The sequence below is a fragment of the Adiantum capillus-veneris genome, chromosome 9 (genome assembly GCF_014529385.1).
Source record: "Adiantum capillus-veneris isolate H3 chromosome 9, ASM1452938v2, whole genome shotgun sequence".
Classification (NCBI taxonomy): domain Eukaryota; kingdom Viridiplantae; phylum Streptophyta; class Polypodiopsida; order Polypodiales; family Pteridaceae; genus Adiantum; species Adiantum capillus-veneris.
Window position 1 is genome coordinate 16,943,460 of NC_140939.1, and position 72,089 is coordinate 17,015,548.

Sequence of the window (72,089 nt, forward strand, 5' to 3'; positions counted from 1 at the left end):
AAATCAAGTCCTTGTATGCTACCTTCTTCCCTTGCTGCTTAATGAACTATTTGCCATTGTCAATGACATTCATCTTTAGAAATAGGCTGTGACTACTTGCTGGTAAATGAAGTGCTTGGTAGATCAGATCACTGCTAATTTTGACTTGTACTATGTCTCTATGTTTGTCTTTTAATGTGGCTTCTCTATTATACTAGATGGAGCTCATTAGCTTGTGGGATCTCTAAAAGTCTATCCCCCATGGTGATAATCCAAAAAAGCTATCTAGCTGGAGATACCTAACACTCTCTAGAACTTCTAGCTTTTGATGCAATGTCAAGAGCTCCTTAGGGAAGATTTTAGCTTTAACTTTCGTGCCATATATTGCTTGAAATTTGACTATGAAGATGTTGGATGTAATGTTTTTAAGCTCTTCATCTACAATGTGTGCCCTTTTTAATGTTAATGATCACAGGGTGTTTCTTTACACTTTGAAAATGAACAAAGTGCAAAATTGTTATGAGACTGGGCACCCTCCTCTTGTAGTGGTTAACAAGTTGGGATAGTTGGCATAATGGTTAATTATGTACTGTCTATTTATTTTTCTAATTGAGTTGATGATGATGATTTTGTAGAGTGGAATGCGGGAAGTTGATGAAGAGGCGCCACCAATTACTCTTGGCCATTTTATATTTGCACAGTATTTTAGAATTTCATTTCAATAAGCCACTAGGTCTCTGTAAATAGTTGTAGTGGGAACTCCCCTTATGGGTCATGCAAGAACTAATGAGCTTTACTTATTTACAAAAGTAAAGTGGTTGTAAAAAGAGGGGCCTCAATTTTTGGTACCTTAAACTCACATTAAATAATATATTAAATACCAACTCCACAAGAGAGGTGCCGTGGAGTTTGGGGCTAGATTTAGACCTTTCTCTTGCATATTCTCTTCTTTAGTCTCTTATGCTATGTTCTATTTGTTGTGTACCCTCTAATCAAGTCTTCATCTCTTACAATTCTCTTACAAGCTTGTCTATGTCAATTCTATGTTCCATATGTGTGTTTGTGTCACAGTCTAGGTGTGTGTGTGTGCTTGAAAATTGGGAAAAGAGGTGGACAGGTTGATGGTGATGTTTGTGAGCATGTGTTGAATAATTTAAGCAACCAATCTCTCCCTCTTCTCCCAACAATGGTATCAGCGCAAACAAGTTTGATTTAATCGGCATCAAATTTCAGTTTCGAGAAGGAATTCCTCGAATCGACAATCTCCAAATTGCAATTCATCGAATTTATAATTCAAAGATTCAAGGATCCGTGGAAATTCAAAATTTCATCGGTTGAAATTGCGAAACAAATTCTGCTTGGTCATTAATTGGCGGGGCAGATCGGCCACTAGTTGGCAATCAATTTCCAGTTTTAGCTTCATGACAGTCCCGATATGGTATGTCGAGTCTCAAATTCCAAATTTAATGCCTAATAAATGCGGATTGTGAAGGCGATAAACAGAGCAAGGGGGTCGAAGAAAAACAGAAGAACTTGAAATTTGGAAGAGTCTTGATTCAACAAGATTGGCACTCAAGGTTGGTCTTAAAAAGAACTTTATGACATTGACTTTGCAAGCTGAGACAAATTGCGAGTGTTTGCAAAGAAGGAATTGAGAAGATGATGCATTTTGAGGAGTTGAATCACGTTAGAAATTCAGCTTGAAATTGGGCAGTGGCATTGGGAGGCGTTAAAAAATAATAATAATAATAATTTGTGGGAATTGCCTCTTGCTTGAAGCTTATGTGGGAATCACCTCCTGCCTGCAACCGGTTTCCTGTCGACCTCACTCAAATTAGGTGGGACTTGCACCACAAGGGGGTGCCCTGGCTTAAGGATCATTTCTCTCTAGTGTCCCAAGCCTCGAATCGTCTTCTGCACAGTCCTGTCAACCTCTCCTTGCTTACACATTGTCGGCTCCCATTTACAAAAGGTAAGGCTTTGGTGTTAAAAACAAAAACACACCAAAAGATGAGGCCTTGGTTTTAACAACAAGTGAAAGGATCACGATGGCTTTCTAAAACAATAAGAAGGTAATATAATCTTTAGGTTGGGTTTAATTAGAATTATATAAGGTGAAGCACTATTCAAGAATGTCTCTTTTATTAAGCGATCGAGTGTCCTCCTCGCAAAGAAGCAAACCAAATATACTAGTAAATTTTTTTGAAATTTGTAGGATTTTTTAGCTAAGTTTTGACATTATTGGACCGGTTTTTCTTCTCTTTATCATGGTTTGCAATATATATATATATATATATATATATATAACTAATTAATATATATGTGTGTGTATGTGTATGTATGTAATATATAACTTACTAGAATTAAGATAAAAAATATATCCATTTAATACTTTAAAACCAATATAACATTTAAGGTAAAGTCTCAATCATCACTGAAAACATTGAAAGCATCCTAACCCAACACATCTCTAAGGCTTCTTTTAGAAAGCCAAAAAAGATGGTTTGTTGCCATATATCACTAGTCAACAAGCTTTTTAACCAATGGTCCACAATTGCACCCAAAATGTAACCTTTTTACAATGGCCTTGTGGAGTCCCAAAAAAACAATGTGAAAGTTCATTATGGTCTACATAAGGCTATGTGACAGAAAACAAATAAAATTTAACGTAAGTCTTAATCAGGCCATTTTTTTATGTTGGTATTCGCTACTCACAAATGGCTTATATATTATGAAAGGGCCCCAATAATAAGGTAATTGGTGCACATTGCACATTAGTATTTTGAAACAAAATGAAACAAAAAGGAAGTAAAATAAAAAGACACATTAAAAATCAAAACAAAAGAATATTTCAATGCTTTCAAATAGGCATAGAAAATAATTTAACAATTTAGTGAAGTGATTTTCTTTTTAAATACTCAAATGAGAGAATCGTTTATCAATACATCAGTGTTTGAGAAAGATGTGTCTGAACTTAGGCTTAAGCCGATTGAAGATAGAGATTAGCCGGTTGTAAAGAATGGCGAAGGAGAAAAAACCGGATAAAATATACTAAAAAATAGTTCGAATATTTTTCAAATTTAAAACTTTCTACTAGTATTTCCATTTTGTATTTGTATCAGGAGAAAACTTGCCGCTTATACGAAAAGGACTTTCTCGAAGACTGCATCATAAGATCAAACTCCTATGAATATTTCGTTTGATGTTTTGATCTCTACAGTCATTTTCAAGCATGCAGAGAGAGTAAATGCTGCCTAGCATTCTAAAATAATAGAATGCATGAAAAGTAAAGAAAGGGTGTGAAATGAAAGGTACGTCTTTATCATGCACTAAAAACTATGAAAGTCACCCTAACGCAACCCAACACTAAAGGTTTCTTTTAGAAAGCCAAAAAAACAAACAAAGCTTTACTTTGCTATTTGGCCGCCCACTTAAGTTTCAATTCTTTTAGTTTTAACCTCTTTATAACCTCAAGTGGGCAGTCATACCTCCCCACCGGTCGACCGTCGAAAGTTCAAAGCAACAGACTGAAGACAAAGATAAATATATTCTTATTCTTCGATGTGTTGAGAGAGAAGGAGAGAGCACAGAAATAGAACCCCAAAGTGTGTAGAATACACACATGAGATGATGTATATATAGAGGGGACCTGGGTGCCATATATAGAGAAGCCATATATTGAGTAGCTTCACATATAAGCTCAACACTCCCGCTCAAATAAGGGTCCCTAACTGTGGATGAAAAAACCCTTGGGGGATCAAGGGAAAAACCCACATCTCTATATACACCCACCGTTATATTATTAAAATCATTGATTATACAAATGTTCATGAGGAGCTACATCACTCCTTTTACAATGAATATTTTATGAGGAGCTACATCACTCCTTTTACAATGAATGTTTTATGAGGAGTTACATTACTACTATCCTATCAATGACAATAATGAATACAAAGGTTCAATGAAGAGGTGTAAAGGCTATCGATTAGCTCGTAATCAGAAGTGTCTCATCAATATGGCATCACCAAACATGTCTTCATAAATCTTTTATTGTCACCAAGTTTTTCTTCATGAAATCAATTCTTCGATCAATCCTACATAGATCATAGACTAAAAAAAAAACATAGTCATGAAAATTATTAGCATCGTTAGTGAAATAATTACGTTCACAATGTCATAAGAGATGGTTCGCAACGCCACTCTTTTGACGACATATATACGCACGACAGCATATGGTACATAAAGTATGAACGTAAAAGTACAAGATGCGTGATTACGTGATGCAAATGATATGTGTATATACTACATAGAACAACATTTATCAACGTAGTGATCAATGAATATCATCAAAGTATTAAGAAAACATCATCATTGTATCAATAAAAATGAATAAATCATCATGGTATCAACGAAAAGCATCATGATATCACCGAGAATAATCATTGTATCAACGAAACAACATCATGGTATCGCCGAGAATAACCATGGTATCAACGAAACAACATCATGGTATCACCGAGAATAACCATGGTATCAACGAAACAACATCATGGTATCACCGAGAATAACCATGGTATCAACGAAACATCATCATGGTATCAACAAAAATCACCATGGAATTAACGAAATATCATCATGGAATCACCGAGAATAACCATGGTATCAACGAAACATCATCATGGCATCACCGAGAATAACCATGGTATCAATGAAATATCATCATGGTATCAACGAAAATCACCATGACCAAAGTACTAAAAAAAAACATCATCATGGTACCATCAAAATCAATATGGTATCAACGAGAAAATCAATAAAACTACGTAAACTATATCTCTAAAAGAATAATTATACAAGAATCAATGAACGAGTATATCATATAACAAAAGATCATGTACCAACAGTAGCTCGATAGAATTTGGACGATCATCAATGGCTCGACTGAATCGGAACGATATGTAACTGGCTTCTGCAACAAAGTTACGTCAGTAACAAATATATGATTGATGAAGAAAAAATATAATTGAGAAGTTTTCAATTATGAGAAAAATCAAAAGGAAAAAGTAAAATTTTGCTTTTCAAACATATTCGCAGTCCAAGACGATAACCCAAAATCGATGCAGAATTTAGAGAAACTTTCTTCTGCAACGTTATAGACCACATCGATTATGATGGCTCAAGCAAATAGTTTCTCATCGATTTCGATGCTTGCAGCGGCTAGTTTCTGCAAAATCGTTTTCAATCAGGAGAAAAATCAAAAACAAAAAGCGAAGTTGCTTTTTAGGCATGTACGCAATCTGCGAACGATAACTCAAAATCGGTGAAGAATTTGAAAAAAACTTTCTTTTGCAAAGTTGTAGACAACATCGATCCCGGTCCCTCACACGGGTAGTTTCTGTAAAATCGTTTCAATCAGCATAAAAATAAAAAACATAAAACGAAACTTGCTTTTCGGACATGTGTGCAGTCCCCGAACGATAACTCAAAATCGGTGTAGAATTTGAAAAAACTTCCTTCTGCAAAGTTTTAGATCACCACATCGATCCGGTCCCTGGGATGAGTAGTTTCTGCAAAATCCTTTTCAATCAGGAGAAAACTTAAAAACAGAAAGCGAGTTGCTTTTCGGGTAAGTACGCAGTCCGCGAACGATAACTCAAAATCGGTGCAGAATTTGAAAAAATTTTCTTCTGCAAAGTTGTAGACCACATCAATTCCAATTCATGTGGCGGGTAGTTTCTGCAAAATCACTTTCAATTAGCAGAGAAATCAAAAATAAAAAGCGAAAGTTGCTTTTCAGGTATGTACGCAAGCCGCGAGCGATAACACAAAATTGGTACAGAATTTGAAAAAACTTCCTTCTGCAAAGTTGTAGACCACATTGATTCCAATCCCTCCCGTGGGTAGTTTTTGCAAAATCGGTTTTGATCAGGAGAAAAATTGAAAACAAAAACGTACTGCTCTGATACCATGTTGAGAGAGAAGGAGAGAGCACAGAAATAGAACCCCAAGTGTGTAGAATACACACATGAGATGATGTATATATAGAGGGGACCTGGGTGCCATATATAGAGAAGCCATATATTGAGTAGCTTCACATATAAGCTCAACACGATGAGCCTCCGCAACACTAGATATCGCCAATCGCCATTAATTACGGGCGATTATCTTTGGTCGCTTTTATTCCAGTCTTCCAAGAGTCACATTGGGAGATTGAAGCAGACGATGATCAAAGGCCACACATCATTAGCGACTATCCGCTACGGCAGCAAGGAGCGGATAGGGAGGTGACCATAACGTAAAATTTTCAACTATATTACCATTAATCTCGGGGATACGGGAGATCGGGCACCACGACACTCGATCGACTCGCAGACGCACCGTCGGACCGCTCACTTTTCTTGCAATTTTCTAGCGCATCGTCATTCTAGACTGGACGCCGCTACAATTTCTTAGCTAAGCACATTACATTTCTCTTCTTTATTTTACTCGTTTATTCCCCATATTGCATATGTAAATATCATCAAATAGCCCTTTTAAGGATTACCATTTATTTATTTATTTTTAAAAAGAAAAATTTTAAAAACATGCAATCATGGCACACCTTGCTCAGGCACCCATGATTGTTGAACAACTTCTCAATAAAACAAAAAGGAAGTAAAATAAAAAGACACATTAAAATGAAAACAAAAGAATATTTTAATGCTTTCAAATAAGCATAGAAAATAATTAAATAATTTAGTAAAGTGATTTTTTGTTGAAATCCTCAAATGAGTGAATCGTTTATCAATACATCAGTGTTTGAGAAAGATGTGTTTGAACTTAGGCTTAAGCCGATTGAAGATGGAGATTAGTCGGTTGCAAAGGATGGAAAAGTAGAAAAAATCGGATAAAATATACTAGAAAATAGTTCGAATATTTTTCAAATTTAAAAAATTCTACTAGTATTTCCATTTTGTATTTGTATAAGGAGAAAACTTGTCGCTTAGACAAAAAGGACTTTCTCGAAAACTGCATCATAAGATCAAACTCCTATGAATATTTTGTTTAATGTTTTGATCTCTAAAGTCATTTTCAAGCATGAAGAGAGAGTAAATGCTACCTAGCATTCTAAAACAATAGAATGCAAGAAAAGTAAAGAGAGGGTGTGAAATCAAAGGTACATCTTTATCATGCACTAAAAACTATGAAAGTCCCCCTAACCCAACCCAACACTAAAGGTTTTTTTTAGAAAGCCAAAAAAACAAACAAAGCTTTACTTTGCTATTTGGCCGCCCACTTCAGTTTCAATTCTTTTAAATTTAACCTCTTTATAACCTCAAGTGGGCAGTCATACCTCCCCACCCGTCGACCATCGAAAGTTCAAAGCAACTGACTGAAGACAAAGATAAATATATTTTTATTCTTCAATGGGCCTCCGCAACACTCGATATCGCCAATCGCCATTAATTACGGCCGATTATCTTTGGTCGCTTTTATTCCAGTCTTCCAAGACTCACATCGAGAGATTGAAGCAGACGATGATCAAAGGCCGCACATCATTAGCGACTATCTGCTACGGCAATAAGGAGCGGATAGAGAGGTGACCATAATGTAAAATTTCCAACTATATTACCATTAATCTTGGGGATATGGGAGATCGGACACCATGACACTCGATCGACTCGCTGACGCACCGCCAGACCGCTCACTTTTCTTGCAATTTTCTAGCGCATCGCCATTCCAGACTGGACGCCGCCGCAATTTCTCAGCTAAGTACATTACATTTCTCTTCTTTATTTTACTCTCTTATTCCCCATATTGCATCTGTAAATATCACCAAATAGCCCTTTTAAGCATTACATTTATTTATTTATTTTAAAAAGAAAAATTTTAAAAACATGCAATCATGGTACACCTTCCTCAAGCACTCACGATTGTTGAACAACTTCTAAATTCACAACAATCCCTCACATATGCACGCATGCAAAGGCAAGAACTTGAAGATAAATTATTGCATTCACTACAAGAGGTTGTGTGCTCTTGTGATGCTGTTAGCGACGAAAATACACTGGGTTTTTATAACCCCCGGCGTCGCTAAAACCGTCGCTATATGCGTCGCTATAGGCGTCGCTATCAGCATCGCTATATAGCGACGCTCATAGCGACGGTTATAGCGACGTTTACACAGAAGTCTATAGCGACGCTCATAGCGATGCTACAGAGCCATAAATAGCGATGGTTATAGCGACGCCCGAGAGAAATTTTTTTTGGTGACAGGGCATTGAATGCCCTGCCACCCATCAACCATATTGTACTTGATTCACTTTTTAAAAAAAGTGCAAGGGTAGATAATAGACCCAAAATAGTCACCCACAAGACGCATTGTTTGCAAAATTGACAAGCGTAAAATTGACAATTGTACACATCATAGGCAAAATGAATTGATTGGCAAATGTAATAATGACAATTGTACAACATCATAGGCATAAAGAATTGATTGGCAAAATGAACTGCGGTGACAAATGTAATAATATACATGGTTCAAAAAGACATATAAAATCCGTCTCATGATACATAAGCTATGAGAAACCCTAAACTAATGCTATCTAGCTACGGCTAAACTGACGTCGTCTAGTCAGACGTCTCATCGCGTCCAAGCGGCGTATCTGTCGGATTCTGCAAAAAAAGACAATAAGACAGCTTTCAGTAAGTATAAACATATAAGGACATTTATAAAACAATACAAAAAATAGAAAAGAGTAAACCCTAATACTAACCATGCCGCCGCGAGAACTGAGAATGTCCATCAGGGCGTTTAAGCCCTTCCTGCCTGCGTACTCGCGCTCGTACAGTGTGGGATCACGTCGTGTCATCGACCACTGTCAAAACATACAAAGATTTCATTATGTTAGAATTAAAAAACTCATAAACCCTAAACTATCGAACATAAAGAGCAATGCGAAAACACTTACAAAATTGGCCTCAAATGATGTCCATCCACCGCTCCCCAAGTGGTGCGAGCTCCTTGCCTCTACTCGCGCTCTGGCTGCATCCTTTTGTTGCTTCCACTTGTCGGGATTCTCGCGCGCTGCTTTCTTCGCATTCTTTCAATCTTCTTTGGCCAGCCAATCTGGCATGTTCCACCCATGCTTGATTGCTTTTTGCACTTCGGAACGCTTGTGTTTGCAGTATTCGCGCATTCGAATCTTCATCAGGTCTTCATTGAAGCGCTGATCCCGTGTTGGAACGGGAAACTCATCATGAAGTATGCTGATGACTCTGGCTTTTAAATCACTTGGTACTTCACTCCATTTGTTTAGTATGTAGTGTCTAAACAGCTGAGAGCAAAGACCACGCATGCGCGAGATCACCTTCTTGCCGTCATCATCCATGATGATGCCGCCGCTGAAGTCGACGCGGTAAGGCAAGCCCTCTGGCCGGTGACGCGTGAACCTGGGTGTCCCGAAAGGGGTCTCTAGCGGCGTGTCGATGGGGGTACGTACGTCAAGTGTCTCCATCGGCGTCTGGGCCCCGAAGCGAGGAGTGTCGAGTGGGGTGGCTCTTGGCAGAGTAGGTAGAGGTGTGTAGCTGCTAGGAACAGTCAGCCGCGCAAAACCTGGCGTAGATGGCGATGCTGTGGCTGGTGTGGGGGTGGGCAAAGCAGGGGAGGGTAAGAGCCTCGTCGAACACGAGGCGGTGTGGAGGCATCGGCGGCGGAATCCCCACAACAACCCCCACCGCCACCACTAGAGCACCGGTGTCTAGACGAGTGTGAAGATCGTCTCATCGACACCGAAGCTTCGGAGCGCGCCGAATGCTCCGAAAGAGAGGGAGATGCGGATGGAGTAGGAACGCACGATGATGCGCCAGAGCGATGACGCTCCACGTACCATTGTCTTTGCTGCGGTGACAAAGAAGAAAGAAACTCCTCATCATCCATACCTGCATTAAACACACGAATATTTAAACTTAATATTGAATGAATAGAGTAGACAATGACGCAAAGACCATTAAATACAATGACGTAATGACGCATATAAATACAATGACGCAATGAATTGAGTGATAGAAGAGGCAAGTCGAAAACTCAGAATTTTCAATCAAAAGATGTGAGCGCGAGTAGAAAAGAGCGTTATACACCATGGAAGGTACTTAAAGAGCCAGAGCTTTTACAACACGGAGCAAAATTGTTCAAATACAATATTTGTGGCTTTAAGAGATCTCTCTCTCATCCTCGCATAACTCAGCATAACTTCCTATATCTATATAGAGCTCTCCGTTTAAACACATATCCTCTGTTTCATTTTGTAGCTCCTCTGCATGCACCCCATATAGAGTAGTAGCATCTTGATGCTCGTCTGGCACCACCGCAGCGGCTTCTGATTGAGCATCTTCTCTGATCTCCTCCATTGATGCCGTTGTGATTGGCACATGGTAGCCTTCATACGTCCTTGCACTACGAGGGGCTACCTCTATGACGTACCACCAGTTTGATGTAGACTTTGTAGGATGAAATATTACCTGCCAGAGCCACATAACTTACATGAGAGCTTTCAAGCACATAACTTGTAAAAGGGGGATGTGAACTATTTACATACTTACTTGTTCACAATGCTCGGGTAGTACGAAAGTGTCTCTTAGGTCAGTCCATTTCTTAGTAGAATCCACCTCAAGAAAACCAGACTCTCCTCTATGCACAGTAGCGTTGCGACCCTCCATGATTATCTTGAACCATTGCACGTCAAACAAGTCGACAAAAAATCCTCTGTAATTGATCCTCAAAATCTCTTGTAGCATGCCGAAGTAAGTGAGTTCCGCCACCACAGGATCTGCATCAGAGGAACGTCGTCAACTAGACTGTTCAAATTTTGCCATGATTCCACAATCTTGAGTAAAACACTTTTTGTCGATCCGTTCCACCCTAAAATGTCGACCTTTATACCATGCTACTGTGTATGACTTATACTACAACGAACAAAGATTATGAGTGGCCGTTCAAACGTTTAGAAATAAAGTCACTAGCTAGTCGTACATTGCAAACTTACCTTGGTCGCGCAACCCCGCGAGTACTCCCACTCTTCCTCAGTCACTTCATCACCGCATTGTTTTGCGCTTTTCAATTGGTTGTGCAACCATCTTAAGCTCATGAATGTTGGTAGGCTCTCCAGACCCGTCGGATAGTGCATCGGTGGTCGTCTTCCCCGTCTTTAGGTGTCGGCTCATATCCACCACCTCTATGCCAATCCACAATTGTTGTAGCTCTTCCAATAGTGGACGAAGATACACATCCATATTCTCCACTTTATATCGCCCTGGCACAATCAAGCTTAGTCATAGGTGCCCCTTCTTCGTAGTCAACCACGGGGGAATGTTGTAGTTGACGATGACAACGGGCCATACACTGTAAGATGTTGATCTTTGACCAAATGGATTTACGCCATCCATAGCCAGGCCTAAGCGCAAATTTCGAGCTTCCCTGGCAAAATCCGACCATGTTCCATCTATATGTTTCCAGGCTACGCAATCTGCAGGAATTCGTAGCACACCATCCGAAGATTTATTCTCCTCATGCCATGATGCTAGGGCGGCCATGGACTTACATTCGAAGAAATGCTTGATGCGAGGAAGCAGAGGAAAATGTCGCAAAACCTTTTGTGGAATTTTTGTCCCGTGGAGATCTACTCGATATCTTTCGGAATCACATTTCGGACACTTCTCCATGTCTATATATTCCCCTCTGAAAAGAATGCAGTCATTAGGACAAGCGTGGATAGAATTGTAATCCATCCCCAAGTTTCCCAAAATCTTTCTTGCTTCATCTCGGGAATCTGGCATCACATTGTCAGCTGGTAGTATGTGCTCTTTAAGCAATCTACACAACATAAAAATACGATACAGTCGTGTAAAAATCTATCAGATCATTATACATTTAGAGTTTTATTAAAGTAAACTAATTGTAATAGATCACCTGAAAAGCGTTGTGACGCTAGTGTCACTCCATCCAAACTTTGCCTGCATGTTAAGAAAAACCAGGAGTGCTTTCAATCTAGACACACGTGCTCCATTATACAATGGCGTATCGGCTTCACTTTTCATATCATCATAGATAAGCCTTTCTGAATCCATGATCGTCTCGAGCATTTCATCAATCTCGGGCTCAAACATTGCCTTGTTGGGAATGTGCTCTGCATGATCATCCCCCGAGCTGTCAGAGGCTACATCTTATGGCCTCACATATGCTGCTTGACCAAAGCGCCTACGAACACGTCTATTGGGTTGCAAGATTGCTGCTTGTTGGCCAGCGTCAGAGTCCGACGAGTTATAATTGGCAACAACTCGATCTATAATAGATGGATCGAACTCGCCAAATTCGCGAACGTGCTGCAAAGAAACACGTCTTGTCCGTCGCACAGCATGCTTGCATTGATTACAAGGACATAAGACCCTCGTTGAGAGATAGGTGTTTCGGTTGGACGGTCCCACATCTTCGTCACTACTCATAATGAGGATAAAAATCTTATAACCTGGACAACAAATTTAATATTCTATTGGCATTCTTAGTCTTATCTCTCTCTCTCTCTCTCTCTCTCTCTCTCTCTCTCTCTCTCTCTCTCTCTCTCTCTCTCTACCTCACATTCTCTAGTCATGTCCAATCCCCGCACACCTCGGTCTAGAGGTGCACGGAGATCAGAACCACCGGGTTATAATCTCGTCTTTATTGGTCAATACCTATATTTGTGGGTACAAGAAATCTACAGACCCACGTCTACATGATACTGCATGTAGTGGACAAAACCCCTTTGCCTCTTCTCTAGCTGTAGCACTTCACAGCATCTTAACATCTTTTCACAGTAGATCTTTTCACTGTTCGTCTAACTCTAAACCCTAAACCGTAAGTAATTCTTGCGTGGACTCGATCTAACGTAAATAAGCGTAAATCTAAATAAACGTAAATCTAACTAAAAATAAACCTAAATCTAATTTAACGTAAGTCTACATCTAACCTAATCTTTAACGTCTTTTGGGATAGTTTCCTACGACGTTAAAACTCTCTTCTTCTTGTGTGTGTGTGTGTGTGTGTGTGTGTGTGTGTGTGTGTGTGTGTGTGTGTGTGTGTGTGTGTGTGTGTGTGTGTGTGTGTGTGTGTGGGTAAACCTAAATAAACCTAAGTTTAATCTAATATAACATAAATCTAAATCTAACGTAAATTATGTTATATTAAAAACAAAGAACTAAACTAACAGGGATTATAAGAACCTTAAAACTGATTTAACACATAATTTTTCACATAACTCGGCAAGAGTTGGCATTCTCATCACTAAAGATGTGAGAGTTAATTTCCGGCGGTGACCCTGTCTCATCTCCATCCACATCTGACGACAGCAATTGGCCCTTTGGACCGTTCTTGCTCTTGTTACTAACTTTGAAGTTGCTGTTGAATGACTAGAGGTTGTCTAGATGGTCATTGTCGGGGATGTAGTGACTCTTGCCGCCCTGAAGATCCACCTTCTTCCCTATCTTCTGAAGACATTTCACCACTACTTTTGGATCGACGGAGCCCACCATGAGTGAAGGCAGCAATACCCTATATTCCATTGAGGGCTTTCTTCACCCGCTTCATGCAGGCATCGCAGTCTATGGAGACCTAAATCTAATCTAATATAACGTAAATCTAAATCTAGCGTAAATAAACGTAAATCTAACTAAAAATAAACCTAAATCTAATCTAATTTAACTTAAATAAACCTAAATCTAATTTAACGTAAGTCTACATCTAACCTAATCTTTAACGTCTTTTAGGATAGTTTCCTAGGACGTTATAACTCTCTTCTTCTTGTGTGTGTGCGCGTGTGTGGATGTGTGTGCCAATAAAAAGAGATAAATGGTATAACCTTTCTATCACCCATGCCAAGTATGATAGATTGGTTATGCCATTTCCCTCTTGAATAATAGGTCTTGAGTTCAACTCCTTGTCGGCTAGATCTTTAGGTCTTTTAATTTTAATTAGTTTCCTACGACGTTAAATTAGTTTCTCTCTCTTTCTCTCTCAATGTGTGTGCGTTTTTTTGTTTATGCATGTTTTCTCTCTTTTCCTCTCTCAATGTGTGCATTTTTTGTTTATGCATGTTCTCTCTCTCTTTTTCTCTCTCAATGTGTGCGTTTTTTGTTTATGCATGCTCTCTCTCTCTTTTCCTGTCTCAATGTGTGTGTGCATTCTTTGTTTATGTATGTGTGTGTGCGTTTTTGTTTATGTTTGTACTCTCTCTCTCTCTCTCTCTCTCTCTCTCTCTCTCTCTCTCTCTCTCAAAAACACTATGTGTGTGTGTGTGTGTGTGTATGAGAGAGAGAGAGAGGGGGAGAGACAAAGAGGGGAAGGGAACATGAGAGTGAGGAGAGGGAAGGAGCATACCTGGATCTCCTTCCTCTCCTCGTGTGTGTGTGTGTGTGTGTGTGTGTGTGTGTGTGTGTGTGTGTGTGTGTGTGTGTGTGTGTGTGTGTGTGTGTGTGTGTGGAGAAGAAAGAGAGAGAGAGAGAGAGAGAGAGAGAGGGAGGGAGAGCGTTACCTGCTCCTTGCTTGAGGGCGCCGAAAAACTCAGATCTGAGATCTGAGTTTTTGGGCGCTCTCTGTTTTTTTTTTTAGCCCAGCCGACGTCGCTATGAGCGTCGCAAATTTACTTGTAAAGCGACGCCGGGAATTTGTTTTTTTTAGCGTCGCTGTGTGAGCGTCGCTAATATGAATAGCCTCTTGTAGTGATTCTGCATGCGAATCTGCACCAGCATCCAAGAAAAACAAAATTAGCAGAAAAGCCTTATCTTTTAAGGATTTTGATGGTACTAAAGATGCTAGCATGGTTCTAGCATGGGTTAGTCAGCTAGATGGCTCTTTTCATAATGAAGACTTCCCCGATCTCACTAGCAGCGCTGCCTTCTGGTGGAACGCCACCAAATAGCATGGGAAAAGACCATGTACCTAGCATGCATTTAAAAAAGTGTTTTTACCTCAATTTTTGTCCACACACTAGAAAGCTAAGCACGACGTCGATGGGATTTAATTTGACAGGGTTGAAATGAAGATGTACAGGGTTACACTGGCCGTTTGTTGAACTGTTTAATTCAATTGCAACCTATTGAACATGTTAGTCGTAGGAAATGGAAGCGTAAGTACATATCAGGCTTGGCACTATAAATTGGTGTTGAGGTAGATATGTTTGAACCAGATTCTCTGTCAAAGGCTATTAATTTGGCTCTCAATGCAGAAAAGAAAGAAAGGTGGACAACCCTCTCACACTGATCAAACTGCTAATACTAACCGTAACAAGAGACCTCCTTTCTGTACTAACTTTGACGAAAACAAACATCAAAGCCGTACCTTTTTCAAGAGAAGCAGATTTGACAATTCTCCTACAACTGCTCAACCTCATACAAGCAACAACAACAACAAGCAAAACGAGACAACCCAAATTCTTTCAATCAACATTCTACTCCAAACTCTAATGGTAACAAAAAGGTGAAGTGTTTTAAATGTTTTGAGTATGGTCACTATGCAGATGAGTACCCAAATGGTCCTGCTAAGGGCAACGGCTAATCCAATGGCCATTCCGATGGAGTCAACATAAATCCAAGAAAAAAACCAATCAACAACAATCGCCCCAATGGTGCTACTCTTAACCTCATCGAAGATGCTACTCCCGACGACAATGAAGTGGAAGCTAACTACAGTGAGGGATATGATCCTGATTATGATAACGATGACAACCTATCTTCAGGTACTCTTATATCTCTTCACACTTTGTTTAAAGTACAAGGCACTGTTAAGGATGAAAGTGTCACCATTCTGTTAGATGATGGTAGTAGCCATGAATTCATTTCTACACGCTTGGCACAACAACTATCTCTCTCTGAACTCTCATCACCTCACAAAGTCAAAATTGTTTTTTATAATCAACGTTTTAATTGTAAAACCCAAGTCACTGTTGAAGCTTGCATTGGTGAATTTACACAAGCACAGACATTTCTGGTAGCACCATTGCATGGTCTTCATATGATTTTGGGAATGCCATTTCGTCATGAGTTTGACCCGTTGATTAAATATAAAATATGTACTATGTCTGTCACTCATAATAATTAAAATTTCTCCATCCAAGCAACACGAGCACATAAAAAATTTCCACTCCTCTCTCACACTCAAGTCAAAAGAGCAATCCGAAAACAGGGAAAAACATATTTAGTGTTGGTAAATCAAATTTTTGTTGAAACTAAAACTTCACGTAACTCCACACACGATGAATTTCTCTCACAATTTAAAGATTGTTTCATGCATGAACTGCCACCTGGAATTCCACCTTCACGCTCAGAAGACCACAAAATTGACTTTATACCAGGTAGTGAAACTCCTTATAGAGCCCCTTATCGTGTAAATCCAACCGCACAAGAGAGTAGTTAAGCATTGATTAGTGTTAACCAAGTCACATGAGCAAGGAGAAGCTCAAGGAATCCATAGCCACACACCTCAAGAGATCTCACTAAAGAGTGCTCTCAACAAATGAGCTTGAGAACCCTAATTTCTTTTACACACTGCCTTATATACCTAGGGTACAAATATACAATGTTCGGGCGCCTAAGTCCTTTAGGGTTGCACCAGTTACTAAATCTGCTACCTAGGCACACTAACTGACCTATTATTTACATCTTGGAACTCTCATTGAGACCGTAAAACATTAAGATATTACAATGGCTTGAAATAAATCGGGAATTTACAGTACATGACTGTTTTGGGAAAATGTGGAAAATGTGCAACTCCAATCTTCACTGCTTCTTTGTAGATACAAACTCAAATCACTGATTTACTTGATCGAGGCCTAATCCAGCCCAGTAGTTCAACATATGGAGCTCCAGCACTTCTTGTTAAGAAGAAAAATGGAACCTTTTGTATGTGTATCAACTACAGGGCTTTAAACAAGATCACCAGTAAGAATAGGTTTCCTATTCCTAGAGTGGATGATCTATTAGACAAACTGAAAGGGGCAAAAATCTTTAGCAAAATTGACCTTAAATCAGGGTATCACCAAGTCAAAATGTTTGAACATGATGTCTACAAAATTGTTTTCAGAACACAAACTGGACACTGTGAATTTCTTGTCATGCCATTTGGGTTGACAAATGCACCAGCCACATTCACACGCATGATGAATAGAATTTTCATTGACCATCAAGATTTTGTGATTGTATTTTTTGATGACATTCTGGTATTCACTTGCATGAGCTTCGTTTTTTTATTGGTCTTTGTAGCTATTACAGGAAATTTGTTCAAAATTTTGCTTACAAATCACATTATTTGAGTCTCCTGTTGAAGAAAAACACACCTTATGAATGAACTGATTTACAAGAAAGCTCATTTAATACACTTATACATGATTTGACTAATGCACTTGTATTGCAATTGCCTGATTTTGAAAGACCATTCTTTGTGGTAGTCACTGATGCTAGTGGAAAAGGTATCGGTGCAGTCCTTATGCAAGATAACCATCCACTTGCTTTTGAAAGCCGTAAATTTATACCTTCCGAAACAAAGTTCAGTACTTATAATAAAGAGTTCACTGCTGTGGTACATGCACTAAAGACTGCTTTTCCACATCATGGTTTGCCTAAAGTCATTATTTCTGATCGAGATTCAAAAGTTTGTAGTGCTTTTTGGACTACTGTGTTTGAAAATCTTGGCACTACACTTGACTTCACTTCTGCATTTCATCTCGAATCTAATGGTCAAACTGAAGTCACCAATTGCACTATTATTGATTTGTTAAAGGCTTACGTTTCTTCTCAACCTAAGAAATAAGAAGATTACTTGCATATTCTACAATTTGCATATAACAACACCACTCACACTGCCACGGGTAAATCTCCATTTGAAGTTGTATATGGTCACTCTCTTCTTGTCCCTACTTCACGTCTTTCTAATGTTGTGCTTGTTGTTGATGATTTCACTACTAACTTTCATGATATTTATGCAAGTGTGCATTCTGCTATTAAACACTCACAAGAACTTTACACTAAGCATGCTAACAAGCACCACAAGGCACACCAATTCATAGAATATGATCATGTTTTCTTCGCATTGAAAAACAAAGCATCAAAGTGTTGATACTAATGTCTTTGTTAAACTTGCTCCTTGTTTTTATGGACCTTTTAAAATTTCAACTGTCATTAATGATGTTTCTTTTTGTTTAGACCTACGTGCACATTGGCACATTCACAATGCATTTACTACCATTTAGAGCACCCCTACCTACACACCACATTTATGAAGACCCACCTTCACTTATAGACTAAGAAGAACAACTCATCACTGACACAATAGTTGATCACGAGACCACCACTACACGCACTGGCATGGTTTATAACCGTTACCTTTTGACTTTCAGGGTCCACCCTAGAGAGGATTCCAAATGGATACCTGAATAGTTTTTTCCCAACTTCCCCGACCTTATCCACAGTTTCCATCACTCACGGTCCAGTTGATTTTTGTATTGAGAAACTGAGGAGAGTTGCTATCCCGGGTGGGAGGGATATTACGAGACTGGGCACCCTCTTATTGTAGCGATTAGCTGCAGTTGGGATAGCTGGCGTAATGGTTAATTATGTGCTGCCTATTTATTTTTCTAATTGAGTTAAAGATGATGATTTTGTAGAGTGGAATGCGGGAAGTTGATGAAGAGGCACCGGCAATTACTGTTGGCCATTTTATATTCGGACAATATTTTAGAATTTTATCTCAATAAGCCACTATGGCTCTGTAAATAATTGTACTGGGAACTCCCCTTATGGGTCATGCAAGAACTAATGAGCTTCACTCATTCAAAAAAGTGAAGTGGCTGTAAAAAGAGAGGCCTCAATTTTTGGCACCTTAAACTTACAAATAATATATTAAATACCAACTCCACAAGAGAGGTTCCGTGGAGTTTGGGACTAGATTTAGGCCTTTCTCTTGCAGATTCTCTTCTCTACTCTCTTATGCTATGTTCTATTTACTGTGTAATCTCTAATCAAGTCTCCATCTCTTTCAATTCTCTTACAAGCTTGTCTATGTCAATTCTATGTTCCCTGTGTGTGTGTGTGTGTGTGTGTGTGTGTGTGTGTGTGTGTGTGTGTGTGTGTGTGTGTGTGTGTGTGTGTGTGTGTGTGTCATAGTCTACGGGTGTGTGTGTGCTTGGGAATTGGGAAAAGAGGTGGACAGGTTGATGGTGATGTTTGTGAGCATGTGCTGAATAATTTAAGCAACCGATTTTCCCCTCTTCTCCCAACAAAAATGTTAGAAAGACGATATGGATTGCTACTCTGTAAAATTTGAAGAAATACCTAATGAGTTTTAGGAAATAGTGTGTGTAAACTATAGTGGTGATCAATATTTTGATCACAAGGGTACAATGTATTTGGTTGTGTAAAATCCTTGCATTGTGGACAAATGGGGAGTGACATTTACCACCTTTAAAGTTGACATTGAGCTTAAAGAAAAGCCGCCAAAGCTTGGCATTATTAATGTGAAACTAAGGCAAGTGAATGAGGTGACTCAAGTCAATAGAGAAAACACTCATGTGGGGTTGTAGAAGCTCGGGGGGGGGGGGTCACTATGTATAAATTGTGTATAACACTTGCGTTCAAAGATTATTTTTAAAACTCCTTATTATTAAATTTTTTACAGATAAAGTAAACCATTTCTGTATCCAAATTATTTTTTCCAATTTTATTTTACAGTACCCTTTTGTATGTGAAAATGTGAGAAAGAAATTTAATTTAACCGCCACTAGGAGGGACCATTACCCCTTGCTATATTCACAGCATGTGCTTGAAAGAGTTGCAGGGAATGAAGCTTATAGCTTATTAGATGGGTACTCTGGATACAATCAAATCACAATTGCACTAGAGGACCAAGCTAAAACGGCTTATATAACCGAATTTGGAGTGTTCACATTTCGTGTTATGGCTTTTGGCTTAATCAATGCTCCTGCTACCTTCCAAATATTTTTAAACACTGCTTTAAGATAATATTTGAGGGAGTTTTCCGAAGCTTTTTTAGATGACCTTTGTGTTTTTTCTTCTTCGAAAGAACATCTATCATGTTTACAAAAAGTGTTTGAGAAGTGCAGATTGTATTGTATCTCCTTAAACCCTTTCAAATGCCAATTTTGGGTTAAACATGGAGTCATTTTAGGACATAGAGAGTCCAAAAAATGGGATCTCCATAGATGAGAGCAAAGTTAAAGACATTGTTGATTTGCCACCACCTACAAACTATAAATGAGTTCAAAAGTTCATGGGCCATGTTGGTTATTACCAATGGTTTATTTAAACTTTGGCGAGATAGCTCGTCCTTTGTACAAGCTTCTTATTGAGTTCCACTGGACAGTGAAGTGTGACCATGCTTATGAGTCATTGAAAAAGACCTTGACTAGTGCTTCTATTCTACGAGTGCCCGATTGGAATGTAATTTTCCATGTACATATTGATGCATCGAGCTGTGCTATTGGGTGTGTTCTAACTCAACCAGCAGAACATAAATTGGATGTCAGGACACCGGCAAGGCTGGAGTAGACAACGCCAGGGCCGGTGTGGAACGGGGAATCCAACTAGGGCAAAGGGCCAGGGGCTTGCCTATATAATGGGTGGTTGGGCGGTGGACTCTTAGGCTCGAGCTTCCCTTGTCTCACACTGGTATCAGAGCTTGTGTCTATTTTGGAAACGGGGGAAGGGAGTGGTGCTTTCTAGCCACTCAAGGCTTGCATGTCAGGGTCATACACAGTGGGGATCACCCCTTAGCAAGGTCGACGACAGTGCCGCAGCCCGTGGGCACGCTACCTTGGCAAGGGAGGATTGCGGGGTGTAGGAGCACCAAAGCGGTTGCGCTTGGACTCGTTAGCGGTGCAAGGCCGTGCTGGGAGGTTTACGACACAGGGTTGAAGCCCCTTGGGCTTTGCATCGACCGCCCAAGGCGTTCTAAGCCTTTGCGCGCTGCCGGTTGGGCGCCATAGGCGACAGTGAAGCTTTTTTTTCCCACTTGAAGGGTGCCCACCCCATTAGGGGTAGTGGCCATTCACAACAAATTTAATATTAAGGGATGGTACCCACAATGGGTACCCCCCCCCCCCCCTCTACTCCACTACATGCGAGTACGGCAAGGCCGAGATGGACGGAATCAACGAAGCCGGCACGCATTCCAACAACAATTTCCTACGTATTACGCAGAGACTCAGAAATTTCAAGACAACTAAATTGGCAAAGTTGCAGTACAAGTTTTTGTTGGCATCAATTACCGCTTTCAAGCCTAATTGATTCGAATATCAAGAGCTCGTGGAATTCCATATACGGTGAACAATTCAAATCATTTTCCACCAGATTACTCTCGATTTTGACGGAGTTAGCAAGGCTTCTATACTTTGCGAGTGCTCTTACTATCAGGTATTTTTTCTAAGTACTTCTTTCATCGCACTGTGTAGCCATGGATTCGGATATCAGTATGACATTTGATTTTGAGCAAAGTACTCGTGATCCTACCAATGATGGCCAGCGGCCGGATCCTCTCAAGGAGAGTACCCGGGACGCTACGACAGGAGAAGATACTTACAAATTGCTCGATATTCAAGTATTTCATGCACTTCAAACACACATGACAGTCATGGATGAAAATTTTAAAGCTTTAAATGAAAATTTTACTAAACTATCCATATAGTAATTCAATTAATGCATCAGCAGTCTAAGAGTCCTGCTGACACCCACATGCATGAGCACGTTGCCACACAAGGGCGGGGCATTTCTAATCTAGGGCAAGGCCCAATTGCTGATACGTTGCATACTCTCATTGCCAAAGAGGTGGATGAATTGTTAAAGAACACTAAACCACCAATTTTTAAGGGCGAAGACCGAGACCGCAATGAGGATGCAGTGAATATATTTCTCATCAAGTGGGATGGAATTCATGCCGTACGGCATACTCCGGATGCAGTCAAAGCTCTGCAAACGATCTTAACTGAGGCCTACAAATGGTGGATGTCTCTCAAGGAGAAGAACATCATACAACAGAGTTGGACATCTTTTGAAGCAATGTTTAGCAAGGAATTTTTTCCTACAAATGAGGCTGATCGAAATTGGACGGCTTGGGACACATGTTCCATGCGCCAATACCCATCACTCCTTGAATACATCTCTCACTAGTAGGATGTTATCCTCAAGTTGGAAGGCTTGGATACCTTTCACCAAGTACGGGGGTTCATACGAGGTCTGACACCCGAGCTGAAGAAGTATGTCAAGACCCAAGACCCTAAAACACTTGAGGAAGCCATAGTGAAAGCACATATTCATGATGATCCTGATGAGAAGAAAACACATTATAGTCACGTTCCTACTAGTATACATGGTAATACACGCACCTAGTATAAGCACAATAAAAGAAAATTTCTAGTTGCTAATTCAGATGCATCTAAAAAACCCAAGGGGTCCAGGGGTCCTCTTTCTCCTGAGGATTTTGATAAATCCAAGAAAGAAAATTTATGTTTTCAATGTTTAGGAAGAGGTCATGGCAAAAAGGATTGTCCCAAGGGAAAATCTGCTGCTCAGGGAAACTGTTGCCTCTTGAGTCTTCCTCAAGATTCTCTACAGTGGAAGTAACACACACTAAAGTGGTGCATGAATGCTGTCTCATAGCTTCCATGTGGCAACCAACCTTTGGACCACATGAGTTAGTACGTATGCACGGATATCTGCAAGGGCACAAGGTACGCATCTTGGTAGATGACGGTGCTACGCACAATTTCATCAATTACGGATTGGTGAAAAAGCTCAAACTGCCTCAAACTCCGAGTACCCACCACTACAAGGTAGAAATGATGAATGGACGTGATACTGAAATATGGGATACTCAATGCCAAGTTGTTCCATTGGAAGTACCAGGGTACTCTACTTATTTGGATTTTCAGGTTATGAACATGGAAAGGGCTGATGTGGTTCTTGGTAGGGAGTGGTTGCATAGCCTAGGACCATCACGAAAGCATAGCTATGAGCACAATAGCTTGATGTTTGAATCCCATGACACACATGTGTTGTTGTTAGGAGTAAAAGATATACCTTCATCACCACTGATTTGTACCGCTGACCTTATGCAACTCCTTTCTGATAATGAAATAGATCAAGTTTTCTTGTGTTACTCACTGTCTCATTTTCTTTCTAGCATTGAGTCTATTGAACATTCCTCAACGCCGCATGCTTCTCTCTCCTCTATTCCACCAATGGCTAATTCTAAACAAGCAAACGTTGCTAGTCAATTACAAAAATTATTAAAGGAATTTCAAGATGTATTTCCTAATGATTTTCCATCAGGATTACCGCCGACATGATCAGTACAACATAGCATTGACGTGGCTGCAAGCTGTAAACCTATTAGTAAACCACCTTATAGTATGAGTTATTCAGAGGCTGCTGAGGTGGAAGGTCAGCTTGCTGACTACCTTAGCAAAGGGTTTATACAACCCAGTTCTTCACCATGGGCTTCGCCTATCCTCTTAGTGCAAAAAAAGGACGGCAGTATGCGCATGTGCGTAGACTATTGGGGCTTAAATGCGGTTACAGTTAAGAACAAATACCCATTGCCTAGAGTAGATGAGTTGTTTGACAAGATCACTCATGCTCGCATTTTTACAAAAATCGACTTGCAGTCAGGATATCATCAAGTCCGTATTTGACTTGACGATATACCTAAAACTGCATTCCGAACACGGTTTGGACACTACGAGTTTTTGGTAATGCCCTTTGGGTTAATCAATGCGCCCGCAACATTCATGACACTTATGGATAGTGTCTTGAAGCCATATTTTGGCAAATTTGTCATTGTTTTCCTCGATGACATCCTAGCCTATAGTGCTTCTGAAGAAGAACACTTACAACATCTCATGCAGGTGCTTGAGTTGTTACGCACAAACAAGTTATATGCCAAGGAATCTAAATGTGATTTTCTAAAAGATGAAATTTATTATTTAAGACATGTTATTTCAGCTAACCACCTATACATGGATCAATCCAAAGTGGATACCATAAGGAAATGGCCTCCTCCTAAAAATCTAGAAGAATTACATATATTTTTTGGATTTGCAGGTTTTTACCGAAGGTTCTTTAAAAACTATGCTCAAATTTTTGTTCCTATGACGGATCAACTAAAAGGCAAAGGTAAAGCTTTTCAGTGGGGATCCGCTCAACAACACAGTTTCGATACACTTAAGGATGCATTAGCTACAGCTCCTATACTAGCTATTGTAGATCCTTTGAAACCATTCATTTTGGAAACGGATGCCGGTGACCGTGCTATTGGAGCAGTCTTGTTACAAGACGGATGACTGATTGCATTTGAAAGTAAGAAGTTTGATGCATCTCAGCATAACTATTCTGCTTACGAACGCGAACTCTATGCAATAGTGTCTGTCTTAAAAACATGGCTGCATTATCTGTATGGTGCTCAGTTCGAGATTATGTTTGACCATGAAAGCATCAAATGGTTTACACAACAAACGGATTTAAAGGGTCGAAAAGCCAGGTGGGCCGAGATCCTTCAGGAATATGACGCCAAGCTAAGGTATCGCAAAGGCCGATACAATGTAGTGGCAGACGCTCTAAGTCGAATGCCAGAGATCAATTCGCTCTTGTTCACGGAACTTCGTAGTGAATTTTTAGATTCTCTCAAAGTCAAATATGAGCATGATGAAGCATATTCCAAAGTGTGGAGCCATGTTCAAAAGAGGGATCTTTATTACTCCAATGACGGTAGTGTACAATTAACCTCCACACCTAGTTCTCCTTTATCAAGTGATGAACTACAACGATGGAAGCATTTTACCATTGACAATGGGTACCTACTCCACAAGGGGAGACTTTGTGATTGAATGATGCTGAGAGAAACTACATCACTTAGCACTACAAAGCGAGAAGGTTTAGCTATGATTTATGAAGTAAAGAAATTTAGCTATTACCTCCTTGCTAACAAGTTTGTTTTCTATGTGGATCATCAAGCCTTGTTGTATCTAGTAAATAAACCTTGTTCTACGAGAAGAATTACACAATGGTTGTTGATTCTTCTTGAGTTTAATTTTACTGTTGTGGTGGTGAGACCTGGTGTAAGACATATCATGGCGGATCATTTGTCTTGCATACCCAATGGTGAATCCCCTATTGGAGTGGATGATGAATTGCCCGATACTTCCCTATTCCTAGTTGAGACCATGCCTGACTCGGAGTGAGAAGATTGTGAACTTTTTATTTAACGGTTTTTCACCCAAAGAGCTTCATAAGGATATAGCTCAAAAACTGTTAAAAGAATGTGAACCTTATTCTCTCATTGCAGGAACTCTCTACAAGCTAGGGAAGGACGATATTCTTAAACGTTGTTCCTGTGAGGATGAGCATTTATACATACTATAAGAAGCCCACATGGGTATAGCCGGAGGACATTTCTCAGGGGAACTGATTGCTAGAAAGGTGTTGCAATCAGTCTATTGGTGGCCTACCTTATTCAAGGATGCATCACTTTTTGCAAAAGGATGTGATGAATGCCAAATTTACAAGATCACACAAATGCAAGGATAACATGCCCTTACATCCTGTTAAAGTGACTCAACCATTTGGAAAATGGGGTTTAGACTTGTAGGCCCAATTAGTCCGGCAGATCGTAACACTCAATCTTGATATATTATCGTTGCCACTAACTATGTGACAATGTGAACGGAAGCCAGAGCGACACGTAAGGCTGATGCAAGGTCAACTGCTAAGTTTCTCTTTGAGAACATTATTACAAGATTTGATTGTCCCTTTGAGATTGTGAGTGACAATGGTACTCATTTTATAAATGGAGTGATAAAAGAACTCACAACAAACTTCATGATAGCTCCCATAAGTCTACACCGTATTACCCACAAGCAAATGGCCAAGCTAAGAGAACTAACAAGACCTTAATTTCTATCTTGACCAAAACAGTGGAAGCTCATGGCACAGATTGGGATTTGAAGTTGACATCAGCTCTATGGGCTTACCATACTTCTTACAAAGTGGCTATTAATTGTACACCATTCAAAATGATATATGGCCAAGAAGCACTTATGCCATGGGAGTTTGTAATTCCTAGTCTGTGTGTAGCTTCACAAGAAGATTGGGATGGTAACCCTTTAATTGAGTGTTTATATATCCTTGAAAGACTCGACAAAGAAAGACAATTGGCTATGCAAAACACACTTCTCGAGAAAGATAAGAGGAAGAAATGGTTTGATTGTCATCTAAAGAACAAAGATATCAATGTTGTGCGAAACGAGAAGAAAAAGTTGAAATATACGAAAAAAGTACCATATAGAGTATGTTAAATAGCCCCACAAGATACCATTCATGTGGAGACTCTTGATGGAGTTAAAACTATTGGAATCCTCAATGGGAGCAAATTTAAAAGATACTATGATCCTTTAAGCCAAGAGGAGCTACATGCCATCCATAAAAAAATGGCAGCCAAGGCACAAACACAATTGAAAAAGATAGAAGCTGAAGTTGAAGCTAAGGAGTGACAACAACGCATAAGACACTAATAGAAGTTTTTTGGTTTGAAGTTTGCCGGCTCATGTATATATGGTGTGCTCTCTTTTTCCACTTTTTAGTGTGATATGGTTGCTTGCACAATGCCAGTTTTTGGATGTGTGCTCTTGGCTATGGTCTACAGCTTGCTATTTGACTAAGTTTGCAAAGAATTGATCCACTGAGTGGCCTCGTTGCCTATGCCGACGTCAACAAAGCTTAAGAGTATCTATGATTCAACATCATTTGCAACTTTTGTATAAGGCCGAGTAGATTCTTGGCTAGGTGGCAATGTTCATGTATGATAAATAGGGCTAGAGCTACGGAGCATATAGTTCTCCAATTCAGGGTTGGCATTTAAGCTCAGTGAGGTCAAGGTTTGAAAGCGATGAGAAGAAATTGCGAAGCCGATCAATGCTTGAGTGGGAATCCAGCCTCTGGTGAATAATTAAGGAAAAAGATGAATTGAGTTCTTTTAAAGTGGGTCGTAATGATTGGAGGATGGCCTGCACGTGAATAAAGGCGGTTCCAGAGAAGAAAAGGAGCATGGGGTCGCCATGGGGGCAGAACGATACAGGGGAGTCGAGTGGAGAGCAGGAGGAGGGGAGCCACACCCAGTTGTTTGCAGAACCTTGCAGCAAGGGGGAGCTGCCATAGCGTGAGCAGGTAGAGAGAGGGATCTCGAGGACTCTCGGGAAGCAAAAACGGTGGACAGGCTACAAGGAGACTCGGTGCAGGAGAAGAGGGTGTACTGAGAGAAACTAGGAGACAAATGCACATACAAAAGGGCAAGCTCACTGTGTCGCAAGGAGGTTCAAAGTAGCTGGGTTTGAGGGCGGACTATGCCTAGCAAGATCAGGAGGCCAATGCCTTCCACAATATAAGGCATGCGGGGGTTACAGGCCCGGGAGCAGGTGGAAGAGGATTAAAAAAGACAGGCTTGACAATTAGCACGTAAGGCTGATTGCAAGGCTCACCAGTAAACAACCGAGGGTGGACAGGTTAGTGCAGAAGCCGCCAAGGAAAAGGTGCCTTGGAAGAGAGCAAGACTGGGGGTTTGGCAGGAGTTTTTACACAGGTTGCAATTGCAAAGAAGTGGAGTGCCTGCACTGGTTAGGTGGCGACACGTTACTCCACAAGCCAGGAGCACCATCACCCTCTATTTTCAAGCGCTCGGTGATCTAGGGCTCTTGCACCCTTCACATCACAAAACGACTAGACTTATGTTCGTAATGTGCTCACAATCCTTTGGATTTTGCCACCTTGAGTAACAGTGAGGCACGTGGCCAATGGTCGGCACATGGCTAATGATCTGTAGTGTGGCAGTGCCAACGGTAGGCATTCCAAAACCAAAGTCAACAATGGAGGTAAGGAAGTCATGGAGCTCCTCCAGCAAAGTGGCGGTGGGGAAGGGCTATATTTAGTCAGAAGCAGCGCGGCATACCTGATTTCATATGGGAGGCTCTTTGTAGCGAACTTGGACCTAACACTGTGGTTCACAATTGAAGCAGAGTCAAACGAGGCCGGTGAGAGGTCCACATACTACATGCATGCTTTGGTCTTGAGTGGTGTGCGTAAGTTTGTAGTCTTGAAGGCGTATATCCTCAATGGGGACACACACTCTCATATTCTCTCCATACTCAAGTGCCCTCACTTACCGCATTGGGATGCCAACAAGGGCCTTAGAGTGATAGAAAGGCTTGAGCTTTACTATCTATTTGTTTGCTTGACGATGTGGGCGAGCTATTAAGGGGCAATATCTTGCTCTACTTCTTTTTTTTGTCATCGTTTTGGTGCCCCCCACTGAGAAGTGTGCTTTTGAGTACCTTCAGTAACAAGACCAGGTGTTTTGGTTTTGAGCATCCGACACAGGCATCACAAGCCTCTGCAAACATGGCAGCAATTAATGTATGCTTTTGTGGAAGGAGGGATGAGGATGTACAGACATGGGTTGTTGAAGTAGATATGTTGCTTTTAGAGCTTGATATCTTTGATGATGTAGAGAGGGCTGATTTCATGTATGAGAGGTTGTACGAGGATGCTTGGCATTTTTATGAATGTCTTTCTGAGCAAGTGCAATATAGTTGGAAACTCATGAAGTATGCTTTTTTGAAATTTTATGCATGTTCAAAGCCACCAACAAGAGGTCATGTATACTTTTGTGGCACTTCAAGTGAATGCATACAGTCTTGGATAACACAAGTTGAGCATGAGATGATGCGACTTGCAATTGATAGTGATGTAGCAAAGCTGCATATGCTTCACAAGGCTTGTCTCATGATGCTTTTATGTTTTTGCACATGCTTCCGGACGAGTGGCGTTACAACTAGTCAACCTTGAAGGTCTCATTGCTAATGCGCTATTGGAGGTTGCTAAAGCCTCAAGATTCAATGGATGACTCCCTTGTCACCACTTTTGAATCACTACAAGGTGAGTTTTGGCATATGTTGTAGAGTTTGTTTGAGGGATACACTTGGGAGTGGGATCTGTATGGATTGCCTCTTATGGAGATTTCAATGGTTGACATGTTGGAAGATTCATCTATCATAGACCCTATGCATTACGATGATGAGGTTTTAGAAGATGGATATTGTATCAATTTTGAGTCTAATACATCTAGTTTTTTATGTGAAGATGATTTATGTGATAGTGCCTCGCTCGATGATGCATCTGTTGAGGTAGAATCTTCCTGCAATGACTCGATGGTGTTTGACATGTCTCCATTCATGAGGGATATCAGATCACTGAAAGAAAGATGGATGTCGGATTTGAAAATGCCGAGAGAGAGAGAGAGAAGAAAACTTTGGAATCTCCTAGGAGGAGTGAGGATGTAAGCATAGGAAAGGGAGAGCAAGGACTTGTCTCTTGTGAGCAGTGTGTGCAACCAGTAGCAAAGAAGAGTGAGTATGCTTCATTTGAAGGGGTTATGAGTTTTTGTGATGATGAGAGTATGTGTGAAGAAGTGGTGCAGATGGAGAGTTTGTGTGATGATGTAAGTGATGATATTGGTTTTTTTGACAACCTCTTATCAGAAGCAAGTGTTGAAGTATTCTTTTCTTTTACCTTTGATACTAGTACACTGGAAGATTTTACTTGTGAGTTTTTTTATCGTTTACTTGATGAGAAAGTTCCTCTTGAGACGGTCATAGATGCTCCGAAGAATGGTAATTTACTTGTGCAGATGCTGTGAATGTGTTTAAGGGATTTGTATGTCTCTTTGCCGCCATGTATGCTTTTCAATGCCTCTTGAAGGCCACAACTTGTTCTCATGATACTGTTACAAGTATTTTCGAGGCCTTTGAATGCGGTGTGGCTTATATTGGCCCAACTACAGGTTTTTGTGTAGGAGATTAGGAGGAGGGGAGTCTTATGATTCATATGCATGAGGATGACGGGGTCTATGATGCGTTATTTAGTGTGATGTTAATGCATGGCAAGCCTTTGGAATTTTCTTGGGAGCCAGGAGGTTTGGTTACTTATTTAATGCATGGAAGCCCCAAGTTTTTTTTTGTGGGATCGAGGTAGAGTGAGCATCTAGTAGTGTTGCTACTGAGCATGAATGCTCCAGCAGGCTAGGGGGGTTGGCAAGCTATGATAAGATTTTTTTGGTTTGAAGTTTTCCGGCTCATGTATATATGGTGTGCTCCCTTTTTCCAATTATTAGTGTGATATTGTTGCTTGTACAGTGCTGGGCAATGCCAGTTTTTGGATGTGTGCTCTTGGCTATGGTCGACAACTTGCTATTTGACTAAGTGTGCAAAGAATTGATGCACTGAGTGAGCATCATTGCCTATGCCAACGTCGACAAATCTTGAGAGTATCTATGATTCAGCATCATGTGCAACTTTTGTATAAGGCCTCAATGGAGATAATCCACCCTTCTAGATGGTGATGAGATACAAGTTGCCGAGTACATTCTTGGCTAGGTGGCAGTGTTCATGTATGATAACTAGGCCTAGAGCTATGGAGCATATAGTTCTCCAATCCATGGTTGGCATTTAAGCTCAGTGAGGTCAAGGTTGGAAAGTGACGAGAAGAAATTGCAAAGCCGATCAATGCTTGGGTGGGAATCCAGCCTTGGCTAAATAATTAAGGAAAAAGGCGAATTGAGTTCCTTTAAAGTGGGTCGTAATGATTGGAGGATGGCCTGCACGTGAAGAAAGGGGGCGCCAGAGAAGAAAAGGAGCATGGGTCGCCGTGGTGGGAGGACAATATAGCGGAGTCGAGTGGAGAGTAGGAGGGGAGCCACACCCAGTTGCAGAAAGGGGGGACGCTGCACAAGCTTGCAGGAAGGGGGAGCCGCCATAACGTGAGCAAGTAGAGAGAGGGCTCTCAAGGCCTCTCGGGAAGCAAAAAGGGTGGACGGGCTACAAGGAGACTCGGTGCAGGAGAAGAGGGTGTACTCAGAGAAACTAGGAGACAGCTGCACATACAAAAGGCAAGCTCACGGTGTCTCAAGGAGGTTCAAATAAGCTGGGTTATGAGAGAGCTTGGTTTGAGGGCGGGCTATGCCTAGCAAGATGAGGATGTTGATGCCTTCCACAATATAAGGCATGCGGGGGTTACAGGGTCGGGAGCAGGTGGAGGAGGATTAAAAAATCCAGGCTCGACAATTAGCACCACATAAGGTTGATTGCAAGGCTTGCCAGTAAACAACCGAGGGTGGACAGGTTAGTGCAGAAGCCACCAAGGAAGAGGTGCCTTGGAAGAGAGCAAGACTGGGGGTTTGGCAGGAGTTTTTTTACGTTGGTTGCAATTGCAAAGAAGTGGAGTGCCTGCACTGGTTAGGTGGCGACACGTTACTCCACAAGCCAGGAGCACCATCACCCACTATTTTCAAGCGCTCGGTGATCTCGGGCTCTCGTACTCTTCACGACTAGTCTTAATGTCCGTAATGTGCTCACAATACTTTGGTATTTTCCACCCCGAGTAACAATGAGGCACATGGCTAATGATCTGTAGTGTGGCAGTGCCAACAGTAGGCATTCCATAACCGAACTCAACAATGGAGGTAAGGAAGCCATGGAGCTCTTCCAGCTAAGTGGTGGTGGGTAAGGGATATACTTGGTCTAAAGCAGTGCGGCATACGTGATTTCATATGGGAGGCTCTTTGTAGCGAACTTGGACCTAACACTGTGGTTCACAATTGAAGCAGAGTTAAATGAGGCCGGTGAGAGGTCCACATACTACATGCACGCCTTGGTCTTGAGTGGTGTGTGTAAGTTTGCAGGCTTGAAGGAGTATATCCTCCATGGGGACACACATACTCATATTCACTCCAGACTCAAGTGCCCTCACTTACCGCCATGTGATGCCAACAAGGGCCTTAGAGTAATAGAAAGGCTTGAGCTCTACTATCTATTTGTTTGCTTAATGATGTGGGCAAGCTATTGAGAGGCAGTATCTTGATCTACTTCCTTTTTCTGTCAATGCCAACGAGAGGCCAATCTTGGAGTTACACATGCATTCCACGTTGAAACAGAGGATGATTGGTTGAATCTGACACACCTCTACGATACTCTATTGAACTAAATAGCACCTATGGGAAAGTGCTATATAACACTTTGTTAGACACGGGTGCTAAATATAATCTCTTGTCATATGGGGTGTGGTGTTAGTTCGGAAAGCCATCTTTATCTAAGAGTACTATCCAAGTCAAGGGGGTCAAGAAGAAAAAAACTGCGGTTTTTGGAATCTAACACACCTTTGTCAGTTATGACAATGGGGTTGTAGCTCAAGACTTTTTTGTCATGCCTGTTGGAACTATGGAAGGTCATATAAATCTAGGAGGCACGTGGATGATAGCGACAAAATGCACTATTAATTGGGGGATAGGGAGTGTCACAACGCCGACACAACCTCTTAGCCCTGTCACTCAAGCCATAGTCCCTAAGATATTACCTCCTGAGGAAATAAAACAAAAAACAATGCATGTCAAGGAGGTTGAACCATATGTCCCTATAGCCCAACTCTCTAGAGCTTCAACTTTTGTAGTTGAAACAAACCTTGAGACACACAAGATGCATCCTAATATAGCAAAGAGAACATACAAGTGGGTCCCTAAATCTTCTTTAGCGACCATGGCTAATACTAAAAAGCACCGGTCTTTTAAGAAATGCCCCACTCGCTCCCTGAAATGTAAGAAAACGTGACGTTGGATTCCTAAATGACTATTGGAAGCCCAATGCTACTATCAAGGAAATGATCAAATCCAGGTGCCAAAACGTAAATTGTGTTCTTACCTGTCACCTGACCCATGTGAGTCAAAACTTGTGAGGACAAAGCCAATGGAAGATCGTGGGAAAGGAAAAATCAGAGAACACTATACACCGAATCCAGAGCTAGTATAGGTTCCCGAGCGAGAAAAGCTTGTTTTTCGCAGCTCAGCCATAGAAAAAACGAATGAATCTTCTCGCTCTTCATGTAGTTCATATACAAAAATAGAAGCTATGACACAACCTCCACCTACCATTGTACATATCCATAAAAACAAGAAAGATTTTTCACCTCCTATTGTAAGTTCACCACCTACAACAACGTTGCAAATAAAATCATGGGAGGGTACCTTACCACCCTTGCAACTATAGAAAATGCCTAAGGCGGTCGAAAACTATTGGTAAAAGTCTTCACCCAAGAAAACTTGGAGAAATTGGTTTCAAAAGGTGACGACATCATTCCAAAAGGTATGATCTACCCAAGGAAGGGAGGAGTAGTTGCTAACCTCCATCATTCACTTGCTCCCCTCTTTACCTTCCTCGATCACTCAATCTTCCAATCTTAGAGAACGTATATAAATAGCCTTATACTCACAAAAACAAAAATAAAAAAGTAAAAGAGCAAGATCCATCAAAAAAAAATCTGGAAACCTACCAGTTATAGTACATGATCCAAAATTATAAAAACACATTATGCACAAGGACACGACCTTTTGACACGACCTTTATAATATTTGCACTCTAACCATCATCTATCTATGTATACAGATATGGCTAGTACGATAGAGTCATCCACTCCTACCTTGGGTGAGAGGTACCCTCTCTAATTTGCACCAGTGTTTCACATAGTCTACCCAATGCTTGCATGTGAATGGGATTTGGTAGATATGCTAGCGTGTGAGAGGAATTTCGAGCAGTTAGAATGGCTGATACGTCTTTTGACCACGGATGACCCATACTTAGTAGAGGACGTCTCTCCAATTGCACAAACTTATCCTCTTGACCAAGATGACTATAGACGTCTAGTGATGTTCTTAGTGAACATTTTTGCCTCTAATGATGAGGAAGAGTTACATAATTACACGGATGGCACATATGGTCTCACGGATGATGACTTTGTTTTTCTTGACGATGACGAGGATAGGGGTTTAGCCTTAGGATTACCTCCCAATCTCTACAATATCCTATTCTTTTGACTCTCTATGGGAGTGCAAATAATTAGGTTAGGGTTCTTTATGTTGTTTGAGTGTGTTCAATAAGGATTGGTGCCTCTTCCCACTGATGTGCCTCTTAGCGGTATTCTTTGTGTTACCTAGTGTGTACATGAATATGTTGCTGTTGTTAGGATTTGGAACTTCATGGAATCTTTCTCTCGTTCACTCTTCAAATCAAGCGCGATCATCAACACAAACAGGTGTTTCTTGACCATTCGCATTGCCCCTTGTCTTTGTTTTTGCATCCATGTTTTTTCTGCTTTATATGTGATTGGTAGCACAATATTCCGCACATTTTCTTAGATTAAACATTAGATTCTATATACTTTTCTACCATAATCCCTTCTCTAGGTTTCAAAATCAAGCAATCTAGCTAAGCTAGTTTCACTTAGAAGTTAGAGATCTTCTCTTAATACCATGGGGAATGCCTTCCTAATAATTAATGGTTACTTTAGGTTTTTAATCCGATTTAGGCAGCATTGTGTGCATTGTACTAGGGCTTTCTAGTGGGCTTAGTCCCTATTGACCTTTAGCTTAAGTATTATAAAGGGAATCTACTAGTGTGATGAGCATGGGGAGGGTAACAATGTTAAATGACCCTCATAACGTTACAAAATTAAAATGCTGAAAACGAAAAAAAAAGTGCCACAATGTAAAATCTTAAGCTAGAAGAGAAATCCGAGCTTGATTTGATACTTCACTCACATATATCACCTATGGTACTAGAGCCCTAGAGGTTCCCAGTGGGCGCTTTTCCTTGAAAATCAAAAACCCCAAGGCATACAAAATAACCACACACATCAAAATTAAATCAATGTGAAAAGACTTTGGGGGGTGAAAGAAAAGGAAATATGTCAGGGATGATTTCATCAGCAATTCTTTTATTGTAGCTTAACTACAATGTCTTCTAGGTATAGCCTCTAGTCAGCTCTCGGACATGAAATACTTGGCTCTCGCGATTAAACAGCTTAATTGACTAGAGAAAATTGAGAATCTTACCCATGGTATTAATAGTTGACCTCTAGCCTTTCGACCGTTAGATTAGTGACCCGGACTTGTTTAGTTTTTGACCTTTAAAACTATTTATGTGTTTGATTATATTACAATTTGCTGACAAATTGTTTAATATTTTGTTACCAATCAATTTGTCTGCCTACAACTCCATATGCTTTTTAATTGTATATGAGACTGCAATAATTGTGCCAATTTTGGTTGATTTTGCAGTAATTAAAGAAGGCTAAGGACATTCAATCTCAGATGCTCTTTCACTTCGAAGAACGGGCTTCATCTCAATAGCTTTCGAGGACGTAATCTACATCAGGAAGGGGGGCATGTTAACCCTCACAGACACCCTATCACCTTCGACAAACGCATATTATTTATTTGATTCAGTCATGGACCGGGCTTGTTGGTGCAATAGGTGCGTAGGTGATCACCGACAAGAGACGCACCACTTATCTTATTTTTACAGTAGTTTTGCAATGACGAGCCACTGTGGGTGCCCCTGTGTGAATGGGCCAAACTCTTATAAAAGGTCCATTTGACCTAAAAGTCCTTATTCTCTGAGGTGTAAGCTAAGAAGTGCTCTTGCTCCATCTCTGTCTCCTTCTCCTTCGTGTGCTCAAAGGTGTCTATGGTGTGTGTGTCTGTATGCTTGAGAGAGAGAGAGAGAGAGAGAGAGAGAGAGAGAGAGAGAGAGAGAGAGAGATTGGGTGTGTGATCGAGCATTGCGGCAGCATCGGCGATGGCAAGACGGTTGAGCGCGGCATCACCGATGGCTCCTTCTTCTTTGAAGCACACGATTCTTCACGACAGAAGCATTGAGCGGTGAGTGACACACCTCTGCCCCTTTGAGCTTGCTAGGCTCTTCTAGTTGTGTTTTTGCAGCCTTTCAAGGCTCGCACACAGTACATAAGCAAGCTCCCAGCTTCGACACATACGGAAAAGCGTATAATGTGGAAAGACATTCCTCCTCAAATTCTTCACCTCAAGGTTCATAAGAGATAATAAGAGCGTATCCTCATTGCATCAACTAGAGCAGTGACTACAATTCACTAAATTAAGATTCCATCATTCAAACAACATTTATCACAAGCAATCCATCCCACATATGAAAGATTTGTCTCCATACATGGTGTCAACGTCATTATCAACACTACAAGAGGCTATTCATATTAGCGACGCTCACACAGCGACGCTCAAAAAAAAAATTCCCGGCGTCGCTATGAGCGTCGCAAATTTACAAAGAAATTTGCGACGCTCATAGCGACGCCGGCTGGGCTAAAAAAAATAACCGAGCGCGCCCAAAAACTCAGATCTCAGATCTGAGTTTTTCGGCGCCCTCAAGCAAGGAGCAGGTAACGCTCTCCCTCACTCTCTCTCTCTCTCTCTCTCTCTCTCTCTTTTTCTTCTCCACACACACACACACACACACACACACGAGGAGAGGAAGGAGAGCCAGGTATGCTCCTTCCCTCTCCTCATTCTCATGTTCCCTTCCCCTCTTTCTCTCTCCCTCTCTCTCTCTCTCTCTTTTTCTTCTCCACACACACACACACACACACGAGGAGAGGAAGGAGAGCCAGGTATGCTCCTTCCCTCTCCTCATTCTCATGTTCCCTTCCCCTCTTTCTCTCTCCCTCTCTCTCTCTCTCACACACACACATACACACACACACACATAGTGTTTTTGAGAGAGAGAGAGAGAGAGAGAGAGAGAGAGAGTACAAACAAAAACAAAAACGCACACACACATACATAAACAAAGAATGCACACACACATTGAGAGAGAAAAAGAGAGAGAGAGCATGCATAAACAAAAAACGCACGCATTGAGAGAGGAAAAGAGAGAGAGAACATGCATAAACAAAAAACGCACACATTGAGAGAGGAAAAGACAGAGAAAACATGCATACGATCCAAAAAAACGCACACACATTGAGAGAGAAAGAGAGAGAAACTAATTTAACGTCGTAGGAAATTAATTAAAATTAAAAGAACTAAAGATCTAGCCGACGAGGAGTTGAACTCAAGACCTATTATTCAAGAGGGAAATGGCATAATCAATCTATCATACTTGGCATGGGTGATAGAAAGGTTATACCATTTATCTCTTTTTATTGGCACACACATCCACACACGCGCACACACACAAGAAGAAGAGAGTTATAACATCGTAGAAAACTATCTTAAAAGACGTTAAAGATTAGGTTATATGTAGGCTTACATTAAATTAGATTTAGGTTTATTTTTAACTAGATTTACGTTTATTTACGCTAGATTTAGATTTACGTTATATTAGATTAGATTTAGGTCTCCATAGACTGCGATGCCTGCATGAAGCGGGTGAAGAAAGCCCTCAATGGAATATAGGGTATTGCTGCCTTCACTCATGGTGGGCTCCGTCGATCCAAAAGTACTGGTGAAATGTCTTCAGAAGATAGGGAAGAAGGTGGATCTTCAGGGCGGCAAGAGTCACTACATCCCCGACACAATGACCATCTAGACAACCTCTAGTCATTCAACAGCAACTTCAAAGTTAGTAACAAGAGCAAGAACGGTCTAAAGGGCCAATTGTTGTCGTCAGATGTGGATGGAGATGAGGCAGCATCACCGTCGGAAGTTAACTCTCACATCTTTAGTGATGAGAATGCCAACTCTTGCCGAGTTATGTGAAAAATTATGTGTTAAATCAGTTTTAAGGTTCTTATAATCCCTGTTAGTTTAGTTCTTTGTTTTTAATATAACATAATTTACGTTAGACTTAGGTTTATTTAGGTTTACCCACACACACACACACACACACACAAGAAGAAGAGAGTTTTAACGTCGTAGGAAACTATCCTAAAAGACGTTAAAGATTAGGTTAGATGTAGACTTACGTTAAATTAGATTTACGTTTATTTAGATTTACGCTTATTTACGTGAGATCGAGTCCACGCAAGAATTACTTACGGTTTAGGGTTTAGAGTTAGACGAACAGTGAAAAGATCTACTGTGAAAAGATGTTAAGATGCTGTGAAGTGCTACAGCTACAGAAGAGGCAAAGGGGTTTTGTCCACTACATGCAGTATCATGTAGACGTGGGTGTGTAGATTTCTTGTACCCACAAATATAGGTATTGACCAATAAAGACGAGATTATAACCCGGTGGTTCTGATCTCCGTGCACCTCTAGACCGAGGTGTGCGGGGATTGGACATGACTAGAGAATGTGAGGTAAAGAGAGAGAGAGAGAGAGAGAGAGAGAGAGAGAGAGAGACAGCGAGAGAGAGAGAGAGAGAGAGAGAGATAAGACGAAGAATGCCAATAGAATATTAAATTTGTTGTCCAGGTTATAAGTTTTTTATCCTCATTATGAGTAGCGACGAGGATGTGGGACCGTCCAACCGAAACACCTATCTCTCAACGAGGGTCTTATGTCCTTGTAATCAATGCAAGCATGCTGTGCGACGGACAAGATGTGTTTCTTTGCAGCACGTTCGTGAATTTGGCGAGTTCGATCCATCTATTATAGATCGAGTTGTTGCCAATTATAACTCGTCGGACTCTGACGCTAGCCAACAAGCAGCAATCTTGCAACCCAATAGACGTGTTCGCAGGCGCTTTGGTCAAGCAGCATATGTGAGGCCACAAGATGTAGCCTCTGACAGCTCGGGGGATGATCATGTAGAGCACATTCCCAACGAGGCAATGTTTGAGCCCGAGATTGATGAAATGATCGAGACGATCATGGATTCAGAAAGGCTTATCTATGATGATATGAAAAGTGAAGCCGATACGCCATTGTATAATGGAGCACGTATGTCTAGATTGAAAGCACTCCTGGTTCTTCTCAACATGCAGGAAAAGTTTGGATGGAGTGACACTAGCGTCACAGTGCTTTTCAGGTGATCTATTACAATTAGTTTACTTTAATAAAACTCTAAATGTATAATGATCTGATAGATTTTTACACGACTGTATCATATTTTTATGTTGTGTAGATTGCTGAAAGAGCACATACTACCAGCTGACAATGTGATGCCAGATTCCCGAGATGAAGCAAGAAAGATTTTGCGGAACTTGGGGATGGATTACAATTCTATCCACGCTTGTCCTAATGACTGCATTCTTTTCAGAGGGGAATACATAGACATGGAGAAGTGTCCGAAATGTGATTCCGAAAGATATCGAGTAGATCTCCACAGGACAAAAATTCCACAAAAGGTTTTGCGACATTTCCCTCTGCTTCCTCGCATCAAGCATTTCTTCGAATGTAAGTCCATGGCCGCCCTAGCATCATGGCATGAGGAGAATAAATCTTCGGATGGTGTGCTACGAATTCCTGCAGATTGCGTAGCGTGGAAACATATAGATGGAACATGGTCGGATTTTGCCAGGGAAGCTCGAAATTTGCGCTTAGGCCTGGCTATGGATGGCGTAAATCCATTTGGTCAAAGATCAACATCTTACAGTGTATGGCCCGTTGTCATCGTCAACTACAACATTCCCCCGTGGTTGACTACGAAGAAGGGGCACCTATGGCTAAGCTTGATTGTGCCAGGGCGATATAAAGTGGGGAATATGGATGTGTATCTTCGTCCACTATTGGAAGAGCTACAACAATTGTGGATTGGCATAGAGGTGGTGGATATGAGCCGACACACAGGACGACGGAATGCTTTGATCAGAGGCATTCTAATGTGGACCATGCATGACTATCCCGGGCTAACAGAATGCTCAGGTGATCTATTGACACTCCTCACTCAGACACTGTAAATCTTGTTTTTTCCCATAGTTGATCTATTATCATGTGTATACATGCAGGGCTTCAAACAAGCGGATACAGAGCATGTGTCACATGTGGACCTAGACTGAATGCACGTAGGGCACCCTCACTGAAGAAGCAAATCTACGAAGGTCATCAAGCGTATCTTCCAGAGAATCATGTGTTACGCGACGGCTTTTTGGGAAGAGAGCCACCAAGGATGTCTGCACAAGCATGGTTAGAGCAGAAGGAGATGTGCGATGACGGATTGCCTCCAGGGATGAAGAGACTATCTCTATGGTACGAGTTACCATACTGGCCCCGACTCATGATCAATCACTTGCTCGATCCAATGCACATATTCAAGAATGTGGGTAATCTACTATGGGACCATCTGACCGGCAAGAAAGATACTTTGGGAGCCAGAGTTGACCTTAGAAATGTGGATCGTATGGAGCAATATTGGCCGCAAACAGTGTCTGATGGATTGATAAAACTCCCTAAAGCACCATGGATTTTCACAGGAGCCCAAGAACGCAAAGTAAAAGAGACCATTCGATCTTTGCGGACCCCCACTGGCGTAATGCACTCGCTCCGAACGTGTTTTACTAAAGAAGGAAAGCTTACCGGTTTGAAGTCACACGATTGGCATAAAATGTGTCAGGTACGTTCATAGTGGACTTTAATATCATTGCATAAAATGTGGACTTTAATATCATTGCTGCACATACTTTACAGTTTATTTTACCGGTTGCCAGTGCAATGGATCTCACAAAAGGAGATCAACGTAGACTCCATACCATTCGCCAAACTAAATGCTGCGGAGCTTGTGTGCATGTTTGAGAAACATTTTCCTACTACAATGCTAACCATTCAGGTGCATCTTCTTGTTCACATAGTTGATGAGGTGGAAATAGCTGGCACAGTTCATTCCAGATGGATGTTCTTCTTAGAGCGTTTCATGAAAACGCTTAAGGGATATGTGCGTCAAAAGGCACGTCCGGAGGGTAGCATGGCAGAAGGTTGGTTGGTATCAGAGTCCCTAGTGTACATTGGAGAGTGGCTAGACGGATTTGATAAATCCCGGGACACGCTATGGCGAACCATAGATGATGAGCGCATATCTGGGATTGTCATGTGCAATCTCGGTGTTGAGAAGAAGATGACGGAAGATCTAGAGGCTAAAATCAACCGATTTTGCATGCTTCACAATCCAGTGATGCAAAAGTGGATTTCACAATATGAGGATGCAAAGCAAGAGCGACAAAGGGCACGAATCGAGTGGAGACGGGGAAGACGACCACCGATGCACTATCCAGCGGTTCTGGAGAGCCTACCAACCTTCATGAGCTTAAGATGGTTGCACAACCAATTGAAAAGCGCACAACAATGCGGTGACGAAGTGACTGAAGAAGAGTGGGAGTACTCTCGGGGTTGCGCGACCAAAGTAAGTTTGCAATGTACGACTAGCAAGTGACTTTATTTATAAATGTTTGAACGGCCACTCATAATCTTTGTTCGTTGTAGTATAAGTCATACAAAGCAGCATGGTGTAAAGGTCGACATTTTAGGGTGGAACGAATCGACAAAAAGCGTTTTACTCAAGATTGTGGAAATCATGGCAAAATTTGAACAGTCTAGTCGACGACGTTCCTCTGATGCAGATCCTGTGGTGGCGGAACTCACTTACTTCGGCACGCTGCAAGAGATTTTGAGGATCGATTACAGAGGATTTTTTGTCGACTTGTTCGACGTGCAATGGTTCAAGATAATCATGGAGGGTCGCAACGCTACTGTGCGTAGAGGAGAGTCTGGTTTTCTTGAGGTGGATTCTACTAAGAAATGGACTGACCTAAGAGACACTTTCGTACTACCCGAGCATTGTGAACAAGTAAGTATGTAAATAGTTAACATCCCCCTTTTACAAGTTATGTGCTTGAAAGCTCTCATGTAAGTTATGTGGCTCTGGCAGGTAATATTTCATCCTACAAAGTCTACATCAAACTGGTGGTACGTCATAGAGGTAGCCCCTCGTAGTGCAAGGACGTATGAAGGCTACCATGTGCCAATCACAACGACATCAATGGAGGAGATCAGAGAAGATGCTCAATCAGAAGCCGCTGCGGTGGTGCCAGACAGCATCAAGATGCTACTACTCTATATGGGGTGCATGCAGAGGAGCTACAAAATGAAACAGAGGATATGTGTTTAAACGGAGAGCTCTATATAGATATAGGAAGTTATGCTGAGTTATGCGAGGATGAGAGAGAGATCTCTTAAAGCCACAAATATTGTATTTGAACAATTTTGCTCCGTGTTGTAAAAGCTCTGGCTCTCTAAGTACCTTCCATGGTGTATAACGCTCTTTTCTACTCGCGCTCACATCTTTTGATTGAAAATTCTGAGTTTTCGACTTGCCTCTTCTATCACTCAATTCATTGCGTCATTGTATTTATATGCGTCATTACGTCATTGTATTTAATGGTCTTTGCGTCATTGTTTACTCTATTCATTCAATATTAAGTTTAAATATTCGTGTGTTTAATGCAGGTATGGATGATGAGGAGTTTCTTTCTTCTTTGTCACCGCAGCAGAGACAGTGGTATGTGGAGCGTCATCGCTCTGGCGCATCATCGCGCGTTCCTACTCCATCCGCATCTCCCTCTCTTTCGGAGCATTCGGCGCGCTCCAAAGCTTCGGCGTCGACGAGACGAGCTTCACACTCGTCTAGACACCGGCGCTCTAGTGGTGGCGGTGGCGGTTGTTGTGGGGATTCCGCCACCGATGCCTCCACACCGCCTCGTGTTCGACGAGGCTCTTTACCCTCCCCTTCTTTGCCCGCCCCCACACCAACCACAGCATCGCCATCTACGCCAGGTTTTGCACGGCTGACTGTTCCTAGAAGCTACACACCTCTACCTACTCCGCCAGGAGCCACCCCACTCGACACTCCTCGCTTCGGGGCCCAGACGCCGGTGGAGACACCTGACGTCCGTACCCCAATCGACACTCCGCTAGAGACCCCTACCGGGACACCCAGTTTCACGCGTCACCGGCCAGAGGGCTTGCCTTACTCCGTCGACATCAGCGGCGGCATCATCATGGATGATGACGGCAAGAAGGTGATCTCGCGCATGCGTGGTCGTTGCTCTCAACTGTTTAGACACTACATACTAAACAAATGGAGTGAAGTACCAAGTGATTTAAAAAACAGAGTCATCAGCATACTTCATGATGAGTTTCCCGTTCCAACACGGGATCAGTGCTTCAATGAAGACCTGATGAAGATTCGAATGCGCGAATACTGCAAACACAAGCGTTCCGAAGTGCAAAAAGCAATCAAGAATGGGTGGAACAGGCCAGATTGGCTGGCCAAAGAAGATTGGAAGAATGCGAAGAAAGCAGCGCGCGAGAATCCCGACAAGTGGAAGCAACAAAAGGATGCAGCCAGAGCGCGAGTAGAGGTAGGGAGCTCGCACCACTTGGGGAGCGGTGGATGGGCATCATTTGAGGCCGATTTTGTAAGTGTTTTCGCATTGCTCTTTATGTTCGATAGTTTAGGGTTTATGAGTTTTTTAATTCTAACATAATGAAATCTTTGTATGTTTTGACAGTGGTCAATGACAGGACGTGATCCCACACCGTACGAGCGCGAGTACGCAGGCAGGAAGGGCTTAAACGCCCTGATGGACATTCTCAGTTCTCGCGGCGGCATGGTTAGTATTAGGGTTTACGCTTTTTTTTTTTTTGTATTGTTTTATAAATGTCGTTATATGTTTATACTTACTGAAAGCTGTCTTATTGTCTTTTTTTGCAGAATCCGACAGATATGCCGCTTGGACGCGATGAGACGTCTGACTAGACGACGTCAGTTTAGCCGTAGCTAGATAGCATTAGTTTAGGGTTTCTCATAGCTTATGTATCATGAGACGGATTTTATACGTCTTTTTGAACCATGTATATTATTACATTTGTCACCGCAGTTCCTTTTGCCAATCAATTCTTTATGCCTATGATGTTGTACAATTGTCATTATTACATTTGCCAATCAATTCATTTTGCCTATGATGTGTACAATTGTCAATTTTGCAAACAATGCGTCTTGTGGGTGACTATTTTGGGTCTATTATCTACCCTTGCACTTTTTTAAAAAAGTGAATCAAGTACAATATGGTTGATGGGTTGCAGGGCATTCAATGCCCTGCCACCAAAAAAAAATTCTCTCGGGCGTCGCTATAAGCGTCGCTATTTATGGCTCTGTAGCGTCGCTATGAGCGTCGCTATAGTCTTCTGTGTAAACGTTGCTATAATCGTCGCTACAACCCTGCCCTCGTTATAGTTTCTTCTTCCCCAACGCTGTTGCCGCCATGCCTGGAACCAGAGGTGTTTTATTTTTTTTCTAGTTTTTCATGGTGCATGGCCGCCCTTAGGTGCCCAACCAAGGGTGCCCAAGGGGCAACCCTAGGATCAGGCCAAGGGCTAAGCCCCACGAGATGCATGGGAGCCATGGCTCCGGACGGCAATGAGATTCAACTACAATCTCAGCAACAGGGGAAGATCGACCGTAATTTGCTGCACAAGAACTATGTAGAAAATCTGAAATACTGCATATCTTGAATTTCAAGGCTCCCTAGAGCGACACTCCAATAAACCGGTTTGTGTCTTATGTCGGTTGTTCAATTTTGATCTCTCCTCGTTGTGCTATCTCGAGGCGGAGGAAAGCAAGATTTCTGGGAGCACGGCTCCATGAATGGATGCATACTCATTTCCAAGCCATTGCAGCTTGCTAAGAAGCAGGCAATATAGAAACATTGACATCCACAGCTAGGAGCTGAATGCAATGTTGACCACCATATGCAATTTCGTCAAGCAAAGGTTGCTTTGAACAAGCAGTATTGCGCAATCGCGGACATGTGATAGCTCAGTTGTAGGTGCTATCTTTCTCACTATCGGGAAATGTTATGATTCTCAATCAGTAGCAAAATTTGGCAAGGCCATTTCCCTATGAAATTTTGACAAGGTCAATTTTTTGTACATGATCGACAAGGTTGATTCTCTTTGCTATGGCATCTGCCATCCATCGCATTTGTAGGCAATGAGGCCAGATGTAGTTCTATGAAGCAAGGTTTCAATTTATGCATCTTGCATTGAGACTCCCCACGTTTGGCATATGCTATGAGAATACAAACTTGGGACGGATTTGGCAAAATGTTTGCAGATTCTTTCATTCCGTATACGACGGATGTATATGATACAAGAGGGCGAATATACATATGCGACAACTCTCTCTCGCACGGAAGATTTGGCTATGAGCCACCTTTACGCGAGTTTTTCCTTTGGAATCATTAGGAAAAATATGAACCCTCTAGGGGCCCTTTGGGATTAAGGTTAATTAGAGGTCAGCCAATAGGAAGAGGGTGGTGGACACACTCTATACCCTCAAAAAAGTAGGGGGACAAGGTAGCCTTACACCTCTTAATTGTCTCTTACCTAGTGAGAAGGTAAGGGAGGTGGCTAGGGGAAAGAGGGGGGGGGGACCACTTTGACCTCTTTTCCCCCACTTTTTGGCCCGGATTTAAAAATACACTAAAAATTTCAAATTTTCAAAAAAATTCAAATTTCAAATTTTCCCTCCTTAAAAGGTCCCCAAACCTATTTCATGGTCAAAAAAGTATTTTTGACCTTCAAAAGTTAAAAACGTGCACTAAAAAATCCAAAAAATTGATTTTTTTTTAAAACAAATCAAAACATCATTTTCACCCTCCAAAGTCTTTCCAAACCTATTCTATAGCTAAAAAGTGTTTTTCTCTCTCTACAAACCTTTTTCCAAGCTCTCCATTGCTGCAACAACCACATGCACCCCCTATAGTCCATCATTATCTCTCTGCTAGCTTTCTCCCACCTCCATTGTAGCACCAAGCAAGCTCCTCCTCCATCTCTTCCCCTTACCCACCACATAGTTTCACACCAAGCTAGCTCCTCTCCCTTCTCTCATCTCCATTACAACATGAAACAAGATTCTACTCCTTCTACTTTCATTCACTCACACTACATGGAAACCTCTACTCCCGAAGGTGGCAAAAGTATGAGCTCACATGAGTTGCATACCACAACAATAGGAGGTGTGAATATCACGTGGGCATTGCAAGGGTTCATCTCCAACATAAAGATAGAATGGTAAGAAAACTACCCTTGTAGCTTACATTCAGAGGGGGGGGGACCACTTTGACCTCTTTCCCCCACTTTTTGGCCCGGATTTAAAAATACATTAAAAATTTTAAATTTTCAAAAAAATTCAAATTTCAAATTTTCCCTCCTTAAAAGGTCCCCAAACCTATTTCATGGTCAAAAAAGTATTTTTGACATTCAAAAGTTAAAAACGTGCACTAAAAAATCCAAAAAATTGATTTTTTTAAAAAACAAATCAAAACATCATTTTCACCCTCCAAAGTCTTTCCAAACCTATTCTATAGCTAATGTTTTTCTCTCTCTACAAACCTTTTTCCAAGCTCTCCATTGCTGCAACAACCACATGCACCCCCTATAGTCCATCATTATCTCTCTGCTAGCTTTCTCCCACCTCCATTGTAGCACCAAGCAAGCTCCTCCTCCATCTCTTCCCCTTACCCACCACATAGTTTCACACCAAGCTAGCTCCTCTCCCTTCTCTCATCTCCATTACAACATGAAACAAGATTCTACTCCTTCTACTTTCATTCACTCACACTACATGGAAACCTCTACTCCCGAAGGTGGCAAAAGTATGAGCTCACATGAGTTTCATACCACAACAATAGGAGGTGTGAATATCACGTGGGCATTGCAAGGGTTCATCTCCAACATAAAGATAGAATGGTAAGAAAACTACCCTTGTAGCTTACATTCAGAGCTTAACATCATCTCCATCTTTAAGTTTATCATGCTGGAGAGAATTAACCTCTTTATGGATTCCAGTGTTTAGGCTTCACACCTCATAACACTGGGTGGTGCTATTTTGTTGATGACTTTGGTGCGCCATCTATAGTTGTGTAGCATGTGATTTGAGTCTCACAATGTAAGTAAGTTGTGTTATCTATGGAGAGTCGTCAAAGATTTTTCTTGTAATTTATTCTTCATATAATTGTCATTAGATAATTGGAATGATATCATTTTGTACTTTATAACTTTGTGCTCACATAATCTTTTGTTTACTTACAGATTCAACTTGTTTTAAGAGGACATGAGCAAGCAACCATGTGCAGAGATGGAAATCACTCTATTTTTGTTCCTTGAGGAACCTTTCACTACCATGTTAAAAGATTTTGATAAGAATAGTAGGTGTTTTTTAGAATCTTGAACCAATAGGGACTCTCTAGGAGCTCTCATAGAAGCCATCCATATAGTACTACTATCTTCCCTAGTGTCATAGACACACAAATACTCAAGTGTATATGAATACCTAGATGAGGAAGACAAATACTTGTACGATAAGCCTAACAGTAACAGCATTGTCTCCATTTGTAATTATTTTTCATGAGGCTGGATTCCTCTATAAATGCAATATAAATATGTTTTTTTGTTAAATGGTGTCTCATTGAGTGAGAGTATTTAATTTAGATTACTGAAGTTTCATACAGATCTGAGAAATATTGTTTACTTTTATGGATATTTTGATTTTCATGTACGATGATTCAAGTCACAAGTCTTAATCACTCCACCTTGAAGAAATTCAAGCAATATTTTGATTTCAGTTTAATCATTAATGGTTATTCTTATTAATGTGGATCATAAACTTTTTCAAGATGTCCTCATTTGGGGATGTTGAATATATATCATTAGCAATGTTTCACAAGAACACGAGGTGGACACAAGGAAGTAAAAATTGGCTCCTTGTTTGGTCGATTTCTAGTGTTTAATGTTTAGTGCACAGGATTTGTGAGGCCGTTGACATGGGGAGTTCACTAAAGTATATGTAACATAGCACATGTGTTCAACAGAAGGGATTTTATATTCTTGTAAAGTTGCAGAAACATGTGTAGATAAGGCCTATAAGGGGTACTTTTAATCCATTCTAGTGAACGCACGTGATATAGGAAAATTTTACATAGTGAATGCTCCGGACCTTTGAACACAAAGAAAGGGGGGGGAGGGGGGGGAGCTCTAATTACATCTGAGTGAAAAGAAGTGGAATTTGTACTGTCATGTTGCATAAAGATTTGCTTTCACTTAATCTAAAAAAAAATTGGTATCCTGGGGTGCAGACAAGGCCATATAATGCAAAAAAAGGGGTGGCCACAAGCGCGCGTAGTGAGCCATCCAAAACTGTTGGATGGGCCATATGTGGGCCCTTGTGGCCACCCTTTTTTTGCATAATTAGGCTATTGCTGCACTCCAGAACCCTGGAAAAGATGAGATGAACCTAAAATTGAACTTTTCAAGCACATTATGCCTTCCTTCAACTCAACTTACTAGTTCCCTGCACCAAAAGGGAAAATCACATTGGACAGTATAAAAATCTAGTCTCATGCTGCATAAACATCTGGTTTCATCAAATATTAACATTCTTGCTATTATAAGGGGCAGACAAGGCCATATAATGCAAAAAAAAGGGTGGCCACAAGGGCGCGCAGGTGAGCCATCCAAAACTGTTGGATGGGCAATCTACGCGCCCTTATGGCCACCCTTTTTTTTTGCATAATTAGGCTATTGTTGCACTCCAGGACCTTGGAAAAGGTGAGATGAATGTAAAATTTAACTTTTCAAGCACATTATGCCTTCCTTCAACTCAACTTACTAGTTCCCTGCACCAAAAGGCCAAATCACATTGGTTAATATAAAAATCTAGTCTCATGCTACATAAACATCTGGTTTCATCAGCTATTAACATTTTTGCTATCCTAAGGGGCAAACAAAGCTAGAAAATGCAAAAAAAAAGGGCAGCCACAAGGGCGTGCAGATGAGCCATCCAAAACTGCTGGTTGGGCCATCTGCGCGCCCTTGTGACCACCCTTTTTTTTTGCATTTTCTAGCTTTGTTTGCCCCTTAGGATGGCAAAAATGTTAATATTTGATTTAAATTTAACTCTTCATGGCCAAAACCACTTAACTTAAAAAACATGGATAAACCGAAAAGCCAAATCACTATGGAGACAGTAGACACAACTCTTAATCATTTTGTCATTGCAAAGTCATCTGAAATGATGTGAGCCTCTTCAACTTCTTGAATAGCCTCCAACGCTATTGCTTGCATTTTATACTGATTTCTATAGCTTTGAAGCACCTCCTTCACCGTGTGAGCATATTTTTGATGCATGGCCATGATTCAAGTGTTAGAGTTTTTTTTTTAAATAAGTGTTGAACTTTTCGGTTGTTTTCAACAGCTTCTAGATTTCAATCGGCTCCGAATCTGTCTGGGCTTGTCTCACATGAATTTGTTCATCTCTTCGCGTTCTTCGACTGTGATGAGAAAAAATCATATCTTGCTCGCATTCTCCAAAAATCAATGTGCAAGTTGACAATTTATTTAAAAATGATGTAAAACATACATTTTTTACTTTTTTCTTAATCTACGGGCTCCAACGAGCATTAAAACCATGGAATCTGAAAATACTCAAAGAACCATTGTTTTTTATTGTGTTAAGGACTGTATTTCCTACATACAAAACTTTCCCAAAATCTCGCCCTAACACCTTCAAAAGTGGCTTCCAAGGAGTGTACTCGGTCAAAATTTGAAACTGAAGAAAAACAATCAGAATGAACTCCTAGACTGTGTATAAACTTTAGAATAACCAAAATTTCCTTCAAAAAAAAGCTATGCTAAAAATTTGAAAATAGCCCCCCATTGGACTCCCCACAACGATAGAAGTCAAAGGGTTCAAGGAGAGGTATGGTGTCACAAGTGCATGGTGGAAATCTCATCGAGATTTATTCCGTCAAGATCTCTTGTACTTTATCATGTCTTCTCATGTACAATCTTACAAAAAAAAATGATACTTTAAATGACTACAAATCTTATTTAACTTATCAAACGATCTAAAATAGGGTAGACCAAGAGTGCTCTTACACATCAACAAACAAAAAAGTCCAAACTTCTTCTCATTAACTTTGATAAACATACATTCGTGAACAACTTCCAAGGGGTAGTGCAGTCATAGTTCTTACATCCATTCCATGACATGGTATGCTCAAGGGGTGACCTATCATATAAAAATATCTCTGGTGGAGGTGCCCTCATGTTAGGAAAGGGTGTGTTGCTGATGAAAAGTTGTTGTATTGTCCTACTTGTCCTACTAGGGATCTCTCCATGTTAGCATAGTGATTTTTGGTGTAGTGGGAGCCACATTGCTTGAGGAGAGCTTTGTGCCACCGTAAAAGCTTCATGTTATGCTAGTTCCTTGAGCCATTCTTGCATTAGGATGAGATTACCCACCTCTAATAAGGATGGATTTGAAGCACCTACCTGCAAGATGTAACAAAAAAGGCTGTTTTAGAGGAAAAGTGGTGACACTTGACCTCTCTAACCTGCACCCACTGTTTCTTGTAATGCCACTGTTTTGAGCTGAAGAGCTTGACATTCGTGCATCCACGAATGCAAAGAAGCACCTGCACCCATACACAACCAATTGCAATAGCCTAACAAGCCTACTTCTCCCCTCCCAAGATATTGAAGAACCATACACATTCATCTCATCGACAGTATGACGATCTTGGGATGACCTCTGCTCACCCTCACGTGCGGCCTTCGGTGCAAACACCGCGGACAAGCAATATGTACACTTTTGTTGTGCGGAGTACATGGTGGTGGAGGGATACGATTTGTGATGTCCGTGAGCACCATGGCAGTTGTTGCGTGAGGAAGCAAAGAATGAAAAGAAAGAGGGGGGAGGGAGAGGGAGGAACATGGGAGGAGAGAAGGGGGCAGAGGGGAAGAGGGAGAGAGAGGGGAGGAGGAGGAGAGAAGGGGGTAGGGAGGGAGAGGAGAGGAACATGGGAGGAGAGAAGGGGGCAGAGGGGGGAGAGGGAGAGAGAGGGGAGGAGGAGGAGAGAAGGGGGTAGGGAGGGAGAGGAGAGGGAGAGAGGAGGAAGCAAGAGGAGAGAACAAAGGTTTTTTTTTTGGGGGGATTTTTTTTTTGAAAAAGTGGACTTTTAGTATTTGTAGGTTTAAAAAAATGTCAAAAAATGATTTTTTGATGTGTATATATGTTGGGAGGGAATTTTAAGTCAAAAATAAGTAAAAATAACTTTTTTGAAAAAAAGTCAAATTTTGGCTCTTAGTGACCCACGTTTTTGCTGATGTGGCCACACCCCTTTACTCCCTTCACTTTCCAAAAGCTAAAGAGAGAAAGTGACCTCTTAGGTCCACATCCTACATGTGTCTAAAAAAAGGCTAGAAAAGTCTACTCAAAACTAGCTTCTTGAATGCCCTTGTCCCCTTAACCCTACACAACATTAGCCTTAATCCCTAAAAATTAGGATTCCTTACAAGGCCCATGCAAGGTTCATATTTCTCCTAATGTTTCATGACAATTGGTTGCATCAACAACTACCAGGTTAGCCAAGTTTAAGTTTTTCTTGGTTTTTTTTTCATGTTTACACTTTACTTGGCAATTACTGTCATTGTGCAAAGCAAAGTTCTTTGACAATTTTACATGAAGCACGGCTTCTCCCTTGTGCCGAGATACGTCCATTGATTTGGAATCAAGGGCTTTGGCACACAAGTTTGGGGAACTGGCAAAATAGGGAATGTCAACTCACCGAATCCCTACCAATCTACACTGTGCAAGGCACATATGGTTTTGGTTCTCACGGTTGAGGACATCACTCTCCGCAAGGGCTTACCAGATGGGATGCAAGGCATGCTACTTAGGTGGATTCAATTCTACAGCCTCGTGAATTACGCTTCCGCTATCACACTTGCAACTCTGTCACAGGGACATACTAAAAAAGGGATTGTTTACAACAAACACTAAACAGAACCTAAATTTTCGACTTATTTCACAGGCGAAGTGCCATATTAAGTCATTTTTGTAAAGTCACGACCCCATACATGGTAAGTGGGGCAAGCTGTGGCTTTTTTTTTCTCTCTTTCCTCTCTCGATGTGACAGCATTATACAGGAAGATTGTTGCATGCTTATAGGATAAGCTGCCAGTCAGGCATAAGATGTCTAAGAGCACACATTCTGGGCACACACACACTAGAAATTTAAGGAAAGTTCCTCAGCCCAGCATGCTCTTCTTTTCGTTCTCTATCTCTCTCTCTAAGAAAAAAATGAAACTCTTCTAAGCAGCTTTTGATACATGTTTTGCTCGTGAGTCAGCTTGAGCCAAGGTGCTCTAACTCACAACTAGCACGTGGCTAAGATGCTACTCAAATTAGTCTTCATCGGTTCGTCGATTGAACACTATTTTGCATAAGGCCTATGAGCCAAACAGACTAAGAGCCATTGTCAGGCCAAGGGCAAGGCCTAACTATTGGCATTCTTTGGGTGATTGTTTTCAAGATCTTCCCAAAGAAGTACACATCGACGTTAATGGAAAAGCAAGATTCTGGTCATTACGGATGTTTAGGGTGTCATTTTTGCACTACATGTTTTCAGTGCGACACTCAAGTTGAGTTTTTGATAATCTTCAACTCACAGCAGCTGATCTCTACAAGAAATTATAGATGCAGCAATCAGTTGCGACAGCATGGCTGTGCATAAGAGCTCGACAGTTCGTTTGTGTGGGTCTCCTGCTCTCTCTATAGCATACGGAGTGTCTATGAACATATTGTTTTGGGGTAAAACCCGGCGGGTAATTGCTACATCACCCCATAGACATTAAGGATCATAGTTTGATCTGCATTGAGGATCACAGTTGATCTCTCCTAGTTATACTTTCAAGGAAAGAATTCTGCAATCTACCACACGCGGTAGCGGACGGACGCACTTTTCAAGATTGATTCCAATCATTATGTACACAGTTGACTATGTTGGTTACCGTTATCTGCTAGTTGAGCAATTTCTACAAAGAGTCTTACCAAGGGGTTTGCCAACGTAGATTCTAATCCAAGGGCTTGGATTGCAAAGGCAACACCCAGGGTTCCCAGTGCAATGCTGTTTGTTTTTCAAGTAGGGGATGTGCTCCTCTCCATTTGAATACAGGTAAGTGTGCATTACGTTCAAATCTCCAGGTACGCATCTATTGATTTGGTGTTATTTCATTTTTAGTATGCTTTGCTTGGTTTTTCAAGACGTCTAAGTACGCTTGAATGTTACAGGGCCATGCCAAGGGCATGTCGGCACAAAGTATTTTGGGCCAAGTGTCCAATCTATCTTTCTGTCTTATGCTGTTACGAACCTACTTGTAGGGTTCAATTTGGCACATGTCGTCACATGGGATACAACATGGTCTAGGAACTCAAGGAGTTCGGTTTAGCCAGTGTGGAGCAAGCTAATGAGGGTCCCTCTTACTCTTATCGCGGAGTGTTTTGCAGTTCCTCCACACACAAGTACATCTTGTACTTGATGGATGTCGCTTTTTTGGCCATCCTTACTTGAGACATATTCCACATGTGGAAAATATGAATCTCTGGGACTGACACTGGCGCCCAATTCTTAATGATGTGTCGCGACGAAGTCCCTAGGTGCTGGTCGCATGCGTTCATTAGACCATTCGAAGCACACAGTATCAGGTACAATTTCAGTGGCGAGAAATTGTCGTGTACTAAGTACAGACTTGTTGTGATTACAAGTGCTGTGAAACCACCTTAACGGAGGGTTGTTTCTACATATAGCAAATTCTGCTACGTTCATGAGAATGTCTCATGGTTGATACCTAGATGTGACCGGGTTGTCACATTCTATTATGGTCCAACTTTTGATACAAAATATGCTACGTTCATGAGAAGGTCTCATGGTTGGTTCCTAGGTGTGACCGGGTTGTCACATTCTATTATGGTCCAACTTTTGTTGGAAGATTTTCACGTAAGTATAGTGGAAAGTCTCATCATGGAATTGCGGTTCGGATATGTTTGTGTTAAATGCATGCACACTAGGTGTTATGGGCCCTAGTGTTTAACACAAATTTATTCGGAGCGGCATGCAGATTCATGGACTTTATTGTTTCTGCAATTTTTTTCACTGTCAACGCAATTTCTATTGCAGATTTAGTATGAGTTTACAGCCTGCCATACAAGGTGATGGCTAAGTATGGGTGTTTGTGATTGGATGCTTGAAACTCCAATCTGCTTTCAACCTAGTTGGTTGTCTCCATTCCATATCGAGTATATGTGTGGATACTCAATGATTGAGTCATAGTTTGTCGTCAGTCGTGGGCGACTGTCTGTAAGTGGTTCGGGGAAAGCACCTCACTCTTACTGTTGTTGTTCATCCCGCGTAGGATAGGCAGCTTATAAGCATTCTATTTAGTACTAAAGGATATGCAAAGTGCATACGTTAGTAAAGCATGCTAAGGGATATGCTAAGTGCATACGTTAACAAGAAGTGAAACAACTAGATCGCTTACCTTTCTAGTTTGGAGTTGCTTCATATGATGAAAGGCATATTACGGCTGGTTCTAGTCTCTGCCTGTTATTATCAAGTTATCAACCTTAATCCTCAGTTTGGATGAGGTTGACTATTGGCAAGAAACCACCGCAAGTCAAGGACTTGGTTGCTATTGATGAGTATGTCAGCATAGTACTTTCATGGAAAGATGAGCCGAGGTTATATTGCACATTCCAGTACCTTTAGAAAGTCTGAAACCTGGGTATGCATTTAAACACCTCTTAGTTGTGATAACTCGTTTAGCATTCTCAAGTGAGTTCTAAATGGAGCCTTCACGCTCTTTTGATTATGAGTCGGTTAACCAAGACGGTTGCACAGGGACAAGAATGTACAAAATCAAGATGTTACTCTTGATTTCATTGAACCTCCCAATGAACCGGGTTCCGATTCAATGAACCATTGGATCCATGAGGGATGCCACGGTGGAAAACATTCGTGTTCTTATGAAGATACCACCACTTGTGTTTTCGAGGACGAAAACGCTTCTCCAAGGGGGGAGTAATGTCATGCCAAGGGTAGGACTAGACGGGCATGGCCCGGGCAATGTGCCGGACACACATGCAGTAAAGGGGTCTATATATGGAAGAGGGCCAGGGGCCTATATATAGAATGGTTGGGAGGTTATTCGCATGTCTGTCTACCCGCCGGCCTCACATTGACGCTTGACATTCACAAAGTTTGTTCCTCCTACACCCTCTTTCTTTTTCTACAAGGTTGCAAAAAGAGATATTGTTGAACTCTTGGGCATTGATTTTGACAAGTCAACTAAGCTACTGGTGGACACAGAAGCATAGGAGTTGTTGAATACGAAGACCATTTTGGAATCACCACCTACGCAAATGATATGCTTCACTACAGTTACAAGATTGCGCTTGACAAACTAGCTGTCCTCAAAACGAATATAGCAAGAAAAACATTTTCAAACATGGTCAAAGAGTTTGGCAAAAAATTCAAGAGGGAAATCTTAACCGACGAGAAATTCACATGGCTTTTTAATAGAGACTTTTCGATTCTTAATGTGGGAAAACCATCGATCCATTGTGAAACTTGAACCACCATCCGTTGAGCTTCTATACCCCGATTCAAGAACTTCATTACATAATTAAACAGTAACTAGATGCACCATTGTAGTACATGACATTGACATAGATGCCAACAAGGGGGTACTCAACCATGCAGCAAGTTCACAAGAGGAAGCAATCCGTTTCGATATTTCTCCACCCCCAAAAGACGACGACACACAAAGAGAGTTACATAGTATATCAAATACAAAATCAATAACCGTGTTTATATAGGCATGACATCCGGTTTTGAAGCTAGGAAAAGAGCACAAATGACCAATCCATCCAAATGGATGAGACATGACGTGACATCCTTTCCACCATTCTCTCAAAACATCAAGTTACGGATATTGCACAATACACACAATAGGACTACTGCTATTGCACTAGAAACTGAAGAGATAATTACTCATGATGCAACTTTTACCAAAGAATATAATAATTTGAAGATACATCCCCCAAAGTGCAGGAAATACTATAACTTAAAACACCATAGAAAGATATAGCGTACAATGAATTTCAATCTTTGATCTAGGATTATATCTCTCGTGCTCTTTGTTATGTGTTTTAAACTGCTTTTTGGGAGTCTTGTAATTTCTTTCTAAGAGTATCTTTTAATTTTGTTCTCTGCTTTTTTGCAACAACAACATTATTCAGGTTTCTCATTTAATGGTTCAACAGCTACATGTACTGCCACACAACGACTTCTGATTGTGCGTATCCTTTGACATCACTTGCAGGACTTACAATAGCGTCAACATAAATGGGAGATCCACTCCAACAAGTAGCTACATTGATGTAACACCATTTACCAACACACCTTCAAGTTATAATACTCAAGCATTACATGTACTTATGGGTTGAGGAAAAGGCCTTGCAAATTGACAAAAGCGATTGGCTCACAATATACTACCACTATAATTTTTGGATCCCATACTACTTTACATGGAGTGAAGCCATTGCAAGGACACAAATAAAGATCAAACATCTGCGACATAGTCCCTCAAAAGGGCACCTTCTACTGTTCGTATGCATATTGGAAAAGTTGCACATCATGAAGGAGATCGAATTCCTATTCTAGAAACTGCATCCTCAAGAAATCATAGACCTAACAACGTTTGTAAAAAGACAATGTAACTATGATCAGTTCAAACTCAAGGCACCCATTCCCTTCACTTACAAGTAACAAAAGCCTCCAGTCTCCGCACTTTCCCTTGTCCTCTTCCAACTTCAGAAAGAATTCAATTTCATTTTCCATGTCACCCGCTTACTCATGTCACATGTCCACAAGGCTCTTTTCTCACCTCTCCTAACCTTCTATGTCTGATACTTGATTAAAAAATCACCAAACAGGAGACATACCATGTAGCAACAACTTATACATTTTTCAAGAAACTAATATATGCACCAATAGTGTAGCTTGCCTTTTATACAAATTGATAGTATTCCTTGCTACTACTTTTCAATAACTTCTCCACTATACGCATCACGATTCATTCATGAACTAAACTGACAAATTTCTTGTCTTCCTACAACCTTCTACTTCTTTCTGTAGTTTGCTACTTTCTCTACCATCCACTGCCCTCCTTGAAATTACTTGTATCGTTTGTTTCAATAGCTCTAGACGGAAACACCGACCACCTCTTCCCTTCCTCATTCGTACTGTTCATGGCCTTAGCTACAAGGAGCTTTGGACGTGTTTCTAGATAGCAAGTTAGAGTACATGCTCAATAATTCCTAGTTACAAGTAGGAGTTTTCACATTTAATCTAGCAAGTAAGCTAGCAATTTTCTAATTCATCTAGCAAATCACAAACTCCTATATAGTAACTTGCTCTTGGACGTGTTGATCTAGTAAGTTCATATAGTAAGTCATAAACTCCTATATAGAAACCTATTCTTGGACGTCTTTATCTAGTAAGTTCATCTAGTAAGTTATGAACTCCTATATAGTAGCTAGCTCTTTTGCATCCTCATCTAGTAGTTTATAAACTCCTATATAGCAAAGGGTGTTTCATCTAGTAATTTATCACTTACTATGGATCAAGTAATTGTAGTAAGTTTGTCTGTCCCTAATTTCATTTTAGTAAAATTCATTAAGCATAGTTAAACAACTAATTATTTACAAATATCATGGTTACTCGCTCAATCATCAACTAAGTTTCTTTATTGATATATTTGTTGCTAATATAAATAAGAAAACAAAATAAAGTCTCATAGTTGTTGAAGAATCTATAAAAGGGAAGGGATCAAAACATTTTATATCTCACACACTCTATCATTGATTTGCAAGTACCACAACTGCACACATTGTCCTTAGAGAGGAAAAGATATTATAGGATGATGGAGATTATTGTAAATTTTTTGAGCAATTTATGTCATATTGTAACATTTAATGGCCTAGTAACTTGTGTGTAGCGGAAAATAGCATGAACATAGTGAGCATTAAATTAGAACAGATTCCTAATGAGATTAACAAGAGTGCTTGGGTGGACAGAGCAACAAAAAGCATAACACCTAGTTAGATAGCATGAACAATACTTCAAAATAAAGAGAAATTAAGCAATTGACAATAGTTGAGGACCGGATTTGCATAGAGCCGGTCCCCCCTCCAAAAGGCTTTGTATTATGGTTTCTTCCATCAAGAGAGACATTTTACAATACAATTTCTTGTGTTCCTTCAATACTAGCTAGTGCAATGAAGATGAAAACTTCATGCACTATGCAAAACACTTATCAAACACAACATCAATTCCCTCACGGTCTCAGACCCAAGACCTCACACACCTTCGAAGATGGTGAGAGCTAGCGGCGTATGAGAGTAGATTGAGAGGAAGAAGGAGTATTCTTACGAGAAAGATGTACATCTCCTCACATAATCACTCATGTTAGCATAGCTTAGCTTAGTAATTAGCATGGTAGAGGAGATGAGCATGCATTGAAGCTTGGCTCTTGGTTGGATTTGCATCACAAAGCCAAGAGTGGTTGGTGTAGGCCTTCCTTCTCACAAGCTTGGAATAGGTGATAAGCTTTCCATTAAAGCTTGAGAAGGAGAGAGAGTCTTCTTTACTTCACACATGAGATTGTGTGAGTGTGTGTGTGATAATGCCTTGTAAGAATGAGCCCCCTCTCTCTCTTGGTCGACCCCTATTGCTATTTGCTCTTGGTAGCATCCTATTGGACCTCCCCAGGCTTAGCCAATGGTGATTAAGGAGCATTAGTGATAGCCTTCTGGCATGTGTACCCCTTTCCCCTTTTGTGAGAGGTAATTATTTAATTAAACTAAACTCTCATTGGACCCCTTTGCCTCCTAGCCAATAGGAATCAGGCAAGCCATTGGGCTGCTAAATGCTCATTGGTCCCCTTGGGAGACTACCCAATAGTCTTCTAGAGAGTTTAATTTCCATTGGTTCTTTTACTAAATTTTTTTAAATTAATTAAACTAGATTTACTCTAGCCTAATTCTCATTGGTCCACCTCGAAGGCCATCCAATAGGATTTGAGTACACCTTGTGGGCATCTGGGCTAGGGAGCTGACATGTATCCCTCATTCCCTTTGTGTAAAGGGAGCTTGTGTGTGTGTGAGAGAGAGAGTTTCTATCTCATCCCCTACTTGCAAGGCTCGCCCCCTCCTATGTAGGGATTGATAAAGACTTTTTGTGACACACACTAAGCATCCAATTTCCCTAGTGTTTGGCCTTTGGACACAACCTTGAATTTTGGAACCTTAGCATTTTGGAAGTCTTAATGGGCTGAACCTTAGGGTCTTTTAAGCCCATTGTTGCACATTGCTCTTTTGCAGATGCCCCCCCCCCTTTCGATCCCTATTTTCCCTCCTTTGGATCCCTACTGTGGCCGAATCTGCTAGCTTAACCAATATTCTAGCTTTTTCTCCCCTTGCACTTCCACATATAAAATGATCAATTTAACATGAGAAAATCATTTAGGAGAATTAGATATTGATTATTATATTGAGAGAGAGAGAGAGAGAGAGAGAGAGAGAGAGAGAGAGAGAGAGAGAGAGAGAGAAGGCTACGAAGCTAGTAGCATCTTTTACTCTCAGCAGCAATTCGATCTTCAAATATTATTGGACATCAATCGTGGACCAAAAGCTTGCTAGCGTTTTTTGAGTCCAAGGTATTAAGAAAAGGGTTAACGTATGGTGTCACATGTGGTGGATATGTGGCCTTTGGCCTATGTCACAACACATTGGTATGTACCATCTCTAGTTTAGCTAGCATTCCAATCAACATATAGTAATTAGCATGTGACCATGTAACAACATAATTTTCCCTTTTGGTCAAATCTTGTAATCAAATATTCCGAGAGACCACATCCGACATTGGAAGAGACCACATTTGAGATTGCTTGTGAAGATTAGCTTATATCTCATTGCCTTGCTACACATCATTTTATTTACATAAATGACAGACACTATGCACCTTCCTTCTAGCCTCTTCAGAGGCTGCATCTTGTCCAAAAGACAACATTTTAGATAGAAAACTTGTGAGAAAATCCTATGATTTCAATAGAGTCCTCATCTCCTCATATGTGAACATGGAAGGGAGGCTATAGTGCAATTGGTGGGCGGTGATGGGTTGATAGAAAAAAGCTTATATATATATATACAAATGATTTTAATATCCAAGGAGGTTGGGTCCAATGGCACTCAATATGATAAGTTTGGGACAATTGAACGTGATAAGTTTGGACTTAGTGTGAGAAGCTGTAATGCGAGGCCAAAGCATGAATGTTATTGTTTGATTATCATTAATCTTTATTCTCTCTCAATTTATAGAGGCAAAAGGATATGTTGTATCTTGATGTTGAGCTCTACAAATGGGTTTCAATTGTAGAGGCTAAAGCATGAATGTTATGTGATCAGCATTGACTTCATTCTGTTTTTCTTGTACAAAGGCAAAAGCATGGATGGTATTGATCAATTAACAGTTGACTTTTTTTATGGTTTTCTTGAATAGGTAAGCAAGGAGAAACTGGGTGGGATGAGACAGCCCATTAAGATTGGTTTCTTGCACATGAAATTGATTATCATGACTATCATAGGCAGCCCATTAAGACTAGTTTCTTGCACATAAAATTGATTACCCTAGTGATCGACATGTATGCCAGATGTAGTGTGCTTGAGAAAGCACAAAAAGTGCTTAAGGAGATTTCTGTCCGGAATGTCGTCTCTTGGAACACACTGCTCTCTAGATGCAATCACCTATGCATGCATCTTGAATCATGTGGCTCTACACAAGATGCTGATATGGACACAAAAATTCATGATGATATTGTTAGTCAGAGGGTATTGAAAAGAGATGTCGTGCTTGGAACTTCCCTAGTCGATATGTATGCCAAATGTGGTGCACTTCGAAAAGCACCAAAAGTTCTTCAAGATTGAATTTGATAAGGCTTATGATTGTATTTTTCAGTCTCTTCATGATATAGGAGTTGGGAAACTTTTTATTAAGTTTGTCCAAGTTATCTTTGGCAATGCTTGTGCTAAAATCTCCCTCACTGGTGATCTTATTGATGTCTTTCCTATGATGAAATCCATTAGACAGGGATGCCCTATTGCCCCTTATTGTATGCTATCTGCTTTGATGCATTGGGACGGCTGGTGCAGACAGAACTAGAGGCAGGCAAGATAAAAGGTATCCCACATCTCTAGTGCTAGCAAAGACCTCTACCTTCAGCAATTTGCCGATGATACAAATGCTATGATGAGGTAGGATGAGACATCTATTACTACCTTTTGGAATTGCCTACATACCTTCTGCACTACCAGTGGATCTGTGATAAACCATCAAAAAATTGGATATAAAGTTTCCAAAGGAGATCCTCGAGCTGATCAAGGATGAATAGAAGATGGTCAAGTTTCCAGTTGTATCTAAAACAATATGCATGAGTGCACCAATCCATTGTTGTTGGTTAGGTCAGATCCATAGCAAAATTAGGGTATACCCAATAGTCGATTGCTACTGGGGTGTCCATGGTAGCTTCTTCATCTACTTGGTCTCACTATTTCTGTACACATGAGTTGCAAAGTGGGTGTTAGAGGTATGACATCTCAAGTAAACTTCTTGATATAAACCCATTATTTATTTTGGCTTTTAGGGATTTATTTTACTTATTTGTGGGTAGGAATCAAAGTCTGAAGTCGTGTCATAGGTAGGCCAAGGTTTTTCACCCAAGCATATCGTTCCTCACTTGCAACCACACATCATTTCTAAATTGTGTCAGTACACTATGAGTTGCAAAGAGGGTGTTAGAGGTATGGCATCTCCAGTAAATTTCTCGATATAAACCCATTATTTATTTTGGCTTTTAGGGATTTATTTTACTTATTTGTGGGTAGGAATCAAAGTTTGAAGTCGTGTCATAGGTAGGCCAAGGTTTTTCACCCAAGCATATCGTTCCTCACTTGCAACCACACATCATTTCTAAATTGTGTCAGTACACTATGAGTTGCAAAGAGGGTGTTAGAGGTATGGCATCTCAAGTAAATTTCTCGATATAAACCCATTATTTATTTTGGCTTTTAGGGATTTATTTTACTTATTTGTGGGTAGGAATCAAAGTCTGAAGTCGTGTCATAGGTAGGCCAAGGTTTTTCACCCAAGCATATCGTTCCTCACTTGCAACCACACATCATTTCTAAATTGTGTCAACAAATTTCTATGGCATGGCCAACCAAGCAAGACTTGTTTTTTCTAGTTGGGTTTCTCTGTCTTTGGAAGTTATTGTGACACGTACGACAAAAAAAAACCTTGCTTAGAACCTTAGAAGGTAGAGCTAGTGCTCGAAAAAAAAGTTTTCCCAAAAAATTGGCAAACCTACAAATGGGAAGCAATAGCTGTAAGTTGACTAAATTTGAAGGTTTTCTCACGTTCAAATTCAAATTTAGAGGTCAATCTCAAAATTTATAGGGGGATTACACTAGGACATTTGCCGGGGGACACAGTTCAACTTCAACTTAGAGCTTGCGATAGTGGCCGGACACACTTATCAAGAAGTGCGAAACCTGTAGAGCTTAACGCTTGAGCAGTGTGGCGGGATTGAAGATGTGGCGGACTGCAAAGAAAGGACCTACGCTTTAAATTTCCCGATTACCGTGACGCAGGTCAGCAAGCCGCAAGTTATGAGGTGTTTTTGATTCTGCATCAGTACCATCTTTGGCAAGGTTGACATTACTGCTACTGTGTGAGTACCCTTGTCTCCTAGCTTTGCCTTTGTTTCCTTTGTTTGCCCTTAGGAAAGCACATGTAGTTGTTGATGTGGAGCGCGTGTATTGTAGCATATGTTCACCATGGCTGATGCAAGGAAGCTTTGGATGTTTTAATTCACTGTGACAGCCTGCATCACAATCATGGATGTCATATCTTACGAGAAGCATGCATTGTCATGCATTTCAGAAACTCGAGAAGAGCTGAGAAATAAGTACCCTGAAGATCGCGGTATTGTAAAATTCGCGCGGGGGTCCTATAGAGTGAAGGGAATTATTCAGGTAAAACAGACTAAGAAACCAGGAGATGAGGTCTTCTTTGGTTCAACGTGCAAACATGGCGAGATTGAAGCAGTTTGCTACAGGGGTACATACTTTCTTTGGGAAAGCTGCTCATCTTGTTGATCGACAAACCATGTTGGCCATTTCCAGAAGGTCAATGATCTCCTGTCACCATATAACTTGGCACTTGGTTGCAGATTTTTCATATGCTTTTCTAATGCAGTTCTGATATTTCAATCCCTTTGCACCTATTGGTTTTTCGACTTGTGATGTCTTAATTAAATTGAAAAGCTTCCAGAAGGACACTAATGGCTGTGCAATGCAGAACTTTAGTTTTGTAAATAATGGCCTTGAAAATATTCCACGTTTTGTGGAAGGTCCTCAAGCAAATAGGGAATTTCTGCATAATCTCCATCGCGATCGTCATGTACCCGGTACAGAAAAGAGCCTATAGAGAGGGGATCAACAATCTCCTTATTGGTGGAATCCCCATTGCCATGCCCACAGTGCTTTCTGTGACAATGGCCGTTGGTGCTCATCGGCTTTCCCTGCAGATAAGGTTGATCCTAAAAGGAAGTTTTCATGTGTTAATGCTTGAAATTTTTAAGGTTTATCACGACTTTTACATCAGGGCGCTATAACAAAGCGTATGACTGCCATTACAAAAGACGTGGATAGAGATATGGTAGTTCTGCTTGTAGCGAGAGCCTCAAGAATTGAAAATTAAGACGCCATTGACACAACTATTGTGGGGATGCTTGATGATCCAAAGGAGGTACTGTCGAAGCCTGGATACAGCTTATATTGTTGATGCCACTCCATCTGTACCCATGCTTATGAGATTATGTTCTTTGCTCTCTCAAGGCGCATGTCAGGCATTTTTGAATCTTGAATAATTAGTTGCTTTGGTTCATCTGTCAGGTTTTTTTGAATCTTGAATCTCTACTGATCATTTCTGAACTTCTTGGCAAATTAGTTCTCTAACAATGCATGCGTTCTTGATACTGGTCTCTGCTTTATATGCATGCAACACAATAGTGACTTCAGTTTCTTTGCAGGCAAGAGAAAATATTGAAGAGGTGCATTTTTTGCCATTCAACCCAGTAGACAAGAGAACAGACTTAACTTATATAGAAAATGGTCGTTGATTCAGAGCTAGCAAAGGTGCTCCCGAATAGGTATAATATTATTACTTTTGATTGTGTGCTCTAGCTATGTGACCGTAATTTCAATCCCTTTCTGACATGTATTGTGTGTTTAAAGATCCTAGCATTGGCTCATATAATTGCCGTCAGATAGAAGCAAGAGTGCATGCAATGATTGATAAATTTTTATAGCGTGGATTGCGCTCTTTGGCAGTTGCACGTCAGGTATAGTAAGGACCATTAATAAGCATGCTTTCAGTTTGTCCCATGAGGCATATAAGGTTTACTTTTGTGAAAACAGGAAATATCTGAAAAATCTAAAGACAGTGAAGGAGGTCCATGGAAATTTTGTGGTCTACTACCTCTCTTTGATCCCCCTCGCCACGACAGTGCAGAGACAATCAGTAAAGTGTTGAATCTTGGAGTGAATGTCAAAATGATTACATGTATTTTTCTATCGTTGAATTCTATTGTAAGTTAGATAATTCTACTGCTACTGACGGCAGTGAAATGATATATTAACGTCTTCAAAAGGCCAAAATGACCTATGAGACCATCAGATACAAAGTGGTGAATCTAATACATTGTCTGAAATTCAAGTACAAAAAGTACTGAAAGTACAAAAAATGAAAACTGAAAATGAAGTGTGAAATGTGAAATGTGTAATGTGAAAATGTAGAATAGGCCCTCAATGACAATTTGGGTGTCGTGCTAGAATGCGTCTGATCCTCTGTTGGAGTCTCCGTCGATGGAGTGTGCTCCTGTGTCTCGGTCGTGGTCATCTCGATCTCCCGAGCTCAGTCGCCCTGTCAATGAGGGTGCCTCTGGTATGAATGCGGGTACAACCCTGTGTTGTTGGTTGGTCTCTTGGCTCCCTCGATCCAAAGAAGTCTGTGATCTGTCTCTGCGATTGTCGTACTCCATGTCTCCCCAACAGACTATCTCTATGTCGGTGTAGCTCAAGTAGATATAAGCCAAGGCATCTCTGGTCGTGATACATCATGACTCTATCTAGGGGTCCAAAAACCTCCCTGAATAAGCAATGGAAGCGCCCTAAATCTCGACTCAAAAAGAGCTGATACAAATCACGTTCCATCTGGGCTAAAAAGGCCCGCTTCTTCCGTCGCACTAAACGTCGAAGGGCAATCTGAGACTGTCTATATGTAATGACTCCAAGTATAAGCTCGCTCTGAATCTGAACTCTCATCTGTCCTCGCCCTTGGTAGGGTCCTCGCCCTCGACCTAGGAGCTTGCCCTCTTGACACAGGACCAGCAGCTTGCCCAGGCTTAGCAGCTCGCCCTTGACCAGTCGCCCTTGACCAGGTCCAGCAACTCGCCCCTCGCCTGTCGACCAGCAGCTTGCCCCTCGCCCAGTCTAGCTTGTCCCTCATCCAAGATCAGCAGCTCGCCCTCGCCCAAGACCCTCGTCGAGCAGAGAGAGCTCGCCCCTCGTCCCTCGTCTCAGCCAGCTCGCCCTCGCCTCAGATTCCTGCTCGCCATCGCCTCAGATTCCTGCTCGCCTTGAGAGAGAGAGAGAGAGAGAGAGAGAGAGAGAGAGAGAGAGAGAGAGAGAGAGAGAGAGAGAGAGAGAGAGAGAGAACTGTCGAGCTGATTTCTGACGTGCGATTTAGGGTTATGAGCAAGTGTCTGCTGTGCGTTTAGGGTTTGATGACCACGAGGCGTTGACCTACAGACCTGTGTTTAGAGTTTTTAAACCTTGCGAGCTATCTATGGAGGCTCCTTTTGCGATATATTGCTGCTTTTGCTACACGCACTGGCTGTGCTAACCCTAACTGCGCTGCACTGCTGCTGTACTGAGTGCACCTACCCTTGATTCCACCTGTAGAACACAACCTACAGCACTTGTGCGCGAGTCACGGGGGCATCGGCAAAGGGAATGTTCCATAGTCAGGAGGACATTTGGAACTGTGTTAGAATTGTGCACAAGAATGAGCAAGCACTTGAATGAAGTTGGGTTCAGAGGAAACTTTGAGAAAAAACAAATGATTTCTGAGAAAGAGGGTTGCTTTTCGAGAAAGAAGATGCTTTTTCGCAAAGAGGTCTATGCTAACATTGCATCTGTGCATGAGACTAAGCTTCCCATCTGTCAAGACTTGGAAAAATCGTGTTCTGGTTATCAGGTGACCAACTGGCAATTGCAAAGGAGACTGGCAGAAGATTAGGCATGGGCACGACTAACATGTACCCATCCTCTTCATTATTGGGACAAAACAAGGAGGAAGCCATTGCGTCTGTACCCATAGATGAGCTCATTGAAAGAGCTGATGGGTTTGCTGCAGTTTTTCCTGGTAAGTGACTCAATTTATTTGGTTGTGAATGGTTATTACGTTTCAGTTTTCTTGATTTTGCCACTTGACCTAAATATGTCCAACATCAATCAACAGAACACAAGTATGAGATTGTCAAAAGACTGCAAGAGAATAAAAATATCTGTGGAATGACTGGTGACGGTGTTAACGATGCTCCTGCATTGAAGAAGGCAGATATAGGGATTGCTGTTGCAGATGCAACAGATGCGGCAAGGAGTGCATCAGACATTGTTCTGACAGAGCCAGGGTTGAGTGTCATCATCAGTGCGGTTCTCACAAGCCGTGCAATATTTCAAAGAATGAAAAATTATACAGTAAGCCATTTTAAGAGTCAGTCCTCATGAATGTTTGTACATTCTTTTCTGACCAATTGCATTAATTTTTTACTTGGATTTCAGATTTATGCTGTCTCCATTACTATCCGCATAGTGGTATGGTTTCATCAACTCAGTATGCATTTTATGCAAATCTTTATCAAGACATCTGTGTCCATAAACAGTGCTTAAACATTTTCTATGTGACTTTTATTTCAGCTTGGCTTTCTGCTTTTGGCCTTGATCTGGAAATATGATTTTTCACCTTTGATGGTTCTTATCATTGCAGTTTTAAATGACGGTGAGAGTTTGACGTTGTCGCTTGTGAAGGGATAAGGGTTCTTTTAAAGAGTCCTTTTGTAATAATTGTTTGGCCGTGCACTCGAGTGAATAGGTACTATCTTGACCATCGCCAAGGATCGAGTGAAACCCTCTCCACTACCTGACTGGAATTTGCGAGAAATTTTCATGACTGGTATTGCCCTGGGGGACATATCTGGCTGGACAGACTGTCATTTTTTTCTGGCTTATCAAAGAGACAAGCTTCTTTACAGTAAGTGATAGATTCCTCTCAGCTTGTCAATTAAGTTGATTCTGGTTTCCTTCTGTTTCAGGATCACTTTCATGTGAGACCGATTGGGGTGACGACAGGCATCTTACTTCTGCCGTATAGTTGCAAGTCAGCATTATATTCAGCCAGGCTCTGATCTTTGTCACCAGATCACGAAGTTGGTCTTTTCGAGAGAAGCCTGGATTATACTTAGTGATAGCTTTTGTAATAGCCCAAGTGGTATAGCTATCTGAGCTTGCACAATTCCGCCGCCTTATGTGATTTGTTAAATTGATTATTCATGTGAATTATTATAATACAACTACATAGATAGCATTTTGTGGCTACAACCATGTAGGAGAAAGAAGAATTTCTTACTACATGGTTAGTTAAAACTCCCATATAGCTATAATATTATGGCTACAGCCATCTAGGAGAATCCGAAACAGACTAGTAAGAAATTCTTGCTATATGGTTACTTAAAACACCCATATAGCTTACAACCATATAGGAGTATTCTCATTATTACATGTTTGCACTCTTACTAGATATGTGTATTCAGTCTAGTAATTTGCCTAGTAATTATATTTTTTTTGCTATATAGAAATGCGTCCAAAGCTCCTTGCAGCCACAAGCTCCTTGTGCTTCTGCTCAGCAGGCTCTGAGGGTTGGCATCGCGCATATGTATCTACTCAGTGGCTGGCATTTCTTATAGCATGCTCTGTCCGCTCCAAAGCTTGCTAATCAAGCCATACTAGTTCTCTCTCTCTCTCTCTCTCTCTCTCTCTCTCTCTGGTCGGGCATTTGGTTTGGCTGGGCTTTAAAATGGAGCTTATGGAAAGCCTCAAAGTATCACGAAGCAAAATTGGCACGAAGAAGCTCGCAGTTGACGAAGACTTAAACAATAGGCAGCAGTATGGAAAATATTCCCTGCGCAAACAACTGTGGATTCTATGGCATTCCACAGACCCGCAATCTCTGCTCCCGCTGCCTCCACGAATATCTGGTAGCTGGTTGTTCATCAAGGCAAGTGCCCGACGAGGCAGCGCCCGATCAGCTGCACTCTCCCACCTCGACGGAAGCTCATCACATTGGTGCAGCGCCTCGACCTGCCACGGAGGACCAGCTCCTGCGAACGGCAGAGGATCAGAAGGCGAGGGAGAAGTCGCCGGCACGCTGCCAGGGCCCGAGCTGCCACAAAAAGGTGGGGCTCACAGGCTTCCGCTGCCGCTGTGGAAGCGTCTTTTGCTCCCGGATCAGCACGCCTGCCCCTTTGACTTCAAGGCCCAGGATCGTGCTGCCCTCGCCAAGGCCAACCCCGTAGTGCGCGCTCCCAAGATCTGATTGTATGAACAAACGATCCTCACAATGCTCGGCCAACCGCTCATGGGCCCGGATGTCCCATATTGCATTGTTCTTGTACCCAACCCTAGTGGCCCACTGGGTAACCCACATGGTTCTTGTACCCAACCTTAGTGGGTCGATGCTATATCAAGCAAGAGACAACTCCACCATTTGCTCCGAGACCTATGCTATGTCAAACCCAGAAATTGTTCTCAGTCAGCTCCTATAATGTCTCATGTAACTAGCCTCTACAGGGTTAATATGAATATAGGAAAACTATCAGAGATTTTATACCTTTAGGTATCTAGGTCGTGCAATTATTCTCTCTTTTTCCATCTCACATTCTCTCTCCCTCTCTCTCTCTCTCTCTCCCTAAAATGTTGCAAGTATTATCAGCTTTAAGATTTCCAAATTTCTCAACTGGTATCAATGCCTGCTTTCTTGGTCCACCATCTATTAACACTAGTTTGGTATCAAAAAAGACACTTTAGTGTCCTTTTTTCATGAGTTTAAATAAAATGGTACATGAAATCTAGAACACATCTCAAAAAATGCTTTTGCAAACTTAAAAAATGTTATTCAAAGTACTCATAGAAATTATAATCCCTCACTTTTGATCATAATCTAAATAGTAACTACACTCATAAAAAGAACCTACTCAAAACAGCATTCGATGTTTCATTAAAACTCGTACTCTAGGGTAAGAAACAAATGAGCAGGGTGCATGCAATAATCCGTGGTAACTACTTATATATGTGTTTGATATTTTTGCAATTGTCATGTGAGAAAAAAATCCTTTGTGACTAAAATTAAATATAGAAAGTTCTGTGGGTCAAATATGCAACGTTCACAAATTCAACTAATGATCACAAAAAACATTTAGTTAATTTAAATTTACAATTTCTTATGAGGCATATATACTAGATCTATGACTCCATTACATAAGGTGATAATTTTTAATGGTTATGCAAGCCACATTTGGTGTTTTATGGCATATCAAAAAAACTCTGTATGTTGTAATTATGTTATTTTATTTATCAAATATAAGCCTTAAAATAAAGTCCACTTTTGCTTTTTTTTGTTCATCTCACTTATTTGTATACAAATGCCTCATATGGACACAATTGGGAGATTTATATACACATTTTCATTAGTTTTTCATAGCAGTTTGTTTTTTGCAGGAAATTACGTAATACAAATTTTTTAATATGAGGTTAAATTACAAGATGCCTATGAGTTTGAACCCTTGAAAAATGCTTAGTTGATGGGTATTGACCTATAAATACATTATACACCTTAGGTTTTGTCCCATACCCTCATCATGTTAATGAAAGAGGCCTTGAAAGACCAAAATTTTTCTCTTTGTCAGCATTTTCAAGATTTTTGTGTTTTGATTATAACAAAAATCTAGTCTCATAATTAGGTTATGAAGCTCAATTTCTTGCTATAATAAGTTTTTTCCTATCCATACACCTTGAAATCTATGAAAAATCTTATTTTGATGAGAAGTTATATTCAACTTATGAAAATTTTGTTAAAACTACACTAAATTTCTTTGATTTTTCATCTTAAAATTTATCGTTATAATCTTAATTTGGTATTAATTTTGGCAAAAGTAAAATTTGACTATGTTTTTCACTTCATAGCTGACCTAAGATAAGAATGTGACCTATGAATTGTTTTTCTAGATTCACCAAATAATTATGACAAGTTGCTAGAAAAACAGGACACTTTAGTGTCTCAGGACATTTGAGTGTCCGATTACAGAACTAGTGTTAACTTCCCCATGCTTACTATCATTACACACTAGGTCAATCAATAGTTAATAAGCAAGGCATCGCAAAAGCTTCTAGAGAACCTTTTAAGCTATTGGTTAAAATTGAAAACTTTGTTAGCACTAAACTGGTAACACCAAGGCACATAAAAGTGTCCTTGCTAGGAAGGCAAGGCAATCCTCTTGAGTGTGGAAAGAATGGTGCTAGTCAATGGAATGTGTCCACGAAGCACTCGAAGGGGGGGGGGGGGGGGGGGGGGGGTCACTATATGTGAAATTTATATATCGAGTGCATTCAAGGACTATTTATAAAACCCCTTCACTATGAAATTTTTATCTTTAGATTTTTTTTCAACATCATTTTTTAAACACCATTTTGTATGTGAAAATGGGATAACATATAGAAAAAATAATCCCTAATGTTGAACTCATTTGATAGGAATTTTTTGTAGATACAACACATGGAAATTTCAAAGACATGTAAATTGTATACTTTGGTGAGCGTATAACACATGGAAATTTCAAACATGGTCCTCTCTTGAGTGATGACTACATTGCCACAATGAATTCAATAAAGATGGCTTCAGCCTCAAGCAAGAGCTCAACTAAGCAAAGGTAGAAGATATCAAGGCAAAATCATAACAAATTTCTATCAACTTACCTAGTGTGTGACTTGCCCCATGGATATATTGCATAAGAAAAACACTACAAAGTTGCTTTGAGAATCACTATTTAAATTTTTTTTTTCTTTAGTACCATGTCTACTAAACCGCATGTGGATATATTCTAGTATGTGGTGCATATATCATATATATAAAAAATATGTTGGATCTAAGTTACATGAATATTTGGTGTTTCTAAGTATTGAGAGTGACACATAAAGTATTGTGACAAACAAAAATCATTTGACATAGGGAAAAAAATCATTCAATACGAGTGGGTATGACAAAATCATGCTGTAGATGGCGGAGACAATCTCACTGGGTGGGAACCGGCTCCTATGAGACGAACAATGGATCAGTCAGTAATTACCACTGCAGTTACCACAGTAATTCCCAAAGCATATAAATAGGACCCATTACATTGTAATTGGGTTGGCATGAGTCGTGGGCATGAATTTGTCGGCTGTACCTCTGCTTAAGCTTTTGATTCATAATCCTTAGCCCTGAGTTGTTCTTGAGCTACATCATCTTTATTGTAATCTTTCATCTGTAATCATGAGCCCAAGCATGAGCTAGTGACTGACACTGAGGCTCAGGAGGAGCATAGTCAGGCTGATGAGGTGCAGGACTCAGAGCATTCTAATCAGTCTAGTCGCAGAAAGGCAGAAAGGGAAGCACGCAAGGCTAAAAGTTCTCGGTCCAGGCAGGGGGACGAGGGCGCCAAACACAGTAAAGGAAGTCGCCACATTTCCAGTAGACAAGCCAGGGAGGACACAGAAACTAAGACAGAAGCAGATATTAATTGGGATGCAGATACAGACAACTGTAAGAAAACTCCAAAGCGGCGTCCAAACTCTAAGATGAGAAGTGGAAGGACCAACTGTGATTGGCATGATTACACATCCTCGTTGAAAATCTCTTTTTTAGTATTCAAAGGAGGCAAGAAGGATGATCCGTATGTTCACATCTAAGCTTTTGGGGAGTATGTAGAGCTGAAAAATATTGATGAGGATGACTGGGGTGAATACTTTCCGCAAACGGTGAAGGAGGCAGTGAGAAATTAGTACTACCATTACCCGGCTTGCCAGCTTAGATCCTATAAAAAACTACTTAAAGCTTTCAGACTAGAATATTCTGACAACAAGGTGATG

At 40.9% G+C, this 72,089-nt stretch overlaps 2 protein-coding genes and 1 pseudogene across 3 annotated transcripts; all 3 read left to right on the top strand.

Moving 5' to 3' along the window:
• The first annotated feature begins 26,410 nt into the window (after window positions 1-26,410).
• On the top strand, window positions 26,411-32,147 carry LOC147450170 (uncharacterized; annotated as a pseudogene).
• A 30,130-nt stretch (window positions 32,148-62,277) lies between these two features.
• On the top strand, window positions 62,278-63,867 carry LOC147450171 (uncharacterized). 2 transcript variants are annotated; one of them, XM_086519468.1, is made up of 4 exons: window positions 62,278-62,515; window positions 62,668-62,819; window positions 62,903-62,972; window positions 63,197-63,867. In XM_086519468.1, the coding sequence occupies exons 2-4, from the start codon at window positions 62,682-62,684 to the stop codon at window positions 63,271-63,273; spliced, it is 285 nt and encodes a 94-aa protein (XP_086375594.1). In that variant the 5' UTR covers window positions 62,278-62,515; window positions 62,668-62,681; the 3' UTR covers window positions 63,274-63,867. The 2 variants fall into 2 exon arrangements, 1 of the variants encoding a protein (XP_086375594.1); XR_015189099.1 differs by lacking the exon at window positions 63,197-63,867 and having other exon boundaries at window positions 62,280-62,515; window positions 62,728-62,819; window positions 62,903-62,950.
• A 398-nt stretch (window positions 63,868-64,265) lies between these two features.
• Window positions 64,266-68,795, top strand: LOC147450172 (plasma membrane ATPase 2-like). The gene is made up of 9 exons (XM_086519467.1): window positions 64,266-64,410; window positions 66,106-66,273; window positions 66,370-66,608; window positions 66,693-66,725; window positions 66,828-66,909; window positions 67,003-67,083; window positions 67,223-67,280; window positions 67,391-67,398; window positions 67,763-68,795. The coding sequence occupies exons 1-9, from the start codon at window positions 64,401-64,403 to the stop codon at window positions 67,900-67,902; spliced, it is 819 nt and encodes a 272-aa protein (XP_086375593.1). The 5' UTR covers window positions 64,266-64,400; the 3' UTR covers window positions 67,903-68,795.
• Window positions 68,796-72,089: the final 3,294 nt, after the last annotated feature.

What these genes read in the sequence shown, in the direction of transcription:
- LOC147450171 (XM_086519468.1), top strand. Translation starts at nt 62,682, where the DNA reads ATGGATGTCATATCTTACGAGAAGCATGCATTGTCATGCATTTCAGAA. An exon ending in GAGTGAAGGGAATTATTCAG is followed by an intron (nt 62,820 to 62,902) that starts GTAAAACAGACT and finishes AGTTTGCTACAG; the next exon opens with GGGTACATACTTTCTTTGGG. An exon ending in ATGTTGGCCATTTCCAGAAG is followed by an intron (nt 62,973 to 63,196) that starts GTCAATGATCTC and finishes GTTTTGTGGAAG; the next exon opens with GTCCTCAAGCAAATAGGGAA.
- LOC147450172 (XM_086519467.1), top strand. An exon ending in AAAGAATGAAAAATTATACA is followed by an intron (nt 66,609 to 66,692) that starts GTAAGCCATTTT and finishes CTTGGATTTCAG; the next exon opens with ATTTATGCTGTCTCCATTAC. An exon ending in CATTGCAGTTTTAAATGACG is followed by an intron (nt 66,910 to 67,002) that starts GTGAGAGTTTGA and finishes TCGAGTGAATAG; the next exon opens with GTACTATCTTGACCATCGCC.